General features: G+C 32.6%; 3 protein-coding genes and 1 pseudogene across 4 annotated transcripts; 1 reads left to right on the plus strand and 3 right to left on the minus strand.

The window, feature by feature from the left end:
- Positions 1-7193: 7193 nt before the first annotated feature.
- Positions 7194-12595, minus strand: LOC148614927 (uncharacterized; annotated as a pseudogene).
- Positions 12596-19405: 6810 nt separating this feature from the next.
- Positions 19406-26913, minus strand: LOC148614928 (transmembrane protein 216-like). 2 transcript variants are annotated; one of them, XM_088589459.1, is made up of 6 exons: positions 26826-26912; positions 24355-24371; positions 22498-22591; positions 21818-21910; positions 21085-21286; positions 19406-19868 (listed from the first exon to the last, which is right to left on the minus strand). In XM_088589459.1, exons 1-6 carry the CDS (start codon positions 26860-26862, stop codon positions 19853-19855), a joined length of 459 nt encoding a protein of 152 aa, XP_088445585.1. In that variant the 5' UTR covers positions 26863-26912; the 3' UTR covers positions 19406-19852. The 2 variants fall into 2 exon arrangements, with proteins under 2 accessions (XP_088445585.1, XP_088445586.1); XM_088589460.1 differs by lacking the exon at positions 19406-19868 and having other exon boundaries at positions 21081-21286; positions 26826-26913.
- Positions 26914-27492: 579 nt separating this feature from the next.
- Positions 27493-43259, plus strand: LOC148614929 (staphylococcal nuclease domain-containing protein 1-like). The gene is made up of 21 exons (XM_088589463.1): positions 27493-27577; positions 30735-30884; positions 31034-31157; positions 31498-31579; positions 31986-32143; positions 32531-32622; positions 32947-33105; positions 33416-33522; positions 33729-33822; positions 34360-34569; positions 34781-34863; positions 35387-35570; positions 35825-35966; positions 36513-36625; positions 37508-37696; positions 38180-38321; positions 38535-38661; positions 39985-40051; positions 40307-40414; positions 40897-41145; positions 41685-43259. Exons 1-21 carry the CDS (start codon positions 27533-27535, stop codon positions 41748-41750), a joined length of 2691 nt encoding a protein of 896 aa, XP_088445589.1. The 5' UTR covers positions 27493-27532; the 3' UTR covers positions 41751-43259.
- A 14944-nt stretch (positions 43260-58203) lies between these two features.
- Positions 58204-60641, minus strand: LOC148614930 (neuropeptide CCHamide-1 receptor-like). The gene has a single exon (XM_088589464.1). It carries the CDS (start codon positions 60339-60341, stop codon positions 59265-59267), a length of 1077 nt encoding a protein of 358 aa, XP_088445590.1. The 5' UTR covers positions 60342-60641; the 3' UTR covers positions 58204-59264.
- Positions 60642-72089: the final 11448 nt, after the last annotated feature.

The raw sequence follows: 72089 nt of genomic DNA on the forward strand, positions 1-72089 counted from the left end.
CCAGATTATAATGATCTTTTTCCAGAAAAAAAATATGTAGTTCAGATTAGATTCGAGTACAATTATCAGAACAAAAATGTAACAGAATAAAAATGTTTCGTTTTGTTTTTGTTATTGAGTTTTTATGTTTACATTTAAAAGATTAATTACTTCTAAATACATATTTAACATGAGAGCTATCTCTTTACTGAATACAGTATTAAGGGTTCATCTGAACATATAATTGGTCGTGTGTTGTCTTCACATTTCACCTAGATATTAGCATTGGAAACTTTTGTTTTTCACTGTTTCTCGGGATGGTATAATTATATGGTGTTGGTTGTTGAAAAGGTTCCATGATTAATAGATAACTTTGATGCTTTTTTAACTTTGGGGTTATAGTACGTTTTTGTTGAAATCGAACATATCTGTTCATTACTTTTCTAGCTTCTGCAACAACCGATTTAAAATTCAATCACTTGACTTCAAAATCACTAGTTTATTTTTTAGTGAATATTTTGGTTTCAAAGTATGTATTTTGTTCCAGATTCATTATTATTGGCATCGAAATGATTGGGGCTTGGGCTCAGTTAGTACTGCTACGCTTCTGTTAAATATATTTGCGTCTACTTTAATCCTGTATTGGTTAAGAAATACAACTTTCTTTATTTTAAGTGTTAAAGCGAAAACTTTACGAGATCAAGTGTTCAATCAGAATGTTATGTTACGTTCTATGGGCATCGTAGAAATCAGGTAATGAAAATCATGTACATCTGCATCTACCTCGCCATTCAAATTACAAAAGACCACAATGTTTCACCTGAAATTTATACATTCCCTTTCAGCAATTGAATCAGACTGATAGAGATTACCAATTTGGATTCAGACATATTTGGCTTTTCGTATTAGATATATATATATCTGATCAGGGTAATACTTATCGACACTTTAATGCTGCAAAACACGTTACATGTATATTTGAAAATTCACTTGGAATGCAAAACCTATAAAAGCATCTTTTAACTAATTATAAAAAAGTACTCAAATTTATAAAATAACGTTCTGTATGAGACAATTGTTTTTGATTTGCGTATTTTATCGGACTGTCATTAAAGGCAAGGTGTCCATTCTGGGATTTGTTCAAATGTTCCGCAAATGCATAATAAATGGCACGATACAAAGGTGAACATACAGAAATGATGCAAACAAGAAATAAACAGTGTTAGAGAAAATCAAAGACAAATATACACACGTTGTTATGTACATACACGTATAAAGTGTATTATTCAAGCAAATTAAACCTTCGTTTGTAATTTTGATAAAAACACATAATTCTCCCAGCTTTGATATTTGTTGTAGATGAATTCATTAGTGATGTATCATGCATTTTTATTTGTCTCTGTAGCAAATAAATAGCCAATTGTGCATAGCATTTTCTCTAGGTTACAGACTACTATTTCAACCAATTAGCATTATGAACGTACGCAAAAATAGTCCTACGCAGAAATTACCTCTGTTTCTCATAGTGCTCAAAAGTTCTCATGTTATTTTAAAAATTTAAACATTTTCTGAAAGGAAAACATTTCTGTACATTTTATAGGTGCATTTTGATTCTTGCGATGTGAAGCCTCATCTCCATAATGATTTCTAAATATACCCCTACCTTGTGAAAACACTGAGATTTCCCATGATATTTATAAACCCTTCGCTTCTGGCGTCCAGGACTGCACTGCAAGTCTGCTAACCCCACATGCAATTTTGAGGATTGTGATCTAGCATATGTAGAATCATGCTGATATGTAGTCCTCTGCAGGTTAAAGTTAAGGTAAATTCCAGAGAAGCCATTGAGTATTGTGAAATTAGCATAGAAGCCTATGGGAAGTGGAATTAGCGGTTTTTAGCCTCTATGGTTTGACTGTTTTATCTACTTCTTGGATGCTTAGATATTCATGACATCACACAATTGACGATGTGATACGAACTAGTGATATGAAAAATTCGCCGTTATAAATAGTTGTTGTATGATTGTGTATCAATCTTTGATACCCGATTGGTCGAAAGCGATGTTGTGACGTTTCAAACATTGTTCTCCCTACACAATTAATGACGTCAAGGACGGACGATCTCCAGAACTAGTGTGGACAAGCTGATTTTTATTAGTTCAATAATGATGTTTTTCATTCTATTTCATTTGATCTGTTCTCTACAGTGGACTGAGTTACTGTACGCTTCATTGCATTTGGCATTTACTTCACATTGTACCTAAAATCTGCTCACTGACTGTTATTGGTTCAATTATACTTGTGGGTTGGTGTCCTAAATTTCCGCTCGTGAGTTGTATTTTATTTAGGTATAAATACTCCGAATTGTGTATAGTATTTCAATGTAGAATTAAAAGGCCAAGATGTACATACATGTATTTGAAAGTAGTATAGCCAGCAGATAAGGTATTTATGATGTTCATTTTTGCATAAACTTACTTTTCATTTTTCGTACTGTCAGATGTTTTTGCATTTCAAAGTTTTATTTTAATCTTTTTATTATCTTGATTTTGAATATCATTGAGTCAGTTTAATTGATTTGATGCTAACCTTGTCATAGTGAGTGCCTATAACGAACTTTAATGGTCATAGTATTATAGTTAACTGTGGATATTACATTTTACTGTTTGATTATTGAGTTGTTCTCTATTCATGTGTTAAATCTATTTGGACATACAAATGCAATCTGATTGATATTATTTGTTTGAATATGTTCAAAAATGTTCTATAATTTTCTCTAATATATAAATCTATATATTTGATAATTAATTTGTTTTGTATGCGTATTTATATGTCTCTTTGTTCTTATTGTGTAGACCTTTTCAATGCCTTCTGAATCTGAATTAAAAGTAATTCCACATTCATGATTTCTTTGGGTCATTAATTACAATCGAACCCCACTTGGTCACACTACCGCAATAACATATACCAAATATCAGGTTCAAAAGGGTCATTTTGACAATATATTTATATGAATAACTGAGTATTAAGTAAAATTCACTTCAAGAGGATTTATATATCAGATTTAACATGGACTTTTTTTCTTCCCATTTTGGGGAAGATATATTTGGCCTTTAATTTGCCAAAATAACAAATAAAAGGGGGGATAATTTTCAGCTATTTGCTTATATAAAAACCTTATTTTGCAAAAATTCCATAATTCAATTTTCGTCCATAACTTATTATATGAACTATACATATCAATAAACAAATTTGCAGAAAAGCTCACCGTGTAGGTTTTTTTTTAAATGTTTTACTGATTGTAGGGTAAGGCATTGAAATATTTTTTTTAATAATTAATCGTTATGGCTAAAATCATGTTGATACTTAATAAGATTACCAAATATCAAATTATGATGACTTATATTGATGAAAGAGCATTGCCGAGCACAACTTGAGTCAACTACTGTTGTAAATTAATGTCGCACAAATATTCATACTTCTGCACGGAGGGACAAACTCATATGCTAAACATACAAAGAAGTTCAGTGATGGATAGAGCCATATGCTCAATAAAGCAACAAAATGAAAACAGAAAGCTTGAAGTCATAAGGAATAATAAAAAAAAGTATATTTGTTTTATCTCTAAAAGGCTAAGGAGTTATAAAAGTGGCAAGGTTATTGATTAGCCGTATTATCTCATGACAGAGATTATTTTCATATTTCAATTTGAATATTTAATCTAACGGTTTGCAGTAAGAGACATCATTTCAAACGTTTTCCCTCCTTATAAAAATATATTGCTCAACGTACCCATTTGAAATATTTAATCAATAATTTAAAAGACCAGAGTCACTGGGACTGGCATCTTTGTTCTAGAAGTTGAACCCTTTTTTGGAGTTATTTCCCTTTAATATCAGTATCACTTTGAAGCTTGCATAATTGGAGTCATTCAAACGCTCTAGTGACTAAAATCCTTTCAATTAGGATTACCCCCCTAACCCCAGGTCTACTACCTTAAATAAAGAAGCCAAATACAACCTGATATCTACTCTTGCCAAGGTCTGTCTGTATGAAAAGTTTCATATCTAATAATTGGATATTATATTAAAAAATAAAACAAAATTTCTTTTGATGGATTCAAAATATGCTGAAAAGTGGTTGTACCAAAATATCAAATTGCTCACTGCTTCCACAATACCCTTGTTCTTCAAAAATTGGTTTTGTTTTGTCTGTAACCCTGGTAGTAAAATGTAGTTATTCACCCTCTGGTTTTTGCTTGCTTGATCAAGAAATTCAGAAAAACCATGGTATCCGACTTCCTTACTTATAAGAGACTGGTTTGTTGTTTAAAATTAAAAAAAAAAATTTTGATTTCTCTTGGTTTAAGGTAGTCAGTTTGTGACGCGTGACATAGTTTTGGTCTTATTTACATATAAATTGAAAACAATGACCGTGGTTTTAACGCCATGGTTGTGTTGAAGGGTTATGACTGACTACAGTGTAGTTGTCATTTCTAATACTATGAGTCTTCTTACTTTTCTCTAGATTTATGCTTCAGGTTTTTTTGTAGAAATTTCTTTCCAGATGATTTACAATCACTTTTTATTACCTGAACGTGATACAGGAAACAAGGACAAACTGCATACACAGTGTAGCGAACCGAATAAAATACATTACATACGACGACATCATTAAACGAAGTATCATAATGTAAACGAAGTAATTGCGATTGAGAAAGTACAGTTGTGAATCATACTTTGACTAACAGTGATGCAAAGGGAGCTACTTCACTGTAAGTTCGGTAGGTAGTCGGTAATATTTTGAAGATATCTTGACTCATCTATGAGATAGAAACTTCATATAGGTCAAGCGATTGAATTAATGAAAAAAATAACGGATATAGTGAAATGTAGCAAATGCACCATAGTATAACCTAAATAGAAAAAAAGCGAAAAATTTCAGAGTTCACCAAAAAGTCATCAACAAGTGCAAATGCACCTTTAAGTAAGCTTTGAAAGACCCTAACATCAAAAATAATTATTTTACTTTAAAAGAGATTTTATACAATTCATGTTTGTAAAAACATAAAGGGTATTGGATCGTCCAATCATGACGATGCAGCACAAAAACAAAACCATATAAGTCTAAAGGATTGTACAACGATACCGATAAAGATGTTAACACACTATAATAAAATATGTAATGGGCAAAATTTTCAGTCAACAAATGACCTTCAATGCCTTCAGTGCTTCTTTATTTAAGGCACTGGAGAAGGTTATTAGTTGACTGAAAATTTTGCCCATTATATATTTTATTATAGTGCGTTAACATCTTTATCGGTATCGTTGTACAATCCTTTAGACTTATATAAATACTTCATTTTTTACTTCCAAGAAACTATAAGTGATTTTACTAAATATGAAGTTGTTCCCTAGATGTGGACACCATTGCTAGAAATATAACCTGTAGGTGACTAAAAAGCACAAAAAGAAAAAACTCGAAACTTAATTTTCAATTGTTTTAGGACCAATAAGAGCTCTTTATGCACCAATACTCTTTGGACTCAATTATTTGAAAATCGTCTTTTTTTCCAACAAAAAAGCTGATTCGTTTCTTGCTCTACTGATCACATCCGATCGTAAAAAGATTGCGAATCCTAAATAAAAGTTTTCTTTTAGAAAAATTATTTTCATGGAAAACTGTTATATGTTATCTGTCAGTGATATTTCACTTTCATGCTATGCTCACTTGTGTATTCTGGTCTTGAACGCTATACCATTGCTTTTCATTTTTTGAAGTTATCGTTTATGGTTTTTCTTTCACTGAATGCGTTTACCACTTAAGTTTTATGTCAATAATGAATAGATTCTGATGTTTCAGGTTATGTTAATGAAGAATAAGAACTGATGTTCCCCTTTTTATGAACTTTTTGTCCTTTCTCTACAAATCTGTTCAGACTTGAGTTTTCCTATTTTATCAGCTGAAAAGGCGTTTTTTTTTCACTTTTCTGTGTCATATCTTGAAACTAGTCTACAGACTCCAATTTCTTTGGTAGTAATTACTTGCCTGCTCACGTACCGGTCGATGGTATTCTGTAAACTCCCTGCATTCACTAGCTGTAAATGTTCCTAGACTAAGGAAATAATCCACCGAAAATGTAGGGTCTATGGAATCAAGAAATGTCATGTGTAGCATTACCATAATTTTTTATATATAGTATCCTCATTTTTAGGTTTATGTCGAGTGAACGATTTTTTAGTTATAAAATACATGTACATGCATAACTCGAAACTCTAAACAGTATTTTATTATTAAATTCATGAAATGGTTTGTAAAACGGGTGTGTTGCGTGTTAACCGGATATAGATATCATCTCAACATGACGAGTAGAAAAATACGCTTAATCTTGGTTAAGAATACAACCATTTAAAAAAATCATTGTAATAAAAATAGTGTATTATTATTTAGAAGAACATGATTACATTAGGTTTATATATATAGATATATCTATATATATAGATATATATATATATATATATATATATATATATAGATATATCTATATATATAGATATATGATCATGATATGCAGTGAACCCTTAAAAGGATATTCATTGTTCACCGATATTAGTATATTGTCAGTATATAGGTCTAGGTATTTCTAAAATAATCCGAATAAGAGAAAGGACAAATTCCTTCATTTTAAAAAAGCTGACTTTATAGCTGACCTTATCCAAAAGAAGAAATATTGTTTAATTAGATACTTTGATAATAGAGTCCAATATATAGAAGACGTTTTGCTTTAAACTATCCTAGATGCGGGAACGCTATACACTGCATCTACCCCCAAAGAACCTAAGATAAAGGGCACTTATAAAGTCAGCCTTATATCTAGACCTACTTTTGAGATTGAAAAGTGACAATTTACTATCAATCTATACGACAAACGTAATGACTTCTCGTTCTGGATCGTAAACTTCCCTTCATATGTGGCAACACCCCTTCAGCCTTTGCGCATATGAATTTTTCATATCACAACTCAGACGTTGTGCCAAAGCTTGCCGAACCTACGCGGACTGTTTGTACCGCGCGAGCTAGACTTCTTAAAATTAGATTAGAAATATATTGCTACAAGATTGAAGTCATCACTGAAAAAAGTTTTATCTCGACAGTATGACCTCATGAATCATTATTGTGTACCAATTTGCACCATGAGAAACCGTGTCATATTTTGCCTTTTCTTTTTTGTCTATTCTGGGCGTGATATTTTATGTTGGTATTTCTAGAAAGGTAGAGGCCACTTACCCTATCAGTGCACCTGGTTCATCTCCAAAGTTTTTACCAGAGTCAAGTTTCTCATTTACTTTTGTATATATGTGCATGTTTTTTTTTTTTTTTGTTATTTAATGTTCTTTGTTGCAGTGTCTATTTTCTTTGCTTAGTTAATCTTGGATGTATTCTATTTGTTACCGTTCGAATCATGATTCTCCTTTCTTAATTGATCAAAATGGTTTGTATGGAATCTTGTTTTATTTAAAAAATGATACACAAGAACAAATTAGCGACCAACGTTCTCACCTCACCACTTTCATTCGCCATTATTTCAAGACAAGATTCCAATCTAACTGCAGGAGCACAATACATAGTTAGCGTGTCACCATGCACAATTAAAAACTTAATTACGCAACCATGTATTTGTTTTTCACTTATCTCTGTACAAAGTAGATTTTGTTATTTGTCCTAGCGCCACCTTATTAATCATTTTTAAAGATGTACAATAAAGATATTTGAAAAAAGTGCCGGCGCAATGCATGTAAATGTGCGCTCTACTCATTGCTCTCCAACAAAAGTAAAGATTACTATAGCGAAAAAGCACAACAAATAAGTTATGAGCATGCTCATACGCTCAATGTGACTTGAAAGGCTAACTCTAAAGAAAACCTGCTGATATATTTTCGCAGTTGGTAAAACTGCCAAATCAAATTTATGACTCAAAGAACTAAAATTAATGACTGCTTGACTATCCATGAAGAAAAAAATTAGCCAAGAGATTACATCATTAGCGGTGTCGATAAAATAACCACAGAGATCGGACACTTAAAAAAATACATCGGTAATAACAAAATTATAGAACTGATAACATCTAGACAGTAGTCGAAAGGCATAGTAAAAAGAGAAGCCGGTATAACAAATGGCAATATCAGGGTAAATACTGGAAAGTTGGAAACCACCGCAATGGTCCTGACTTGGTACAAGCTTTTCAAAATGAAAGGTGGGTTAACCAGTTTTAAAGCGCTAAACCTCCCGCTTCATTATTTCCAGTATATTTCAACACAAATCAGCAGCATGAAATTGCCAACAGTCACTATCAGTAAAACTAGTAGTCAAAACAGTATAATAGATATGAACTATAAATGAGTGAAAGTGAAAAAGAGAACTAAATACAATAAAATGTATGTAAATCCAAGGTACAACTGGAAAAGTCTTGAATTATGTAGGAAATTGCGTCAAGTTAAAGATGAATTAATAATATACAAGTACAAATTACATACAATCATTTTGTAGACATTATGAACATCCATCATATATAATCTATTTGTCAGAAACAGTGTATTTTTCAATAAGATATGGATCAGAAATAAAACTTTTTAGGTAGCGTATGAGACGTTCCTATAACCTTGGTCCAAAAGCCTGTCTCGAAGGCATCTTAAGAGGTCATAATAGTAGCTCCTACCTCTTACATACCTCAACAAATGAATTTAATTTCAAGCCGTCACAAACAGCTAAGAATACTCTTTCGCGTTGAGCCCAGGGTCCGCAAAAGTGATTTACATCTGTTAAATAAGGTCAAAGGTGTGTTCTTCTTATTGAGTAATGGCACAAACATGCGATGAGTATTAATACTCAGTGATACTAACAAAACCAATGGTAAACCATCCAGAATGGTGTAACAGATATCGTTTAAGTTAACCAATCGTGATGAGTGGCTGCTACAAGTAATTTAAAATAACTACGTCCTGACACTCATTACATATTCAAATGATAATTCTGAAATGAATTCACATTAGTAAATTTTACATTGTAAAAAACAGTTAAACAAAACACATCAAAATAATTTCGTAACATCAAGTTGCATTCAACTTGTATACATTTGTATTAGGTGACGTATAGTGGCCATTGCAGTTACATGATGTCTCAATAGATGGTCTCCTTCCTTTCATACAAAAACCTCTTGGACTTCATCACATTACAACCAAACTCATTTCTATACCTGTCACTCTACTGCACTTCCTCTACAAAACAAGTCTTGACACTCCTGTTTCAGATCATACCTCATCATTATACAGACTTGTTGCCCACATTTCACATATTGGTTTCCAAACACTCTTTAAACCAGTTTTGTGTGAAAAGTCAAGATGAAGAAAAAGGATCATTTCTTCATTTCTTTACGACAAACGTGATGACGTTTCATTCAGAATTGTCAACTTTCCTTTCATCTGTGGCAACATCCCTTCGGCACCTGCGTATGGAGTGTTCATATCACAACTCATACGTTATGCCAGAGCTTGACGAAACTACGCAGACTTTTTGTATCGCGCTAGAACTGTAACAAATAGGCTTCTGGAACAGGGTTATGTTGCTATAAGATTGAAGGCATCAATACAGAAGTTTTATGGTCGTCATCATGAACTCTTGGATCGTTACGGTGTATCCATCTGCGCTATGAAAACTGATTTGTTCAACGCGTCATAGTTTTCCTTTCCTCGTTCGACTACCCCGAACTCGACTTCTTATGAGCAACTCGGCGGGTGTTTCTAGAAAAGCAGAGGACGCTTACCCTACCGGTGCACCTGGTCCTTGCTCTCAGTTTTTAGTGGAGTCCGAGTTGCTCATTTGCTGTTGTTACTTTGTATGTATGATTTTAGTTACTTTATGTTCTTTGTTGTGTATGTCTGTTTTCCATGTCTGGTCTTTGTCCCTGGATTACATTCTTTTGATTACCGCTATAACCTTGGTTCCTTTGATTACTCTACCAAGGACGATGAGTGTGATTTACCGTTTATATATTGGAATTCTAAACTTCACAAGAATCCATACAAACAACGTTACATAGCTGGATCTGCAAAATGTACCACCAAACCTCTTTCAAAACTTTTAACTTCTATAATCACAGCTGTCAAAGAGGGTTTGCAGTCCTACCACAACACTTGTTACTCCAGTAGTGGTATTAATTCGATGTGGATCCTGAAAAATTCAAAAGATCTTTTGGAGACGATCAGTTTAAGAATATTAGCAGAATATAATAACATTAAAACCTATGATTTTTCAACAATGTATACTTCTATTCCACATACTCAGTTAATATCCCGTCTTAAAAACATTATACATCGTTGTTGTTCCAAAAAAAGATGGTAAACCTAGATACAAATATATAGTTCTTTGTAGAGATTCCTGATATTTTGCAAGAAATAATTCCAAATTATCTTCCAAATATACAGAAGAAGATGTTTACAAAATGCTGGAATTTTTAATCGACAACATATTTGTCCAGTGCGGTGGACGCGTTTTTCAAAAAACGGTCGGCATTTCAATGAAAACGAATTGTGCTCCTCTACTTACCGACCTATTCCTTCACTCTTATGAGGCTGACTTTATAGCTGATCTGATCAGAAAGAAAGAATATCTTTTAGCTAGATCCTTTAATGTCAGTGTCCGTTATATAGATGAAGTATTATCTTTAAACAATCCTAATTTTGAGGATTTGATACGTCGCATATACACCCAAAGAACTTGAGATAAAGGATACTACAGACACTGTGAAGTCAGCCTCATATCTTGACCTACACATAGAAATCGAGGGTAAAGGAAAATTATTGACCAAACTTTACCTCAAACGTGATGACTTTTCATTCAAAATTATCAACTTTCCTTTCATCTGTGGCAACATTCCTTCATGAAAGTTTAATAAATAATGCTGGAAAAGTTCACCATTATAAAGGTCTCATTATTGAGGTAAACGATATTTTAAGATGTGCTAAAATATAAATGAGGTCATACATTGTAAGTCCCCATATGTTTGGCATTTTGAACATATACCCAAGTGCAAAGAGGCTGGATTGTTACTTCATGTAATATTTAACTGGTTTTTGTTTGTTCTTTCAAGCCCATATACAAACTATATACGGTTGTATTAAAATGATGGTTGGAAATTAAAGATTATATGCAATGCCTCAACATTTCATAAAAACGCGAAATAACGTATACCAAAACAAAAATTAACCGCAAGGATAGCAGAAATGCAGGTCTTATATAGTGGATGAATAGCTGATGACGTCAGCTACAAAAACAGAAAATGAGCATGTACCAGGACTGTTCAGAACTAGATACCTGATATGAGTAAGAGTCAGTTTAGTACATTTCACTTCTTTTACATATTGTCCTTCCTCGGCAAAACTTAGTGCCTTTTCTATGTTAAATAGTGCATCAGGCAATTTATTTTCTAAATAATGCACTCTGGCTTTGGCAGTATGATAGAACCACTTCCACCTTACTTCTAACCGTCTCCACTGTTCCTTGTTATTCTCTAATAAAGTCAGTAGATATTTCGCATTGTTTAAAATCTGCTTTTGTTACTTGCTGATCTAGAAACTCTCCATATAATCTGATTCCTAGATACAGATGGGCAAGTTTCTTGAAAATGCTGAACAGCCGCATGACCCAAGTCAAGTAGATGTTGTTTGTTAGCATACGTCATTCCTTCTGAATATATGACACAAAACATGTTATATTCAATGTATAAAACTATTCCTGTTTCCCTGTATGCTTTCAACATACTAAATTTCTGCTTCGCTTCCTTGATATATCCATGAGCCGTTTCAAAATCGTCTTTATTTGCAACAAACAGGGCTGAGCCAAGTCTTGCGCTACATAGCATATTCGGCGTATTTATCTCGGACGTAAATTTAGAAAGTTCACGAATTTTCTGGAAAACGTCACTTTTTGAAAAAGTCTCGTCATTGATTAATCTTTTATACTCACAATACGCGTCTAACGCATAAAAATATTTATCGGCAACATTTCGCATTTTTTCTATTGATATTTTCTTATTTTTCTTACATTGAACGTCCAGCCATTGTTTTTCCATTTTATGTAACTCCTGTAAAAATTCTGAGTGCTTCCCAGAATGTGTCAATCTCTTCAGTTTATGTCTATAAAGAATAAGTTCTGAAGTCCCAAATTTAATGCATTTCCTTTCTCTATGAATAGACTGAGACTTGATCTTTTTTATTTCATCGGCTAAAAAGTTATAACCAGTTTTCTCTAGGATTTCTTGAAACAAGTCTATGGACTCCAATTTCCCTGGTAATTCCATCAGGAGAATACTTGCCCGTTCACCAACGGGTCGTCCCTCATTTTTTAACTCTTTACATTCACTAGCTGTAAATATGTTTAGACTATAGAAATGGTCCATCAAAAACGTGGGGTTTATGGAATCACAGAACTTTGTATGTAGCTTAATCATAATTTCAAAATCTTCCACATTCATTTTTCTGATCGTGTAAAATCGACTTCCTTATATCTACGAATGTCGTAAATGATTATACATTTAAATGTTCTTGCTATTGTGTGTTTACCTTGTGCTAACCGATTTAAAAAATATTTTATATACATCTTTATGTACATGAGAATACTCGTGGGAGATTTGGATGGGCGACACTTAAATACGCGGGACTGTCGGTTTTTAGATTAAAATTCATTGTCATAAACATCTATATTATAGTATTACTTCGAATAATATGATAATGTGCAGTAAATTTATAATAAATAATATGATCATAGTGTTTACCCATAAAACCCTCATTTCTATTCTAGAGGTATTTCTATAAATAATATCAATATAAGAAGGAAATTATCGTCCGAAGTCATGCATGCATACTATAGTAAATACGTGTTATATATGTAAGCGAAGTCTGTATATACTGTATACTTCTATTCCACATACTCAGTTAAAATCCCGACTTTAAAACATTATACATCGTTATTTTTCAAAAAAGGATAGTACACCTAGATACAAATGTATAGTTCTTGGTAGAGATTCCTCATACTTTTTAAGAAATACTTCCAAATCATCTTCCAAATTTACAGAAGGTGTTCACAAAATGCTGGAATTTTTAATCGACAACATATTTGTCCAGTGTGGTGGACGCGTTTTTCAAAAAAAACGATCGGCATTTCAATGGGAACAAATTGTGCTCCTTTACTCGAGATAAAGGATACTCAAGACACTGTGAAGTCAGCCTCATATCTTGACCTACACATAGAGGACGATGGTAAAGGAAAATTATTGACCAAACTTCACGACAATCGTGATGACTTTTCATTCAGAATTGTCAACTTTCCTCTCATCTGTGGCAACATCCCTTCAGCACCTGCGTGTTTATATCACAACTCATACGTTATGCCAGAGCTTACCGAAACTACACATACTTTTTTATATCGCGCTAGAATTCTAAAGAATAGGCTTCTGGAACAAGGTTATGTTGCTACAAGATTGAAGTCATCACTACAGAAGTTTTATGGTCGTCATCATGAACTCGAGGATCGTGGATCGTGGATCGTTACGGTGTATCCATCTGCGCTATGAAAACTGATTTGTTCAAAGCGTCATAATTTTCCTTTCCTCGTTCGACTACCCCGAACTCAACTTCTTATGAGCAACTCGGCGGTGTTTCTAGAAAAGCAGAGGACGCTTATCCAACCGGTGCACCGGGTCCATGCTCCCAGTTTTTAGTGGAGACCGAGTTGCTCATTTGCTTTCGTTACTTTGTATGTATGATTTTAGTTTGCCCTGTGCAGGTCCGGGTGTCAAAAGAGTAGGCCTGCAGCAGCACTAAGCTTGTCTTAAAGGCGACTAAATAATGCTCAGAAACCTAGCCGGGGGCTAGGCGTTCTGCCCACAGAGCAATTAGGATGTGTGCCCCAGGTGGTGGAATTGGGTACCTTGGCGTGTTACATGCTGGGGTTCTCAGGCTATAATACGGAAAACCTGACCGCAAACCATGGTGGTGCACCGTGTTGGGTAAGATGCCACGTTCCTCGAACGTTAAAGAACCCTGTTTTAGTATTCGATAGGAGAAGGAACCTTTGCGCTCCGCCACAGGAGGCTAAATTGCCCGACCTTACCCATCCCTCCCTTTTATCTTGTGGCAATCGACCCTATCATCCTTGTGTCCCATTCCATTTTTTATTTCATCATCATCATTTCATGTTCATTTTATCATCCATTTCATATTAATCGCCTGAATATAGCTTAAATATTGCTGCTCTGGCGTTAAACCCCAACAATCAATCAATCATGATTTTAGTTACTTTATGTTCTTTGTTGTGTGTGTCTGTTTTCCATGTCTGGTCCTTGTCCCTGAATTACATTCTTTTGATTACCGCTATAACCTTGGTTCCCGTGATTACTCTCTCCATTTTGGTTAGGTTTAAATGCACGATATATAAGCGTTCCTTTAATTTTTCTACATTCAGTATTTCCTTTATTCAACTGTTATTTTTATATTTTTTGCTATTATTTGTTTTGCATTTTTATCAATTCTATTTCGAGTTTTACTGTGTTAAATATGGCGGCAGTAGTGAACACCTTGAATTTTGCTCTCCTGATATCTGGATTTTGTCTACGTTTAACACCAAACTATTAACCAGAAACTATACAGAGGAGAGAGAAGCCGGAAAGCCTGGCTTTTATGCAATCTCAATAGTAACAAATGCAGGCAACAACAACTTTGCCATAGAAAAGCTATTCCCTACAAATGTAAACACAAAAAATGGCCGCGTAACGTCCTCTGTAGGCAGAAGAGAAGAGAACCACACAAATGCTATAATAATTTTTATACATACTCTTAAGCGGTGATGTGCGTCATAACCCAGGCCCTGTGGAATACCCATGTCTGAAATGTAGAAAGCCTGTCAAAAATAACCAAAGGTCATCCAGTGCGACTTTTATGATCTATGGGTCAACTTGAAATGTTCACTCCTTACAATCCAACAGTACAATAAACTGTAAACAAGCGATGAAAATTATTTTTGTGATATCTGCTATGATCGCTTACCAAACTTCAGCAATTCTTTTTTTAATACATCAACTAGAAATGATGATGAATTTAACACAATCGGAAGTGCATTATCTAGATCAGGTATGATAAATACGATATGTTTGCTAAAGTAAAAGAAGCCAAACGGAACCACCCTAAAAAACTGTTATTAGCGTATATCAATATAAACAGTTTTAGATATAAATTCTGCCACGTTAAAGAACTACTTGAAACAAATACTATTAATATACTGTTTCTGGCAGAAACTAGAATATATGATTCGTTCACTAATGCTCAATTCACAGTAGACAGGTTCCACTTCTGGAGAAAAGACAGAACTGCACATGGCGGTGGACTAGCCGTGTATGTAAGGGCAGATTTACCATGTGACAGAAAAACTGATTTAGATTTCAAAATCATAGAATCTGTAGCATTAGAAATCCGCATTGGAAATCACAAATGGCTCATCAGTGGTGTATACCGCACACAGACAATTAAAGATAATGATTTTAATAATGATTTTACTAAAGTAGCCGATCAAATAACAACAAAATATGACAATTTTATGTTCATAGGTGATATGAATTATGACATGTTGAAATATGATAAATCCATTCCTTTAACATCTGTATGTGATATTCTTGATTTGCACAATTTAGTTAAGGAACCAACATGTTTTACAAGAAATGCACGCCCCAGTCTTAACGATGTTATATTGTCATATTCCCCAAATCATTGTATGAATGTTTTGAATTTTAATTGTGGGTAGAGTGATGAGCACAACATGATATCAATACAGTTCAGGTGCGATGTTGAGCCAAGGAAACGTGCTACTAAAAATTACAGAAGTTTCAAAAATTTCTCAGAAGAAAATTGTTTAAATGATCTGAATAATGCAGATTTTAATAGTCTTAACTCAGAAAGTAATATTGATTTAACATATAACCATTTTGAATCAGTTTTCACTGAAATAGTGGACAAACATGCCCCAATGAAAAGTAGGAAATCAATAGCAAGACCTGCCCCTTTTAGGAATAGTAAGCTGAGAAAAGCCGTATACAAGAAAAAGATGATGCATAACCTAAAATTTAAATCTAGTAAAAACTGGGAAAATTAAAGACAACAGAGGAACTTAGTTAACAAAATTAAGAAAACATCCATAAAATAATTTTTTTTTTCAAACGCGCGCGCGGTGTATCGGTGGCCTTAGGTCAAGTAACTTCTGGCCTACAATCAAACCTTTTTTTAAGTAATGACGGCAACATCAGTAACAAAGACATAATACTGGAAGAAAATGATCAAATCATTAATGACCAAGCACAAGTAGCCACAGAATTTAACAACTTTTTCATAAATGTGGCAAAGGATATAGGATCAGAGTTTGCTATCAATGAAGAACACCCTAGCATAGCAAAAATAAACGAAAATAAAAAAGATGTTGAACCGTTAAAATTTAGAGAAATTGAGTGTAATTTTGTAGAAAAACAAATAGAGCTAATGTTAAGAAAGCAACAGACATAGATGGTACATCCCCCAAATTGCTAAAACTTGCTAAACCAGCCATTGCTCAACCTATCACAAAATTGATAAATAAAAGTTTAACAACTTCTAAATTTCCAGAAAACTAAAAGAGGCCCAAGTTGTGCCATGCTATAAGAAAAATAATGCCCTATATAAGTCTAATTATAGACCTTTAAGTATACTTCCCTATACTTCCATTTTTAAAAAGGCCATAGATGTACAATTGACTGCATTTTTAACCATATTTTCCATCACTATCTTTCAGCTTTTAGGGCTGACTATGGTTGTCAAACTGCATTATTGAAAATAGTGGAAGACGGAAAAAAAGCATTGGATGATAATAAATTTATAGCTGCTTTTTTGATGGATTTAAGCAAAGCATTTGATTGCTTCCACGTAATCTTCTGCTAGATAAAATAAAACCATATGGTGTTTCAGATAAGGCTCCTTATCTTCTCCGATATTATTTGTCAAACAGAAAGCAGTGTGGCAAACCAGGATCCTCATTTAGTAAGTGGGAGAAAATTTATAAAGGGGTGCCACAAGGGTCAATTCCAGGACCGGTATTATTCAATATTTTTCTAAATGATATATTCTATTTTATTCAGGATTCTTCTCTCTATAACAACGCTGATGACAATACTCTTTCTTATGCTGGATACAATCTTGATAAAGTCAAAAGAAAATTGGAGGCAGAGAGCTTAAATTGATAGATTGGTTGCAGTGAATCAGATGAAAGCAAACCCTGATAAATTTCAGGCACTTGCCATTGGCCGAAAAACTTACGATAAAAACTTTCATCTTGGCGATACTACTATAAAATGTGAGGATGAAGTATAACTTTTAGGAGTAACAATAGATTACCAGTTGAAATATGATACTCATGTAGCCAACATTTGCAAAAAAAGCCTCAAAACAGTTAAATGTTTTAAAAAAGATAGGGAAACACTTAAATAAACTTGGTAGGTTAACAATTTACCACTCTTTTATTTTGTCCAATTTTAACTATTGTCCTGTCACTTGGCACTTCTGTAGTGAGGCTAATACTATTAAAATGGAAAAAATTCAAGAAAGGGCTCTTAAATTTATCTATAGCGACTATACTAGCACATATGAGGAGCTTTTGTTAAAATAAAAAATGTCATTCCTAAAAGTAAGAAGAATTAGAAGTATTGCAGTTGAAACTTTCAAGATAATAAATGGACAGAGCACAGTATATCTACATGACCTAATTGGAATAAAGGAAAATAAATGTAATTTCAGATATCAGAACACAGCAAAACTACCCAACGTCAGAACATCAAGGTATGGGTTAAACTCCTTTAAATATTTTGCTGCAAAAATCTGGAATGACCTGCCAGACCGCTCTCGTAGAGAATCATCTTTTACTCAATTTAAGAATCTTCTAAACTCATGGAACTGCAGGTCATGTCATTGTTCTGCTTGCTATTCATAACAGCTCTGCTTTATGCTTTTACATTGTTTGCTATTTATAGTGCTGCTCTTTCATTTTAATCCTATTTTACATTTGCTACTGTTTGCCTTATATATTGCCTAATGATTTATGTACGTCTGCATGAAAAGGACTAGATAGTTACCACGTATTGTACTTGCAATGTAAATGTTATTTATTGTAGTGCATGTATGTCGATTTTAAAAGCTCCAAGGAGCTTATGTTGTATTGTTTTAGAATATCGACGTTAAATAAAGCTTTTGTATTTTGTATTGTATTTGTACTTTGTTCATAAGTATTTGTTAATATCATTATTTTTCATTGTTCGTCTATTGCGCGTTTAAACAAACAATATGAGTGTTTGCATGGCGTGCGTTTAGGTATCGTGCGTGCAGTAAACCTAAACGTGTCAATGAGTGTATAATGAAGAGGTAGCATCAGAAATGCTACTTCTGGATGATAATACTAGGATATGTGGTCACAAATAAGAAACAGTAAGAAACATAGTAGGTTCAACATCAGGAAATATGCTAAAATCGAAGTGGTAGACCCTTGAAACTACCTCCCACTGAGTGTTGTAAATGCAAAAAAAAAAAAAAAAAATATTGGTAGAGTTTGAAATTAGTCTATATAAACATTGGGAAAATCAACCTGTGAAGTACAACCACTACCAAGAATCAAACCTGTTTAACGGAAACCCAGGAAGTTGTGTAAAAACAGGCAATAATGATAAAGAAGATGTGGATGTAATTGGGCTACAAGCCTGCATCCCCTATGATTCCTATAAAAAATTCACGATTACAATTTTTGGTTACACTCCAAATCCAAAATATCGATTCTGTCCTGTTTTAGGGCAAAATTCATATCAAAATGCAGTACATTGATGTCACAGATTTTAGATGTATTTTTTACAAGTACGTACCAGTATTCCTGATAGAGTGAGTGTCATTTTCCGTGTTTGTGCTGTTGTTTATACTTGATTTTTCAGTATTTCAAGTAGTTTTACTGTTGAAGAAAATGTATTTCCTACTTGTAAAAAGAAATATTATCCTTATTGGTGCTTTGAATGACTTTATAGATATCTATTTTCAGAAATATACATGCCCAGTAATAATAAATTTTACCATTTAGGCGATGTTGACCTATTTAAGACCCTTGTTTCAAGAATTTCTTACTAAAAATTCTCGCAGAGTATGTATCTACAACTATTTCTTATCATCTTGATGGTTGATATTTAAATACTATTCCCACCTGGGGTAGACACATTACATGACATTGGTTATTTGGTAATTTTTATAATAAAAGTAAACTTTAGTATTTTGAACATACATTTTTATAACAAAAACAAGTTTTTATTAAATATACATATCATACAAATTTACATGTACAATCAATTTACATCATCTCCAGGACTATTATGAAAGTAACATTTTAAGGTTTATTTGCAGTATATTTTTTTCTAATATTTGTAATGATATAGAACCTTTTGACTAATTTCCAAGTCATTAATGTCAGCAACAAATGTTTAAGACAAATCAATTTAAAAAATATTTTTTAAAATATTTTACACAAAATTCAACCTTTTTCACAAACATGATTATGATCATTTATTGCGTCTTATATAAGCCTGTATAACTGCAGAACAAATAGATTTGCTGAATTCATTTGTAAACATTGTATCACATTCAAATTTACATGCTACAGATCTATAACAAGTACCAGGTAATTCATTAGTAATTTTCATTACCAGATTATATGGCATTGAATGATTTACAACCAAGGCACTTTCTGTCTGTTTTCACATGTTGCTGCTAAGTCTAGTATGGTGTGGCTCTGAAATGGAATACCGAAAATAAAAACATAATTACAGATAAATAACGTAACTTGAAGTGCTACCTCTAGGTAGGTGTACCAAATTTTAGACATGACACAGGCACTGTATACAGTTTATCATAAACAAAATTTATATAGATTTTCGATTTTAAAATAAGTATAAGGACCAGTTGAAAAGTATCTTTAAGTTTCATCACTGGGCACTTTATATTATTAAGACCTTGGAAAGAGTTTGGAAGACTTTGATTCGGTAGACTTGAGTTTAACTGTGTATCTATACTCGGCGTCACATAAATAACATACTGTTAAAATTTGAATAAAAATATTTTCTACGACTTTATTGACACCTACCGTCGTTTAAATTGTCTTAAATGACTTGCTCATTCGTTTAGCCAAACGGCTTCTCCCTAAACATTGAATCGTTAAATTCCAGTCAGATTTTAATTCTCGGTGCCAATATTTACATTGTAAAAAGTCGGCCATGTTTACAGTGATCGGGTTGTTAGGAGATGTTGTTTATGTTTAAATGGTTTGTCCAAAAATCAAAGAACCCAGAATGCATTTCGTCGTTATTTCGGATATCTCGAATTTATTTTACGCGAACAACGTACAATACCGAGAAGTTGATAAAGCAGACGATTGTCACCGGAGTTCGACGGGAACTTACGGACTTCGTTTGTAAACAAATCGTCCCGTAGAAACCAACATGGCGGATATTAGTATGGGATTTTCACGTAAGGATTTGTTACGCATGATTTAAGCTAATAAGCGACTCGTTGGTACTAACACGTCATGCATATGTTCGAACTATCTTCATATTAAATAAAAGAGAGATAACTCTAGCGGTAAGTCCCAACGATTTAAAAAGTAGAGCTTCAATTCGAAAATGTGTTGTATGTGACGTCGAGTATAGATTAAAAGTCTGTTTTATGAAACATACTAATTTCACGAAGACAGGTTCTATCTAGACCCATATCACAGTAAAACTCAAAACTGAATATGGCAAAATTTAAGATTTACGGTGTTTTTTTAGGGAAATCAATTTGAGTTAATTGCTTAATTTGATTGCATTGAAGGTTTTGCCTGCTCATTTTTAATTCTTGATAAAAACTTAAAACTGAGATGTGCCAGTCAACATTATACTACACGTGTAAAGGAAAACATTGGGCTACAGCTGACTAGGGACAGAAAAATATGTCGACGCTATTCAACTCACCTAGCAAATGTGATCATAGAAATGATTCCAAACACAAGTTCCAGGCCAATCAATGCTAACTGTATTGCTGCCAATATAACATCAACTCTAAGTACATAAGTCTGCCATAGAATGAGATAGATAGCTCCTAGGATAGCTGGTATGCTGAGTAATATAGACACTAATACACCAACAATTCGCTCTGTTAAGTTTCCTTTTTGTGCTGTAACGTAGATATTATTATGATTGGTATGGTGGTAATTGGTATGGTCTAACTACAAGTATGTAATATAGGTGTTGATTCATCAGGCTGAATATCATATAAACATAATTTACATGAAATTAATTTTTCACAAATTCTATCCACCCATCTCTAATTTTTCTTGCTTCATTTCGCCCTGCCTTAACATTAAATTATAAATAATTAATATAAATAATACTACAATTTTTCAATAAACAAATTTATCAAACATATTATTGTTAAATCTATTTTAAACCCTATCTCGCCACAAGTTTATATTTTAAATTGGATTTCTAATAATTACAACTGAATATGTTCCAAAACAACAAAGTATTTCTTTTGAATGGTATCCTATGTAATCAATACACACTGAGTTTAGCAGTGGTGTAATCAATTAAGGAAGTGTATATGTAATTAAATACAATGTAATTGTTTATTTAGATTTAAAAGATTTTTGGGCCCATCCAGTGCTACATGCAATCATTTAAATTTCCATTTGATTTCAATCTTTACCAAAAAATATCCTTAGAGTCTCTATGCCTGCCAATAAGAATACCAAAATTACTTCAGCTGGTAAAACATTCTCTGCGTATGCAAGAGTCTCCGCTAGAAAAACAAACAGAAAACAATAATGAGAGTTGCTGGACATCAAACAACCAAAAATTCTAAAGGGATCATAGAGGCTTTGTGAGATATTGAAATTAAAATTGAGTTGATATTTTGCAATATTCAACCTTCACTCATTATGAAACTAATAATAAAGTTTGTTTTACATGATAAAGTAGTTACATTTTTTTTGTATTTGTATGTTATGTCTTATATTTGCATCTTTTAAACACAAGTCATACAGAAGATTCTAGACATACAAAATGTAACAAACAGAACATAAGAGAAGAAAAAGTAAGGTTTTTTTCCATTTCAAAACAAAACAAAATATTAACCCTGACTACTTCAGAAACAACTATCTCAATGAATATTTATTACAAGATTGAATAAAAGTTTACCAATCAGTATTCTCTTTTAACTTTAGATATCATACCATATCAATTATGACCCCCATTTCAACTTTGCTTATTTCAAATACGTGTATGTAACACGTAAAAAACAAATTATGCAGCATAAAAGAACGGAATGTATCATATCAAAACATTAGAAATAAATGTGGCATGTTAGAAATAGATATTGAAACATACCTTTGAATATAAATATGAGAATCTCACAGATAAAGAAAAATCCAAAATACCATCCATTTAAGTATAATAATACTTGGTATGGCAGTGAAGATCTCTGGTTTGCTGTTAAGGGCAGGAAGTAATGTTGTCTTTTTGTTTAAAAAAACATAAATAGTTAGCATACAGAAATAAATGTATCAGGAAACAAAAACATAAGTGCACATAAATATACATAAACATGTAATAATGCTGATACAGAAAGAATGTTTAAGGTGTACTGTACAGTTACATTAAGGCGCACTGTTTTGCACACCAAGTTACCCCTGTCAAATTTTGTAAAACTTAAATTAAAAGCTGACTCTAAACGCAAGTTATATACATTTATCAGCTGTGACATTGAGTAGTCTTCTTGAAATCAATCATACCGCCCAAGCGGCGGGCACACGCTGAGGTTTTCATCACCTACTTCAACTTAATTATGTTAATCAATTACACAAAACAAAAGGTAAATTGTAACTGATATCTGGTAATTAACATCTTTGAAGTTTAATCTACACTAATTGATTTTAATGACATGATTGTATTCTCCAGGTAAACTTCAGGTACGTGTCATGACTGTAGATGTAATATTTATGACAGGAAATCGATCGATCATGCAAAAAACCACCTGTTCAGAACTTACCGTTGCAAAAAAACGGCACAAGGGCGTATCAGAAAAGTCGTAAGGGCAGAAGAACGTGTGTAAGGGCACCAAGGGCGCGGCGCCCTTCTATTTCAGGCTACCGAGACCATTTGTTGACATATTGTTTAAATGTAGTTACTCAATTATACATAGACAGATGTAATATATGTAATGGTAAACAGGTATAATTTAAATGAAAAATGGTATCCGGAACGTTTCAGTTGCCTGCCGTATTAGGTTCTCTCCTCAGCATCAGATAGCTGAATTTCAGGGTCTTATTATTTTTACCCTTTTTCCATCTACTCCATGCATGCTTTCATCCTGTGGTAATGTCTTAGTCTCTGATTTTTTACTAAAACTCAGTAATATTTTTTTCAGTATGTTACCATGGCTACTGGATTTTAGAACAATAATCACTAAATTACTTATAAATGACTTGAACCTCTACACACCAAGGATTTCAAAAATATGCACTTTTTTATGACAAAGCACTAGAAATTTCTGTGCAGACTGCCTCAAAACAGCTTTATTTCAACAAAATGAGACCAAATTTTCAGAAATGACCTAACTGTATTGTACTACAATGTACCTTAAGGCATTGACACAAATTTATATGTACATGTATGATGGGGTTTAAAAGGGTCGAACAATCAGAAGTCATGAATACTCTTGGAATATTTTTTAAAAATATCATTTTAGGTGGTGTTTTTTTTTTTCATTTAACAGGAATATATTTTCACAATAAATCAATGTTCTACCTATGAATTTGAATTAGAACAGAGCTTAAATACTGACAATGGATAGATTTTTAGGCATTTTCTCAAAATTATAGCCCAGTGCCCATGGTGCATTCTACCTTTAATCAATGTCATATACAACAGTGATAAAATTATTTAAAGCACAAAGCAATTATAGCCTGTCTGGGGAGAACACTGCAATCAGAGGTTTAAATAAGTGAGGGTCAAAGGTCTGATACTCACCTATCAATTAGAAGGACCTCCCAGGTGTTTGCAAGATCCTCAAAAACTTACACTGATTATTTACATAATGTACATGCATAACCCACTTCTGACAATCCCTAACAGTGCTTTAAGGTGGAGTAAGAGCTTATCTATTTTTTAAATTTCAGATCGTCCTGGTTTTTTTCTTGTTAAAATATTTGAAACTTTGAACAAAACTTTTCTTTTAAAGGATACAATAATTGCTGGTTTCCCTGAAAAATAAAATGATATATGTGTACACTATGTACATAAAGAACATAAAAATTTATCTTTTTTTTTTCTTCTGGTGTGAGAAACACAGGAGGTATATATAGTTTTTGTCAGGTTTGGAAAACACTCTCATTAAGAGTAAAATATTCTATATGAGAATATAAGTACATTCCTTGAAACATTAATGTTTCCCATTTTAGCATTCATGCATCGTTTGTCGTTCTGTGATAAGGAGCATACATTTAAACGCCCGATACAAGCATTCTTTTAAATGCACTCTGAGAGAGTTCACAAGCTCCAGTAATATCCTTTTTTTAAGTTTCAAACAAGCACCAGTAATATCCTTTTTCTTAAGTTTCATAATTTGTACATATCCAGAACAATATCAGTTCTCTATGGAAGGCTGAAATATTTTAAACATGAGTTATAACATAAACAAATGCACATCAAAGATTTTAGACACAAATGTCTGTTTCAGGAAGATAATGAATGTCTTTCCTATATTAGAAAAGCCATGCTTCAATTTGGATAATACAGTCAATGGTATATTTTTTCTAAGGTGGGTTAAGTTCTTCAACAGCTAGTGAAACTGATCATTGAAGAAAGAATTTCCATAAACAATTAAATGCAGATCGACCTTCAATACCTCCTACAATGGAAATTATTACGCAGTCAAAAAGAAATGCTTATAGAAAAGACAGAGGCTGCTTGTCTACTCATTCGTAGACAGGGAGCCTCTTCAGGCTAATCATCTACACATCCGGTTTGCATCAATAACATACTGAAACATGACAGAAACATGTTACAGAAATATTGTCAAACTTATCTGCAAATATATGACTATTAAGTGTCAGTCTCTGTAAGAATCAGGTAGTGGGCGAAGCATGGTATGAAAAACCATCATTTAGATAGTGTAATATGACTATGGTACTTGCACCATAAGAATCTAAGAATCTAAGAAAAAGACGTGCATGTTTCTGATTTTTCCCATTTCGCCCGATTCTTACAAACACTTACATTTAATAACTTTGTTCTTTTATTGCACTTTAAAGCTTATTTCTTGTTTTCAACCAAAACTTACTTAAATATTACATTTTAATATGAATTCAACATCATCAGGATATTTTAACCAGTGAACATGGTCTTTAAATATACACTCTGTTTAGATAATTAGATCAGTTGTTTTTATTTATAATTATTAACAAAAGAAAAATCATTTACATAAAATGTTTAGATCTCATTTTAATTCATATGTAATAAGCATCAACAAGCATCAATAAACTAGCTTGCAGTCTTCAAAAGTAACTTGTTGACAATAACATGAATTACTGCAAATATACAACCAGAACTTCTACTGGAGCATCTTCCAGTTCAAATAAATTACAGTGTTATGTAAAATGGGTTTCACTGGACTTTCCTTAGGACTCTGACCAGTGGATTTCCACTGGAATTTCAAATGAATTACAGTGACTTCAAGTGGAAATTCCACTGGGCATTTTCACCCAAATTTTCACTGGAATGTCAGTGGATTCCACTGGAAATTCAACTGAATTGCAATGGAAATTTCACTGGAATTCCAATGAATTAGTGGAAATTTGACTGGAATTCCAGTGAAATTGGAAAGAAATTTGGGCAAAATTGCCCACTGGTATTCCAAAGGAATTCCACTGTTTTCACTAAGATTACTCCAAGGTTTTAATGCATAGTTCTTTTTTTCTTATGGTTTTATATACAATGTATAGCATTTCCCTAATTTGTTGAAGTTTATGTGTGTTGTCTGTGGTCTAAATCTAGACTTGCACACTTTACAGAGTATGCTTCTTACACATTATCTCTCTCTTCGAAGTTTCAAAACATGAAACAGACATATATAGATATAGGATTGTGGCAATTCTTTGCACTAGGTATTTCATGCATTCATGCCCTTATCTGTCATTATACAAGTAATATTTTCCCACTTTGGATTGTGTTTCTTAAAAATCTGCATTATGTTTTGCATCATATCCTCAGATTCATCAAAGCTTATAGTTTCCATCAACACATATGTTATTGACGTAACTGGATGTGTGGACGATTAGTCTGAAGAGGCCCCCTGTTGCATGGACAAGGAGCCGATGACTACTCCAAATTATTAACTCTACTAATAAATAGGGTGTTGGGGAGCCTTAGTGTCTAATTCTTCTGTTCAATATACAGAATAGTTGAGTAAAAACAATGACTGAACTATTCTTTTGTTCTGGTAAGGCAAAGCCTTGAAATAACTTGGATTTATGTAAAATCTATAGATGGATTTTCATGTTTGTGCACGATTACCAAAACTTGAGACAAATTTTGATAAAGAAGGTGTACGAATCAGTGCAGTAATAATGTCAGAAACATCTTCGACTATAAATAGGTCGTAGAATAGAAACATTATGAAAAGTCGACAAAAATATCCTGTGTATGAACAAAAATACCTTTTGGTTTTGGCTGAGCTTGCCCCGCGGTAGCCATTTTTAAACAAAATTAATATTAGTAAACCTAAAAGGATTACTGTATTTTCGAGAAGGCTCATACTATAAAAATGATGTTCATGTTTGCGGGCAAAACAAATAAAAAAAATCAAAATCACACATGCACAAGAATTTTTACATGAAAGCATAAAAATGAAATAATGGATCGACAATTATAGAATTTACTGACCACCAAATACAAATTCGAATTTTGTGTTGTAATGAGTAATCAAGGGAATCAAGATTCTAAGGTGAGGTAAATGGACATGATTGCAGTAAAATAACTAATATATCAACGTGTTAAAATTATCATTCCCTGAGCTTACACAGGGACCTACTCTATATTACTTAATGCAGTGACTATTTAATACTTTAGTATACTGCTAAATTTGTCTTAATATTCTTGTCTATATATATGTTGTAATAATAGAACATTTACATTTAGGTACTCGAACTGTACCTGTCTGCACTTCATTTTCAATATTTTTTTTCAAATACGTAAGTCCGCATTGGTTTAACATTCGTTTTCTTGTTAACGAAAAAAGATCGAATAAAGATCTCATTATTTTTTTCGATTATTTTATTTTGAAACGGTCCCTTTTATGAATGTCAACATTGTCACGTGATCAAATCAACTTCCTTTTCAATCAGAACTGACACGAGTCGGCAACATGAGTACAGCACAGCCAGCTGGACAGAGAGGAATCGTAAAACAGGTATGTAAAGTTTCTTTTGTTGTGTTTGAATAAATGTTTGCGAGTTATTTAATTAATCTTCGACCATTAAAAAGGATTTATATCGTCAAAAATTGCATATAACTACTTGGAGAAGTGCCACGCGTACAGTACAATAGTAGTTACCTACCGTCGTGCCGGTAAATTTTGTAGCACAATCCTATGTTCAATGTGCTGTAAGTATAGATTTTTTATTTGGAATGGACTTTGTCGTTAATATCCAAGAAATGGAACTGTTAATTGGTTGTATACATTTGGCAAATAAGAATTCATGCCACTGCGGTTGTCCTTGCATGTATTATACGAGGAGACAGGTCATTGGCTTCAAACCTTCTCTATGTATGGTAATTATTCTTTCTCTAGTTTTGATTACTCAGGTTTCAACTGCTCTTTAAGATATTTTAGCATAATTTCATTTGTGAAGTGTTTTATTTATGTTAAATTGAACAGCTGTTGCATACTATGTATAGGTTACAGACCACCAATTCAACCAATGAGCATTTGGAACGTACGCAAAAATAGTCCTACGCAGAAATTACCCCTGTTCCTCATAGTGCTGTGAAAAAAGTTCTCATCTTATTTAAAAAATTTAAACAGTTTCTGAAAGGAAAAACATTTCTGTACATTTTATAGGTGCATTTTGCTTCTTGTGATGTGAAGCCTAATCTCCATAATGATTTTTAAATATAACCCTATCTTGTGAAAACACTGGGATTTCCCATGCTATTTATAGACCCTTCACTTCCGGTGACCAGTACTGCACTGCAAGTCTGCTAACCCCACATGCCATTCTGAGGATTGTGAGCTGACATATGTAGAATCATGCTGATATATAGTCATCTGCAGGTTAAAGTTAAGGTAAAGTCCAGAGAAGCCATTGAATATTGTGAAATTAGCATAGAAGCCTATGGGAAGTGGAATTAGTGGTTTTTAGCCTTAAGAGGAAGCCATGGCAAAATGAAAAGTTTCTTGAAATAGCTTTAAACTACTTGAAGATCTTGTTAACTTTGCCATGAGAAGAATACACTACAAAAATCCTTCAAAATATGCATTTTTTTAAGTTATAGGTCCAAATTATGGAAAATTGGTCTTTTTGGCTGATTTTTATGTCCTATCTTTTAAAAAGTGTAGAAAATTTAGTAAAAATATCAAATATTAAACTTTGAGGGCTATATTTACCTAAATATGGTAGTAATAAGCACTTGAAATCAAGTTTTGTGTAGATTTGAGCAAAAATTAGGTTAGAAATGAGGAAAAACTCACTTTCATTACTGCGGTTAAGGCCATATAAGCATTCCCCTATGGCAACATGGAAAATCCATTTTTGAGCACTTTTTTTGCTTTAGGTGCCCTTTACTGGTCATGTTTTAATGTGAAAACACTGTATTTACAAATTTAAAGCCAAATATATCACCTTTTGTGAAAATTTAAAGATTTAGGATTTTTGACATGTGATCAAGAAAAAGGGGGAGGCATGTCAGAAATAAATTTTTTAAAATAGACCAATTTCTCAGAAAATGATTACTTTTAAAATTATTTCTTCATTAATATTGTTAAAAAACAAGTTGTGATTGATATTTTTTATTTGAAAAGTCAGAAAAAGTTCTTTGCAAATATTTAATTCATTTCAGTATGGTAGAATATTTTCACTTTTTTGCTCGCACAACTTGGTTACCCTATATTTAAAAATCAAATATTTAAAAAAGTGCTTGTCACATTCCACTGAAACTTTGCAAATGCATTCAGTATGTGTGTAGGAAGATACCTGTATAGTTATTTATTTTTTCTAAGACAAAAAGTGACTCTTTAGGTTACAGACCACCAATTCAACCAATGAGCATTTGGAACGTACGCAAAAATAGTCCTACGCAGAAATTACCCCTGTTCCTCATAGTGCTGTGAAAAAAGTTCTCATCTTATTTAAAAAATTTAAACAGTTTCTGAAAGGAAAAACATTTCTGTACATTTTATAGGTGCATTTTGCTTCTTGTGATGTGAAGCCTAATCTCCATAATGATTTTTAAATATAACCCTATCTTGTGAAAACACTGGGATTTCCCATGCTATTTATAGACCCTTCACTTCCGGTGACCAGTACTGCACTGCAAGTCTGCTAACCCCACATGCCATTCTGAGGATTGTGAGCTGACATATGTAGAATCATGCTGATATATAGTCATCTGCAGGTTAAAGTTAAGGTAAAGTCCAGAGAAGCCATTGAATATTGTGAAATTAGCATAGAAGCCTATGGGAAGTGGAATTAGTGGTTTTTAGCCTATACCAATACTGCAAAAACGGTGCTTGAAAAGATGTGTACATGTATATACATTGAATATGGACTCCAACAATGTTTAACATGAGCATTTGATTTATATTAATTGCTTTGTTGTAAAACTGAAACTGTGGTGAACAATTTATTTACAAGTTTTCCAAGTAATGATTTCATGTTTTAACTACATGTGTTGTGGACAAATCCTTTTATTGGAGACACAGTTTTTGCTGTTGTTATTGCAATATCAAGCATTTATTAGTTTTTTTAAACGCAAATACCTTCACAAGCATATTACTACATTCACCAAAAACTATTTTTATCAAAACTTACCACTATATCTGTCAGATAATACTAATTTCATTTTTGATAAGTGATTGACATGTATCATTTTCGTTCGTAAGAAAAACACATTCACTTTCATTCTGTAATAGATCTTTACATGTATTTCATTGAGAGCAACTAGTGTAAGATCTAAGGAACTGTAATGGAGGCAAAAGAAATAGAAATTTGAATTGAATATTTCAAAGAACTTAAGAATAACATATTGATATCAAAGAATTTGATATGTCTTTCTTGTTCAGAAACCTACTTGTACATATGCATCTGTATTTCCAATATAACTGGTCATTTCTTCATTTAATCTTAAATTCATTATTTATTTAGTAAAGATCTGTGAACCAATGTCCAGTTAATTTGAGGTAAATAGTCAATGCTCATGTATTTTGTACCTTCAACTTAAATGGTAAGTACATGTACTGGTTTTATTGTTCTATTGTCATAAAATGGCCTGAAGACATTGTCCTTACTGTCATATGATATTAGCTTTGAAAATTTAATCAGTCACTAACACTGTTCTTATTATTTTAGATCTTATCTGGTGATGCAGTTGTTATTAGAGGACAACCTCAAGGTGGCCCCCCACCAGAGAAAACAGTATGCCTCTCAAACATCACAGCCCCAAGAATGGCCCGCAGACCAAACCCTAATGTGGAAGGATCTGTAGAAACTAAAGATGAAGTGAGTTTTGTACTTTGTAACTTTCCATGTAAAGAAAGAAAGGACTCTGATTAAGACTTTGTTAAAACTGAATCAATTAGTAAATTGGACTGAACATTATGAATTGAAATTATTTAAAACTTCCAATATTGTCAAATACTGTTTTTCAGCCATTTGCATGGGAGGCAAGAGAATATCTACGCAAGAAACTAATTGGAAAAGAAATAGTGTTTGTAAAAGAGTATGAAGTTCCTGGAACAAAAAGAGTATATGGTGTTATCTATGCAGGAAAAGGTATGTTTACAACCATACAATGATTAAATGTATTATTGTAAGTTAGAGGTTCCGTGGAAATTATAGTATATATCAACTTGTAAAGCAATATCTTTTTTCTTTTGCATGAACGATGAAAAATGTTTCATTTCTTTGTCCTTTGTTTTGATGAAGAATATGAAAAGGTGAAATATATCTAAGCATATATTTTACTGCTTCCTTCATGTACAGTTGCGAAGGAATGGACAAATTTGTTGAATGCTGTCAATTTTGTCTTTATTTATTAATATGTTGTCAATTTCAGTCAAGTAAGGTCCTATTAAAAAATCTTGTCACTAAATTTTTTCCCCTTTTTTGGTAGACACAACATCTGAGAATGTAACAGAATCTCTGGTCTCCTTAGGTTTAGTAGAGGTCAGGAGAGGAGGACTTAAACCAGATGAGTATGTCTCGTACTTGTTTTACTTGTACAATGTTTGTTAATTTGTGTCTACTTAAACAGTGATAAAATTTAAGGGGAAATACTTGATAAATGCAAGTTAAAATTCAGTTTTGCATAATAGAAAAATTTTTCCCTTGCTTAAATTTGTTTTTCGGATTCTGTATATATCAGTTCAGAAATTTTCAGTACTTGCTACACTTCCCTGGTCTTTCATCTACTTTGTAGTTTATTTACTTTTGATACTTGAAACTGAGCAGAAATGCCTCTGTTCACCATGGGATGGTAGATATCAAAGATTTATTTACTTTTCCAGTTCAAATTTTGGGAAGGGCTAGTCTTTTATAGCATTCTGTTAATCATAGAAACAATTAGTCTTTTGAGTATTGAAAGTTGTATTTCTATGGTAGTGCTAACCAACAGAGACTTATACAACTAGAAGATGAGGCAAAGGCTGCAGGCCGAGGGCGATGGGGAGAAGGGGCTTCCAAACACACAAGAGATATCACTTGGGTGATAGAGAACCCCAGGAACTTTGTTGATTCATATCATAATAAACCTATTGAAGGTAGGAATCAGTTATTTATTTTACAAATATCAAATATTTTAAGTCATGATCTTCATTAAATAGTCTTAGCTTAGAATATTTTAATCATATTTCCCAGTATATTCAACCTTTTTTGAAAATTTGGAGTGCAAAATGAATTTACCAGTTGGAATTCCATGCAGCCAAATCTGCATGGCTAAGTAATTAGTAATGAAAAGTTATGGAGGTTGACATTCACATATAAATGTTAGTAAAGATATTACTGTCCCAAATATTGAATTTGTTTTCTACCAGCATACTCTACCTCAGTGCCTGGATAATATGTTCAGCCTACACACTGCATAAGTGATTTGTGCACATGTAACTTGTTCAAATCATTTACAAGAAAAAAAAAATTCATTTCCACAGCTGTTATTGAACATGTTAGAGATGGATGTACAGTGAGAGCGTTCCTCCTTCCCAAGTTTGAGTATGTCACCATCATGTTGTCTGGAATAAAGGTACTTAATTGTTACTGACTGACTAAAATAATTAAATGAAATACTATAACTTAATTTATTTTTTTTTTTTAACGGTCCTTTTAATGAATGTCAACATTGTCACATGATCAAATCAACTTCCTTTTCAATCAGAAGCTAGTTTGGTTTTTTTCTGTAAAATTTAAAATATAAAACTAATGTTTTAATTCTATTTGAAAATGCTTGTTTTTTGGCTCAGTCATTCTTTTTGTGCAAACCCTCAAAATATCAGTCAAGTAAATTGAGTTCATGCTGAAAGTACATGTATATACATGTAAGTACATGACATATTGGTTTGTGTTTTAGTGTCCAATGTTTAAACAAGATGACAAGGGTGAACAACAATCAGAGCCATTTGCAGAGGAGGCTAAATTCTTCACTGAGGTCAGACTTCTACAGAGAGATGTCAAAGTCATTTTAGAAAGTGTATCTAACCAAAATCTTATTGGTACAGTTATACATCCTGTAAGTAATAGTGAAGAAATAACTTCTACATGTATAAGATATCAGGCAATCCTGATTGTTTATTAAAGCATTCCATTGAGGGGAATTAAATTTTTCCTGTATTGTTTTAAAGCTTTAGTATAACATATATTAAGTCCTTCCGACTTTTTTTTCAGAGTTTTTTTTTTAGTTTTCAGAAATCTCGTGCTTTTATGATATGATCTCATAAGTGCACAATTTAACTGTTTCTGAAATAACAAACAAAAGAATGAAGTAAAGAGGCAATCGTTTGATGATTTCAAACTTAACTTTTCTCATCACCTATTTGTAGAATGGTAATATTGCTGAGTTACTTGTTAAGGAAGGATTTGCTAGATGTGTTGACTGGAGTATGGGGGTCGTTACACAGGGTGCTGATAAACTTAGAGCTGGAGAAAGGTATGCACTTCAGATTTAAAGTTGTTTTTAAAGTGTACATAACATGAACCAATCAGAAATGAATGATTAGTTTTCTTGAAGTACATGTATTAGACTCTTTTAAGTCTGTGTTGATGAATTAAGTTTTTCTTCACAGCTTTTCACAATATGTTGAAGTGATTGTTGTTTTAACATGTCATATGAATCATTCTATACTTAATATTTAGGGAAGCTAAAGAGAAGAAGAAGAGAATGTGGAAGGATTATATACCATCTGCCAATACAGGAAGTGATATAAAAGACAAAGCCTTCCAGGGCAAGGTTGGTATGACTGGAATTTACATGTATCTGGGAGTTGAACATTCTTTACAATAGTTCAGTAAAAAAAGGTTGAATAGTCACTGAATTTTACTTGCAATGATGAACGCTTACAAAATGGAAAAAAGATGCCTCGCACATTCTTCATAAAAGTCTTTTTTTTTTATAATAACCCAAATGTGAAGTTAAATAATTTAATAACTGTTGATTCAGAAATTTGTGTGTATTTTTTATGGAGATGAAGAAAAAAATACCACATAAGCTTAGAAAGAGTTTAATTGTGATTGTAGGTTATTGTAGAACTTTACAACCCACTCATTAAATTTTAATAATAATGGAAAAAAAAACCTGACATTTCCCTAAATAACAGTATATATATTGCTCATTTCAGTCAATGGATAAATAAGGCTGTAAAGTACACATTTATGAGGCCAAAGGAAATCATTATCATATAACATTTTACTTGATGATGTGTTTATTCATTTCTATTCTAATGTGTATAAGATACAAACATTTTCAGGAGTGACATTTACTTTGCAGGTTGTGGAAGTAGTGAATGGTGATGCTCTGGTTGTAAAAATGGGAGATGGAGGACAGTTAAAGAAAGTTTTCCTATCCAGCATTAGACCACCAAGAGCTGAGGCTCCAGCAGAGAACCAAGCACCAAACAAAAGAGTTCGACCTCTTTATGATGTACCATATATGTTTGAGGCTAGAGAATTTCTTAGGACAAAACTTATTGGCAAGAAGGTTTGTACTTATTTGTCTACTTGACATTATAGATGTTGAGAATTGCTAGATATTGTTAATTTTCAATGTTTTAAGTTGAATTTGAATTAAATACTTTCTTTGGGACTGAAATTCCTGTTTTAAAGGTGTTGTAGCACCATAAATTATCAAAATAGGAAAAGGGAAGTTTTATTTGTGATACGTCCTAACAAAGATATCATGTCTGTTATAGGTAAATGTTAAAGTAGACTATATCCAGCCACCGAACCAAGGATTCCCAGAGAAAACCTGCTGCACAATCACCATTGGTGGAATGTAAGTCTCTGGATTTTATTTTTAGTCATTCATTTTCATCTATTGCAAGTGTATTAGTTTTCATGTTTGCTAATTTTCACTATTTTTCAGGTAGACAGATTATTTACAAATTATTGGTCAACCTCTCGTGAACATCATTAAATATGCAAAATCATACTTTTTCCACTTTTGATCCTGATTTATTAGTATCCATGAAGTGAAAAAATATGGAAATGATAACCATTTTTTTAAAAAGCAAAAGTAGATTGTCACGAAAATGTTGACTTGACAGAATGTATAAAAATTAGCAACTTTGATCAATTAAAAAAAAATAAAATAACATCTGTCCATTAATTGTGTCTGAGCGACTTTGTTTTCTTCTACAAGTGTTGAGTAAATTACCATTAAAAATGGAAGGAAAATAGAATAAGATGCTTTTGAGTAATTTTTCATGTGGTAATTAGCAAGTAAGTCTTGAAATATCCCAACATCAAGTTTTCAGTTTTGTAGTGCTGTCAATTTTTTGTTTCCTCTTCATTCATAGCAATGTAGGAGAAGCCTTAGTTGGTAAAGGACTTGCCAAGGTCATTAGATATAGACAGGATGATGATCAGAGATCATCACATTATGATGAACTGTTGGCTGCTGAAGCTAGAGCTGAGAAGAAACAAGTTGGACTTCACTCTAAAAAGGAACCACCAATACACAGAGTGGCTGATATCTCAGGGGTCAGTATTTAGGACTTGATTTTTTTTGGTTATCTCCTATGTTTGTTACTGTTCCTCTGTCTTCCATTTGATGTTTTACAATGAAATCATATTGTAAAACTCTTTTTAAATATGTGCATGATTATAAACAGCTTTTTAAAAGATAAATATTTTAATACAGTGAAAAAAATCTCTCTTTGAGTGTTTTGTGTAGATCATCGATGAAACAATTTATTGACTAACTCTCTCGATCAGCTTATTATTTTCTGTTTTAGGATATACCAAAATCTAAGCAATTCTTGCCATTTTTACAAAGAGCTGGTAGATCGGAAGCTTTGGTAGAGTTTATTGCCAGTGGATCTCGTCTCAGATTGTACATACCAAAGGAAACCTGCCTCATAACATTCCTACTCTCAGGTATCATTAATATTTTTCTGTCAGCTTGGGAATGCCAGATGTGATTTTTTCTATTTTGAAATGGAATTTTGCATTATTTTTTTCATTCAAGGTTTTACTCTTACAACACTTCTTTGTGTATATTCAATACTTACAATGTGGATTTCAGTATTTTTGTCAGCAGAGTTAAAAAATGCCTGGAATACTCTGAAAAATTATGAATTTTCAACAGCTCCTTCAGATATTCGGGATATACTTGCAATCTGTGTTAGTACTAGAAGTATCTAATCATCAGCAATTTTAATAATTTACAATAAAGATTTATCTTAACATCTAAATATCCTTCACAAGATGTTGCCAGAACCTATCATATAGCAAAGGATCTTGTTTTCAATGCAATTATTTTCATTCAGTGTTGTATTTAAAAAGAAAAATTATTAAAAGAATTATTTGTAAATGAGATATTGAACATGTTAAAATTAAATAAATAACACCAAGATTCACTGCTAATGTTTAAAATAAATATTTACTTGACTTAACATCAGTGACGTAATGTCTTTTTTAAAGGAATTGAATGTCCAAGGGGAGCTCGACCATTGCCCGGAGGAGAGACGTCCAAGGCTGAACCATATGGTGATGAAGCATTGCTATTTACCAAGGAAATGTGTCTACAAAGAGAAGTATGATTTCTTTTTTTATGCTTTTTTAATAAAATTACACCACATAAGAATGATAACAAAAAGAGATGTATGAAGACAATTAAATATATACTTATGCTAGTTGTTTATTGGTTTAATTAAAAGTCTGCTTTTGAAATTTTGAGAAAAAGTCTGAAAAAATTATAGAAAGCCATAGGGGCATTAGGCTATGAATATTGCCTGAAAATACCAACTTTGTTGTAACATAAATATTGTTCATTCCGTAGTAAAATTTTTGAATAATAAAAAAAGAATGGTTTTTTTTTTGTTTTTTTTTTGTCATTAGTTCATTGTCATAATATAATAGTGCCCAAATTACATGTCATTTAACAAAAACTACTGAGAAAAAAATGTTTTTTGTGATATATCTACATCCACAAAACTATGTCAGCACTCAAGAAACAATATTGTCACATGCGATAAACTATGTAATAATAAATGTGTTCCCTTAATTTAGTAAACTTTATATGAAATTGTTTCTTTGATGTGGACACTATTTTTTTGCCAAAAATTCGATCAGAAAGTGGCCAAAAAAGTACAAATTTGAAAACATATCTGAATTTCAATACACTTCAGGCAATTCTTTTGTTCTTTAAATGCAAGAGTGGTCAGAAATCTTTATGTTTCCTCATTTGTGATTGATTCATGTCCCCAAAATTCATAGTTAAATCTTTCAACACTTTGTTATTAATTTTCAGTCATATTTTAGGCCTATGAGACACCTTATCACCTGTTGTTATTACATTTGTCTGTAGAAGTTTAAGTAGAATATGAAATTTTCTTGGTATATAACTTATGTAAATAAGCAGGTTGGAACTATAAGCTTTCAGTTACCATTGTTATTGGGCATTCTTCATTTTCAAGGTTGAGGTAACAGTAGAAGCCATGGACAAGGGAGGTAACTTCATTGGCTGGTTGTTTGTTGACAACACAAATCTGTCTCTAGCATTAGTCCAGGAAGGTCTGTCTAAAGTCCACTTCACTGCTGAGAGAAGTAACTGGTACAAACAGATGTGTACTGCTGAGGAAAATGCCAAAAAGCAGAAACTGAATGTAAGTCGATTGCAAAATTGTGTTCATATGGCCGGTAACTGTCATGGTTCTGAAAAATTTCTAATATGGTGATTCATTAAAAATAAATATTTTTTTGAAGTTACAATTTGATGTGACTTGAAGTTTAATGGGCCAATTTAGAAACTGTATGGCATTCTGAGATTGCTATTGTTCATGATGCTCATGATTGGTCCAGATGTATTTTACGAGTACACTGTGACGGTGCAAAGTTGTTAACAAGGATGGAAGTTTTAGAAGAAATTGTAGACCTATTGTAAAGTGAGGTCTTTTTGTGCAATTTTAATTCCATATGTGTTCCAGCTATTTTCTTTACCATTTATACTCAGTAATAATCCATTACAAATAAATAAGATGTTTGATATTTTCAAAATTATAATTAAATGAAGATGAAAGCAGTGGTTTTCATTTGATCTTAGCCTTTCTAGTATTGCACCATCTTTATTTTGGATTCTATTTTGATAGTTATGGAAAGATTATGTTGAAGACAATAAAGAGATAGAGGAAGTTGCTGATGACAAGACAGAAAGAGAAGTCAACTACAAACAAGTTGTCGTCACAGAAGTTGGAGAAGATCTCAGTTTCTTTGCTCAATTTGTTGATAATGGTTGGTATAACATCACACTTTTTGATTGTTGATAGTTTCTTGGTATACTGTATTTAAGTAATTTAGTATGTGATCAGCTGATTTTTGTTTTTTCACTAATTGAAATAGATTAGATACAGAATTTTAAAAATGGTCTCTAAAGTGTTGCTATTCTTTTCAAAAAGGAAATTATTTTCAATTTAATTCATTGAAGAAATGTGGATTTTTTTTCAGGACCACAGTTAGAAAAGTTGATGGAACAGTTACGTCAGGAGATGGAGTCCAACCCACCTCTACCAGGCTCCTACACTCCTAAGAAAGGAGATACCTGTGCTGCCAAATTCTCCCAAGATGGACAGTGGTCAGTAGAAAATTTTAATGCATATGGTTAACTGAAACAAAGTTTAATTGAAGGGGGAAAAGTAAACTGTACTCATCAACAATAATTGATACTTCTTACCTAAAGAAATCAATGCAAAAATACAATTGTTATTAACGTTTATTTGAAAATTCTAACCTGCCATTTGGTCAAGTTTCAGATTTGATAGAGTTTGAAAAGAAATCAGTTTTTGCCCTCAATTCAGTCACAATTTTAGAAACTTGTATAAATGCACATAATGTTGAATATTTTGTGAAAATGTGTGAAATTGATTGGTTCTAACCTGTAGATAGCAGAGTAGATATAGTCCTGTCAGTCTAGCAAAATTTTACCCTTAATCTAAACAAATTGCAATAGAAGATATTTATGTTTTCATCTATAGCATTACAACCCAAATAAACTGTAAAACACAGAAGAAAGTTGAAATCGAATGTGCAGAAACCTCAAAATAAGCAGCTCAAATTTTCTATGGAAATTAACATTGGAGAGGGGAGTTAACACTGTAAAAATGGCTGAAAACACCATTTGATTTTTATACAAAATTATAATAATGTTGTTTCTGATAAATAAATTATAGCAATAATGGACATTTTTTGATAATTAAAAGACTTTATGAAGAGGTTTCATATCTTATACCAAAGAACAACGTAGATTTTGAAACTAAATAATTAACCAATTTTCTATTAATTCCAGTTGTGAGGAAAATGATGAAGTGAATATTTTTCTTTTTGTGATTAAAACATTCTATTAACAAAGGCAAAACTGTTGATAAATAGTTTGCAGATGTTAACTTACAAATTTAAAAAAAAAAATTAAAAATGATGGAAGTGCCAGAAAATATGAATTTTCTGTAATTAAAAATTACCCAAAAATTTCAATTTACCCATAATAACCAAATGTCTTGCATATCATTGACATCATTTTATTTGTGATTGTCATAAAGAAATAAAAGTTGCACATAAGTATCATATTTAACATGAAATTGATAAAAATAGAACAAAATCTGACAAAAAAAACATGTTATTTTTACAGAATTATCTCCCTTTTCAATGTAAATTTCTAATGAGATTTTGAAATGCTTATTTTGAGTGTTCTGCAACGTGGATTTTTTAAGGCTTTTTTCTGTGTATATTTAGGGAATAATGCTATGTATTTGAATCCAAATATATTTTCTGTTTAAATTTGTATAAAAATTATTTTGACAGGACTATTAATGATTAATAAATTGAAGCAAGTTTTTTAATACTTGGAATAATTATGTATTCAAGTTTTCTGTTGTTGAAAAGGATTTTTTTAATATTGTAGGTACAGAGCTAAAGTTGAGAAGTCAGAGAAAGGAAAATTCCAAGTTCTCTTCATTGATTATGGAAATGTAAGTGATTTGTTCTTCTTAATCTCACCTTTTTAAAATCTCTTCAAACATTGTTGTTTTAAATTTTTTTTTTTTAAAAAGGCAGAGTAATTTATATTATTGGATTTTGACTCAAAGACATTTAAGTTATCTCCCTTTTATATAACAGACATGATTTATTGTTAGTATAGTTGGGTTAATTCTCCAAAATGATAAGTGAATTCATTAAACTGAGATTGATAGTAATGATGATAATTGTATAAATCTTTATTATAGAGAGAGAAGACATCTGCCACAGAACTGGCTACCTTACCTGCCTCATACCAGACATTACCACCACAAGCTACAGAGTTCTCCCTCGCTTGCGCAGCATTACCACCAGATGTAAGTTGATTTGTTTGGTAAACATTAGAAAAGGAATCTCTTAAGGTTTTAGTGAAACATGGAACATTTTTCCCATACTTCTGTACTTAAATTGATAGTTAATACTAAATTTATTTATAACAAGTTTTAAATTTAAGATGTACAAGATCAATTTGACGATTTAGATGGTTGTGCCTAATGCAGAGAACAAACACAGAACATCTTTGTTATATATGGTATTTTTCTCCCAATTTGTGCATTTGTTTAAGGAAAACTTAATTTTAGCATGTAAAGTAAAGTAAGAAAGAGTATATAATTGAAAACAAATATCTTTTTGATGAGGTTTTGTACCAAGATTTTCCTTGACCAGTTCTCTCTAATATACTAGAATGCAGACATTCCACACTTTAGTGCCCCATTAACTGGCTTCAAACTTAATTAATTATTAAATTACAATATTTTATCTGTCAGTGATTAATAAGGTTATTTGTGTTGCTTCACAGGAAGACTCCAAACAAGATGCCTTGGACCAGTTTTATGACAGTGTCATTAACAGACAGCTGTTACTAAATGTTGAGTACAAAGCTGGTGGAACATCATATGTTGTCCTTTTGTATCCTGATAACAAGGATGACATTGCTCAGTCACTCATTGCAAGTGGCTATCTTTTGTTTGAAAGGAGACGTGAGAAAAGATTGGCTAAATTGGTCGGTGAATATCAGAAGTCACAGGAAAAAGCTAAAGCTGCAAGGGTTAGTAATTTAGAAAGATGATCAATTCAAATTTCATGAACACAAAATATAACATATCTTTAAAAAGATTATGAGGGCTATTCTAGTAAAACATAAGATACAGTAGGAGGGCATGGAAGTGATATGGCAAAATGCAACAAAGGCACCATCAAATAATCTTTATAAAAAAATTGTAAATGCTTACAGGGATCACCTAAAGGTCTTTAACAAGTGTAAACACACAAAGTAAGCTCTGAAAGGCTTCGACAACAAAAGTAAAAAAAAAATCATGGTTAGAGAAACGTGACTTCTTCAAAGTAAAGTGAAAAGTCAAATAATGAAACATTAATGACCAAGACCTACTGACTGTGCTTTTTAGATAATTTTTTTTTATTTCATTTGATTTGTCAATAGTTTTGACAACTGCTCATGAATAAAGTTTTAAAAAAGTGCTTTCCCCCATGCTGTCCATATTCTCATTTGTTAAATTGTTTCTATACAATATCAGTGCTAAAAGTCAAATTCTTCTTGGTTATCCTAATTATATCTTTATTTTACAGTTGAACTTGTGGCGTTATGGTGACTTCACTGAAGATGACGCCAAGGAGTTTGGATACAAAAAGTAAAACAGCTTAGATATAAATGCAGCATTTACACAAGTGGAACAGCTAACTGAACACAAGTGGAATCTAGAAAACTTTTATTTTTTATTCAAATTATTGTTATGCATTCAAAAAGTTGAAGTAAAATTTTAAGTCTGAATCAAACACAAGTGGAATCTAGTAGTTATTTATACCAGAAATAATATATATTTGTTATTTGTTAAGGATGCAGTTGTCTTTCAAAGCCATATTGTCCTATATCTTCGAAAACTTGTTGTGTCATTTATATATTTATGCTCATAGTATACAAAACAAAACCCTCTATATATTATTCACTGTTAATGAATCTCGTGTACATTGTTGATTAATTGTATGGAATGTTATTAGAGTCATTATTAAGAAAAGCTTTAATCTAATGAATTTCACCATAATATTCAGAGTACTGAAGTTTATGATGGGTTTTATCTAGTAAAGTCTTCGATTTAGTACCTTATTTTATAGTATTACAAGATGTCTCATTTTGATACAAATTTGTACTTTGTTTATTTGCACTGTAAATATTTCACTTTAATCAGTAAAGATCACGAATGTTTAGATCAATCAGCATTTAGACAGAATCATAAAGATTAATAAAACCATCTCTTCATTTGTTTTGACAGTAGTTTGTAGTTCCTCTGGTTTTTGGTGACAGATTGAGAACCAATCAAAGTTTCCTGGTGTATTGTGGTGCAAAATATATCAACCAGTGATATTCTCTCCAGTATCAATTGGTGCAATAATAAAAACCAATCGAATTGTCCCCTGGTATTTGGTGCACTTCATGACAGATTTCATTCATTTCAGTTTGAGTCTTCTATCATTGGCTTCAAAAGGAATTCATTTTTCATACTTATTCACTGTCAGTACTTAGTACATCACTATTGATGAAGTTAAATATTATAATTGAAACTTTTTTATGTGCATTTCAGGTTTACATATCATAATTAAGAGACTTCAGATTTATTTGTTAAATTGTTTGCCAAAATTGTGGTATGAATGTATATTTAGTGTTAATGATGTCTATGAAATGATTGAATTCATCTTAATGAAATATTTTACCATGACGAATTATAGGACAATATGGCTTCCAAGAAAATTGTAAAGGTCGATGACGAATTTGTTATGAAACATACTTAAGCATTTTTGAATGACTGATATTGTTTGTTGAATGGTTATAACTTCTTTTTTTTTCTTTCCTTTATGTTTTTATCGAATGTTCAATAATTTTAATTAATTTATAAGGTTAGGTTAAGTCAGAGAGAGGGTATTTACTAGGGAATGTGCAATAATGAGTTAAGACTTTAGTGAAACTGAATCTTTTAAGACTTTAGTGAAACTGAATCTTTTAAAGCAGAAATAGGACCAGTCTAAGCTGAGCAGATTTTACTTTCATTTCACTTGTGACTTATGTTTCTGTATGCTTTGTATTACAGTTGGCTCTGGTGATGTTTTCAGTATGTTTCTATAATAAATAGCTTGTTCTTAGCAAAAGAAGAGTATTTTTTTAATGAGTTATGCCACTTAATAATTTAAAAATCCTGTAAGAGATTTATATATCATGAGATTAGGTATGGTGAATATGTCAAGGAGAAAAAGAACCATCCTGGATGAAAATCAAATCTCGTGTATATATATATATATATATATATATAGATATATATATATATATATATATATATATATATATATATATATATATATATATATATATATATATATATATATATATATGAAAAGTCGATCCATTTGTTCAATCACCTCATTCAAAGTGTAACTACATTGTGTAATCTGTAGCTAAAAGAGTAAAAAAAATAATGAACCAATATTTTCATACTTTGCACATGCAGAAAATGTGCCTCGTTTATTATTGGTTTCCATGAGTATTGGATGATATTTATAAAATTTTAGAACCAAGGTTCCAAACCGTCAAAGGAAAGTATTGATTTAGGGGAGTCATAGCCCCTACCGTTTTAGAATTAGGGGTCGAAAAGGGGCCTAAAATGTATTTCATATAATTTAATTAACTATACAACTCCAACAAAAGCTTCAGAATTTCGGAGGTAAAGACTAAACTTTTTCAGAAATTAGGCGACAGAAGCATGCATTTATCTGATGTACAGACAATACTTGTAACTATAAGTGAACGAATCTCTGAAATTGTATTGAAAGGTGCCATACCACCAAAAGAAAAAGAACGGATGTGGGGAAAAAGTAGTCGAGGAAATGTAACAATGGTACCAGCGTATAACATACAAACAGTAATAAAACTTTCAGACTCCAATAAGTGTAACCTCACCTTAAAGTAATCTCTGGAAGACTCCGACAACAAAGTAAACTGAACGATGAGAATTCTTCAAAATCAATTGGAAAGAAATAAAAAGATACATTAATGAGCAACATCTGACGACGATTGACATGCGTATGAAATCTGCTGTGGGGTTAAACTAGTTTTATAAGGCCTTAACCACCCCCTTTAGCGTAAGGACAAAATTGAACTGACACAACAAACACCATAAAATTCATTCAATATAGACAAATGAGATATCAACTTGGAAGAATTCACTGAAAGCTAGCTTAGAACATATTAAAGAAAGAAAATACCACCAAAACTACCAGCATTACAAATACGATCATTCACTACAATTCTGGTGAGTTGGATTTATAGTATAGTAACGTCAAGTACTAAATAGGCAAGGTTCGACGTATTGTAATACTGAAAAAATCACTTAGTTTTAAGTTACGGATGCAATTAGAGGTCGAATATCACTTTGTGAAAACAAGATTAAAAGAGAAAATCGTATTTTTTATCAATAAAGTTGATGAAAACATCGGATTTTGTTTGAATGTGCTTTATATGACCATACTTCCGTAAAAAAAAACTGGGTGGACAACGCCATTTTTTATATAAGAACCTAGAGGTGCTATAAATTTTTGTATTAAAGCTTTGTAACAATGTAAAAAATAGAAGTTTGTGATACCTATACTCCTGGTAGAAAACAAAATTTCAGTAAGGAATTTACTGATAATAAAATCTGACACTTAATTAAAATACGAGCAAAACGGACTAGTTGTGAAATATAAATCATCTCTTTTGTCATAAATTTTAGTTTGGAGGTTGCCATATTCTAGTGTAATATATACAAGAAAATGTGTACGAGTATGTGTTAGATTTAGTCACCTAAGTTCCTTTGGGTAGATATCTTGAACATTGTTTTTCGAAGTTAAGATTATTTACGACCAGAATATCATCAAAGTATTTAAAAGTATTTAAAAGTATTATTGGATTCATGCAATAGATCATGTTTTGAAGAAGTTTTAAAGAGTTTAGCCATGGCCATGGGGTACCATTCTTTCGTCTATATGGCTTGGCTCATTAGAAAGCTTAGATGCTACATAGATGTGTTTGTTTATGCAAAAGCTTGTTCGAAGTAGGGTACTTGAAAAAAAAAATGCCAATTACCGTTAAAATGGAAGAAAATATGAAAATCCGAAAAATCCTCTTTTTATGAAAAACTCATTATTATCATATTGAAACTGAAAAAATACGGACTTGAAATAAGCAGGTATGTTGAATACATCGATAGTTAAAACACCAGAACCCAACTTGTTTTTTTACATCGATTATATGCTAAAAATTTACATTTGGGTTCATGTTGACTTATTTTCATCATGGATAGGGGTGGCAATTTTTCACTTATTTGGACTTGGAAAAGTTCAAATATTTATTACTCGGACTAATTTGGAGCTAAGACACTACATTATTGAACCGTATCACACAAAAGCTTGTTTTAACTATGATAATCTAAAAAAAAAAAATACAATATCGGGTGATATAGAAGAACATTCTGAAATTCTGAAAATTCCCCTTTTTACGATTTTGTAGTAATTGTTACCCCAAAAGGAAAATCTAAGCGAATTAATTGATCAGATATATTTGTAAAATCATTATCTTAATTATGAATACCTAAACTATGAGTTGTACGCTGTCAGTATGCTTTGAATGAGAATTCTGTTTGATACTGAGACCAGTTTTCTAGGGGTAGGGGTAATATTTTTAACATTTTTTTGAAAATCCTTTCTTGAAAATTAGTTTTTCTGTATTATTTATGTAGAACATTAAATTAACTATCGAATGATACTAAATTTGAGACGTTTTATTTGAGCAATAACTTGTAGAGTCGAATTTATGTGACTTTTGGCCGAAAAATTGGAAATCGCATTTGTTGCATTTTTTTTTTTTTATAAAATCTGACTACGATAATCGCCAAAATTCATCAAAAGAACCCCAGAAGTATACATTGTGATAATAATAAGCAGAAAATACCAAATAAGTAATTTTTGACTGAATCATTAATACTCTAGAGGTTTTGACATGGCAAAATATGTCAATTTAAGCGATTTTTCGGCGGGGTAGGGATATGTTTTTTCATTTTAACACAAGATCCGAAGTGTTACAGCAACTTTCTCTGTACTACTGTAAAGCTGAGCCACTGGGCTACATGATGATACATACACGTGTCAGTTTACTTCGTTCTGTGGAAAGAAGAAGTTCGTAGAATAAAAAAAAAAATTTAAAAGGATTTTTGACTCAACGAGGTATAAAAAGTAGCCAAAAAATACAAAAAATGCTTCAGTTTATTTTTTGGCGACAAAAAGATTCGTAAATAGGAAGTATAAGGGTACATGAAAATCATATTTTGGTTGATGAGGTGGGGGTGCACGGGGGTTATCTCAGCCCACGTATACTATAGAGGTTTATAATTTAGAAGTATTTTAAGCATAATACTAACTGGAAGATGAAATAAAACGTGATTTGAACGATCAGTACACAACAATTTCAAATTAAGCAGTTAATTTATGATCATTTAGTTACTTCACTCTCTGTAGAATGAAATACTAGGTAAGGACTCCAGAGTTGATCATGTTGAAAATAATTATCTACTGACAAAATGTTACAGTAACACAGGTCCAGACTTGATAAACGTCTTGTTCTTGGTGCTTGGTAATGACGATGTTCTGATTGCCATAAACCTACATGCAATTCGTTGAATTTTACTAAATTTCTTGTCTTAATGCCACAAAGTAGAAAATTGAATAACACAATATCATATGACACAATCCTAATTTTGAACAAGCTAGAAACAGACAAGATACATGATAGACTTACATAATTGATAGTCATGGAAATCTGAGCTACACATAAACACACATCGCCAGTGACTCAACAGTTATGATCAGCTGTCAGACTGCTGATAGCATTGAACAGAATTTCTAACCTTTCAGAGCAACTTTCCTTGTATGTTTAGGAGTAAGCACGAACTTCACTACTTCCAATTTCCGTTAAGCCCTAGTGTTAATGTTGTATACTCACCTATGACAGTACAGTGCTATTGCTTCCCATGTTTTCGTCTGGTTACTTAACTTCAGCCTGATAACTTAAGTTAATATTAGATAAAATGAGCTTCTTAAAAAGCTCCATACCGCAGATGGGAACTTACTTAGAGAGTAATGACTCTAACAAGACAAAGTGATACAAATCATACTATACTTCGTTTGATTAAAAAAATCATTGATATGTCAAAACATAACTATGTAATACTTTAAGATTTTGGATCGTTATGGTTTTAACTTCAAATTGTCATCTATTCTTTTTCCGAAACCCATTGTCAAATATTTATTCATAGATGTTGTAAGCTTGAATGCAGTGTCAATACTTGCCTCCACCGTTCAGCTGTTTGTAGTCAAAATATTTTTACTTCTTGCTAGGTTGTCAGTTTAACTTTTTTATTTCATAAATCATTCATTTTTCAAAAAGCACGATAAAATACATTTTTCGGGAAAAAGTTAATTCGAAAAATCCCGTTATTTTATTTTTTCTTTATGAAATACTTCTACACAATAAAAATGTGAAAGAAAATTACAAATATAACGAGAATAGACCTGTATGGTGTATATGTCAAAGAGACTACATGCAACGCCACCGGGATGAAAATGTCAGCCCAAATATTTTTTTTCAACATCTGAGTTGTAGAATGACAGTTAACATTCATCACGTATCTTTAAAGAATATCTCATATTTCTCATCTTTCCTATAAGAAATATATTCCTTGTTTACTTTTTGAAATAAGACGATGTTTCAAATATCCAATTCGGAAAAAATGAATTAAAAACATACATTTTGTACATCATTAAGGACAAATTGGTCCAGCTATAACGTCAAATCCGTCCAATTCTTTTCAAGACACAACATAAAATGTGCGACCGTTGTTCACAAATAATATATGCATATATATGCACGTGTTGTTTTGAACTGAAGAAGTAAAAACTCTGGAGAAGAAATCTGTACAGTTGTCTTTCTTTGAACTGGTCCTAATGTCGTTGCTACATGCAAGGTTACAAAAAAAAATGTAAAGGCCGGAGTGCAATGATTTTTTGTATGTTTGGATTTGTGTGTTGTGTAATAACCATTTATTGTAAATGTATTTGAACGAAAATAAATATTTGTATATAATTTGTTGATTTTCTCAAAAGTTTTCAATTTCAAAATGCGAGACACATCAAGAATATGAATCCCGACATCAATAGTAATGTCCTCACTTCCATTTTGCATTAGTTGATAGAAGATGACTCATTATGGTAGTTAATGCAAATTAAACTTATTTGACTTAAGAAACTGACAGGTAGTTAACTTGTAAAACTCAGAGTAAAACAAAGCAAAGATTTTTTTAGTTTCGTATCTATAGGTAGAACGGTACTGTATGTATTTTCCATGGACGACAATATTAAAACTTTTGGAAAAATCACCTCCTTAAAACAATGACGGAGCTGTAAACTGACTTTTTTCAGTAATTCCTTCATTTTCCTAACTAAAATGTGAGCGAAGTCATTATAGCATAACCGTCTTGTTTCTTCGGTATGCTAAAGCAGACGATGTTTGGGTCAATTTCCCCCTTTAAATTTCTGCGAAAGGCACATAAATTAAAGCAAATCATAATATTCATATAAAATGGTTTTCAACACAATATAATGCAATTATTTAAAATAATAGTAATTTTATAGTCTCGAACTAATAAAACATCTTGGGTATCAGCGCAATTTGTCCAATCAGGGTGTCCGATCCCGGGTCCGGAAGTATTTACTTAAGTCCGATGGCCAACCTGAAATAATGAAATAATGATAAATAGTACCGCTCTACCTATAACTACAATAGATAACTATAGCTCGCGTTTTCTCAATTTAAAAATAATCTTTGAAAATGCAAACCTGTAAAAGGCCTCAGATCTTTTATTTTTAAAATATCAATAATATAAAAAATGAATTTTTGATATTAAAAGTTATTTTTTAATATTAAAAATTTATTTTTTAATATAAAAATAGGGCTTTTTGTACACTTTGGCTTGCCATACTTTTCGATTTCAGAACCGCTGTTGAAAATCCAAAACCCAAACCTCATATTATTTGTATATACATGTATGACTACTCCTACAATGTAAGAGGTTGGAATTCCGTTCCTCCATACCCCAACTAGGTCAGAAAATAGCTTGCCAGACAACCTCTACCACTGCTGGAGTAATACATAGACCATCCGTCTAGGCCTAAAATTGTTATGCTTCCAGTCATTCTACCGACCCTCCTTCAGACCCCTTAGCCAAACGTTTTTACTTGCAATTTTGAAAATAAAATTATTAAAAACTGTGCCGATGGTCTTTCAGTAAAAAAGAAGAAAATAAGGCCAAAGATGTTTTTTTTCTATCCTTGACGGAAAAACAAAGAGTAAGAAATACTGGTTGATTGTATTTAGAATCGATTGTAAACACTCACCCCAGGAGTGTGTTTTTGGCCGTGGATAATCCCTTTTGGGATTCGGCACTTGAGATATATATATTGTTTTGACCAACACCGTCAAAACAAAAAATCATCTCCAGGGCCGAATCCCAATTACAAATTTTTTAGAATCAGGATCGGAGACATAAACAATTGACTGGCATGCACCAATAAGTTGACATACCTATGATTTGTCTTACTGGAATGTGTTGATTTTATTCAAAAAAGTATTTTGCTGGATCAAAGATTCAGCAAATTCTTTAAGCTGTACTGCAGATCACAAATTGGATCACTAGGTCACGGATCGCCATGAAATCACGTGATAATGTATTTAATGAATTTGATGAATGAACGTGATCACATGGAGACTAATTTCCCCGAAGACACCATGACCCCCATTTACGGGTATGACTATGTGCGGGGACTGTGTAAACGCTTTGATGCTTCATACACCTTCCGTTAGAGGTCCTTAAGATAGCCAAGGGCTTAAAGAAACCCCTCAGTCCGTCATGTATTACAAATACCAAATGTGAGTGCTAACCGGATCTAACAGTATTGAGTATATATTAAAATTAAACCAAGTATAGGAACAGTCAGATGAAGGTCAGCGTCACTCATATCGTGCAATTGATTGGCTAACACTGTGTTCCGAAAGATTTTGGAGGATTTTAGTGGTTTATATCCAAAACGACCGTCAAATTATCTGCTAGAAGCAACGATATTCTAGCTTATAACGGTTGTAACGGATATACGGAAAGTACGGAAAGTCTTTTTCAACTTTATTGCTATAGTGTTATTTAATAAATTTAACTTCGTCCCCTTACAGATAATACCTGTCTCATATTACTTATATGCAAGAGGCACTGTGTGAGATTTATTTATATTTTCTGTCAGAGTGAAATCAGTGCACGTGCTAAAATGTATTCGTATAGATAACAATATCCCAAGATCTCTGTTAATAGAGCGTTCACGTATAGATGTTCGCTTCTAATTACAGTTATACATGACGAATTCGATTCCGATTTTATTTCACGAGGTGGGAGGTTGAATATTTTCCGAGCGGAAGTAGAAAGAAGCTATCCGATTAATTGATATAGCATTGGATTCGTGTCTCGTGTAGTATGACAGGTCGTAGGTAACAGAATATTGACGATTTTGATACTGAATTCAAAGTACTAAATCATCGATGAATTTGTACCACCGTTACTCGGTAGACTGCATATCGATACTGAGAGTGAAGGTCTCAACCAACGAATTGTCTTTATACGGTTACTGGAAACAAATCATTTTATAGGGATTTTAGAAATTTAGAAATAACCTAAGACTATATTTGTACCTATATAATCCATTGAATACGACAGCTATGTTCATCATGACAAATTTTAATGGAATAATAACATCAACAATTAAATGAAAAACATTACTTGATGAATGTCCATGGCAAAAATTCATGACGAAGACATTTCTGTCTTTGTAGTCGCATCTCGGTCAAATAATCGATCAACAGTATGTATGTGTGTAGGCTAGAAACCACTAATTCCACTTCCCATAGGCTTCTATGCTAATTTCACAATATTCAATGGCTTCTCTGGACTTTACCTTAACTTTAACCTGCAGAGGACTATATATCAGCATGATTCTACATATGTCAGCTCACAATCCTCAGAATGGCATGTGGGGTTAGCAGACTTGCAGTGCAGTACTGGTCACCGGAAGTGAAGGGTCTATAAATAGCATGGGAAATCCCAGTGTTTTCACAAGATAGGGGTATATTTAAAAATCATTATGGAGATTAGGCTTCACATCACAAGAAGCAAAATGCACCTATAAAATGTACAGAAATGTTTTTCCTTTCAGAAACTGTTTAATTTTTTTAAATAAGATGAGAACTTTTTTCACAGCACTATGAGGAACAGGGGTAATTTCTGCGTAGGACTATTTTTGCGTACATTCCAAATGCTCATTGGTTGAATTGGTGGTCTGTAACCTGTATTTCTTTTTTTTCAGCTAGATCCTTTAATCTCATTTTCCGCTATATAGATGACGTGTTATCGTTAAACAATTCTAGTTTCGGGAATTTGATACATCGCACACACAAAGAACTTGAGATAAAGGATACTACAGACACTGTGACGTCAGTCGCATATCTTGACCTACACTTAGAGATCGATGGTAAAAGATTACTACTGACCAAACTATACAATAATCGCGGTGATTTTTCATTCCGTATTGTCCAATTTCCTTTCATCTGTGGCAACTCCCCTTCAGGACCTGCGTATGGAGTTTTCATATGACAACTCATACGTTATGCCTGAGCTTGCCGTAACTACTCAGACTTTGTGTATCGCAGTAGACTTCTCACAATTAGGCTTGTAGAACAGGGTTATATTGCTTCAAGATTGAAGTCATTACTACATAGGTTTTATTATTGTCACCATGAACTCGTGGCTCGTTAGAGTGTCTCCATCTGCACCATGAAAACATATTTGTTCAACGTGTCTTAGGTTTCCTCTCCTCTTTTGTTTACCCCAAACTTGACTTACTACGAGCAACCATGCGGTTGTTTCTAGGAAAGCAGAAAACGCTTTACCCTACCGATACACCTGGTCCATGCTCCCAGTTTTAGGGGAGTTCGAGTTGCTCATTAACTTTCGTTGCTTTGCATATATCAATTTTGTTATTTTTTTCTTGGTTGTGTTTGTATATTTCCCATGTCTGGTCTTTATCCTTGGATTTCCGCAAGAATCTTGGTTCCCTTAATTACTCTTTCATTCAGCAAAAAATTAGGTAAGCCCTGAACAGTGTCTGACGTCCGAAATTTACTCCAGCTAGGTGCCACAGACAGTCCTCTCAGAAAATTCCAAGCCCAGCATTTTTCACATTGCAATTGAGAGATTCGAAAGATCAGATGTAAACTGGTTCTCCGTTCTTAAATGTTACGCCTAGCTACGCAGTTTAGTGGAGCCAGTTCAGACCTGATGATACAAACAAAACAACATTTGATAAAAACTCGAGTATGATGGATAATAAAATGTCCATCTTTTCTTAATATTTTTACTTATTTTGGAATCCGAAATTTGGTAGGCGTCTTCAACAAGATAGGATTTGCAACTTTTGAGTCAATCCTTTTTCCAAAATAACAAGTTTTATATGGCGCATATCTTTTTAGCAATTCCATAAGTTATGGCCTTATTTACAAAATGCAAAAAGGAATACAACATTTCTATTTAAAGCAATGTTTGGGATTAACATTAACTTTTTATTATCAGTAGCACCATAGTTAAATCAGTACTGGTATATCACAATCAATCATTATATGGCAGCACATGTTAAACTACCATTTAGTAATATTTGTCCTAGTGTAATATTTTTCATCGGAAGTAAAGCATCTGGGTCTACAACTGCCATTAACAAACCAGTAATAGGCTTAATGTACACTTGAAGGTTTACGTTTTCACTACGGACAATGCAAATATAATTTAATGTCCGAACACGAATTTCTTCGCCAATATCCTGATATTGATAATTAATCTAGTAATAAATGGTAATGTCAATTTGTCTGCGATGTTATCGACAGGCAGTTATAAACAGGCAAAAATCCTAAGTTCATTTCCAGTTCCCGCCAAATTTAATACGACCCCTAGGGCGTTTTCGAACCTTTTCTTGGATAAAATTCTCCATCAAGTTAACAAACGAAGAAAAGATCAATTAGGACACATTAGATTGGAAGAAGCCAAGTGAAATCGCTTGAAATACATGATGATCATTGGCGAGATATTGACATCTCTGTAGTAATTGCCATTACGATCGGACAAATGTTTTCTCAGATAGACGTTATATATGATCAAAAACGTCAAAATTGGTGATAAATGAAATAAGATATGATGAGCCGTTTGTACGCAACCAACCGAAGATCGGTATCTGTACGACACAAAGAAGAAAAACAAAGTTTTGTATAGTTATATAATTTATTTATGCTCTTTTTTTATATTTAAGATGATACAGAAATTATAATTGTCATGAATTCAAAAGCAACAAAAAGATGATTTATTATCTTATCTGCTCCCGTTACATGTCAAGAAATGATCGTGAATAAATCGATAACCAATGTCAAGAATTGCATCTCGGTATTGTTACTTTTTTCAATGAGTTCAGCAAAACTGCAACTTTTCCAACAAATTAAGAAGGTCTGACTTAAGATTACTATTTGCAAAGATAATTGAGTGATGGTTTTGTTTATTCTAATAATTAAAGCATTTACCAGAAATGCTAAAAGCAACAAAGTGGTCTGTATATTTTAACATGTTAAACATACATTATATCAAAAATGAAAAATAAACTTAGCTAAAATAATTGAGAAACGTCGAAATTGTGATATGATGTATATACGAATATGCAGAAAGAAATGTTGCTTTTAGCATTTTCTTGAATATGTTAGGTTGTTAAATCCGGAAAATAAATATGATGCGCATACTTACTCTAATTTCGAATACTGAACCAAAATTTGTTCAGAAATCTTCAGGTTCTAAATTCTTTGTCATCGACCTATTACTAATTTCATGATTTTTTATCAACGTAAAAATTAGAAATATATCATATAAAGAAACCATAGAAAACAACCTGTGAAATCTGCATTAATCATGTCTTTGTTTGAGTCTTTACGTGTATTTTTTTTTAAAGTTTAAGTTCTGATAAGCTATCAGTGAAAACACATGTACTGATTGGTTTCTTGTTATTTAGAAACGTTCCAGAACATGCTTATCTAAACGTAAATCTAAACCCAATAACTTGCGACAGTTTATGCAATTTAAAGGTGTCCTTCATCAAAAACTGCACTTGAGAGAGTAAACACAGCATTTACATCTGAAATCCTCCATTTGTTGCATAGTTATATAAAATTATTGTGACAAATTACAAGAGTGACTATTATCAGTGATAATTGGCATAAATGTAGCGGATACAGCCCGTTGATAAATGGTTTGACAGTAACACCTACTTTCAAGCTGCTTTTGATCATTGTGTTGCACTATTACGGTAACTAATGTGTCTATGTTCTAACATTCCATTAAAACATCGCACTGCGCGCTCCCTAAATTCATACGAATTGATCTGCTAATAACAAGACACATGGCGGTAACGAAACCCAGTTAACCTAGTTAAAGTGGATCGTTGGTATTAAAACAATCATTACCTTGTGATTAAACATAAAAAAAATGTCAAAGGAATCTTTTTTTCTGTATTTACGAAACTGTTTGTCCGACCCTTGTATTTTGAATATCTGTTGATCCCTATGGGAAAGTTTAGTTATTTAGTATATGTTTGTCTTTGCATACTATCATTCATGTTCACTTCTTTTAGACAAAAAAAATGTGATATCATGTGGCAGTGATCTTCACCGGAGAATCATAGAAAACCATGTTTTTCATCAAAATTACTTATTAACATTTCAAGGTATCTTTTTTTTTTAACTGGAAGAAACTGTGAATAGTAAAATGTTTCGATCTTGCTTATCTGAATAGTTACAGATGAGATCGTTTCTAACCTCTCGTATGTTTGTTTGTTTGTTGGGGTTTAACGTCCGAGCAGCAATATTTCAGCTATATTCAGACGAACCTCTCGTAGGAACTGTCGGAAGAGACGAACCTGTCGTAGGAACTGTCGGAAGAGACGGCTCTAGGACGTTATAAAAGTGTCATAGAACAGTTCTAGAGCCAACTCTTCTGACAGTTCTGGCAGGACCGGCTCTACGAGAACAGTTCTGGTAGTAGAGCCAACTCTTCTGACAGTTCTAGCAGGACCGGCTCTACGAGAACAGTTCTGGTAGTAGATCCAACTCTTCTGACAGTTCTAGCAGGACCGGCTCTACGAGAACAGTTCTGGTAGTAGAGCCAACTCTACTGGCAGTTAAGCTAGCAGGACCGGCTCTACGAGAACAGTTCTGGTAGTAGAGCCAACTCTACTGGCAGTTAAGCTAGCAGGACCGGCTCTACGAGAACAGTTCTGGTAGTAGAGCCAACTCTACTGACAGTTCTAGCAGAGCCGGCTCTACGAGAATCGTTCTAAAAGTAGAACCAGCTATAAGAGAGCAGTTCTACTAGTAGAGCTGGCTCTATAAATTGTCCAAGGACTGTTCTAAATATGTCAAAGAAATGTTTTGACAGTTCTAGGACAGTTTTGTGAGAGGTTAGGAGAGATTAGAACCAATTTCATATGATTGTATATTCAAATCCGTGTATAATTACGATAATTGAACAACGGTTACCATTGAGATAAGTAAAATCTAGATGTACATTTGTATAACAAGAATGGATATGGGGAATACATCAAAAGACAACAACCCCACCAGGATAAAAATTGTCAGTTCAAGGCCACCCAAGGGTCTTCAATGAACGACGAGGAAACCCTCATACTACAGGGAAGACTGCGACTGGCCCTAAAAATAGCACTATACACAGGTACAGCGAAATAGTTGCCCAAATACTCCAACAACATAAAGGTAAACCGAAAGGGAAACAATACATACAGAGGTAAGACATTCCTGTCTTTAAACAGGCATATACCAATTGATCATAATAATTATGCAGTGTCTTACATATCATTACAAAGATGAAAGTACCCAAAATAATTATGTAGTGACCGATTTCACTTAAGTAAATGAAGACTTTGCATTTATGTCATTTTGCTACTGGTATAAAAACCAAAGGGGACAAAGGTAAATCAGTTGAATTAAAGACCGAACAAAGAGAGTCAAGACAATTTTGGGGAATAAGATTTGTGAAAAATCAAGATTTTATCTAAAATTATTTTTCTCAGTTTTAGGGGTTTGAAGTCGTATTCATGGTCAGTTTTCTGTTAATACGGCTATATAAACGTGATTTCGAAAGACAGAAGCAGTATTAAACCGTTTCTGTGATAAGAAAATGCTTCAGATACACTTTCTGTGATAAGAAAAGAAAATGCTGCAGATACACTACAAAAGTTTGACCTAAATATCATTTTTCACTACGTCGATAATGTCTCAATGCTTTGTGAAATCACTTTCTTTTCAAACTTGAATTGATTGACTATAGAATCCACAGACTCTGATTTGTCTTTACTCATTTATATAACTACGATTAGGCATGTTATGATTTCCATATGATCATATGAATCGAGCATTATATGATTATCATATGTGGAACATTTGGCAGTGTATATGTTGTGTACAAGTTACAACATGTACAAAATCCGAATCATAGATACTAGTATGTATGCTTCAGAAAGACACATTGGGCACAACGACGTGGATGCTTCAAATTAAAATGAAACCAGGTTGTTTAATCAGACAAGCATTTTAAAGCTAGTGGTGATATCCACGAACAACAACAGTAACGGAAACAATTTTTCGAGATGACCTAAGTGAATATCGAAAACGAGCTCTCTCGAGCAGTGTTCTTGGTGTCATAAACAAATTCATATCAAGTATCAGTATTCCAAACAACGCACGGGCGAGGAAACGTACCTTATCACGATAACAAATGCAAGCTGATTATACTCGCACAAATAAAAAAAAAAGAAATAGTTAAGTGTTGTAAATGCTGGTGATGATGTAATCATCCCAATTTCATCAGTTGACAAAGGGTCGGCTGATCAGAGAAACATAGGAGATGCTGTAATGAATGTTTACGAACAGGGAAGTTATAATGTAGGGACTAGAAAAGAACAGAGTAAGGGGTACATGAGTAGATCACAGATCGAAGTTACAAGATGTGTGAAATTGAATGCAGTTTATGTTCCTAATATTGGAGAAAGGTTGTGATTAAAATGACAGAGTAGTGTGTAGTTGCTAGACGGGGAGATGTTTATGTCGTAAGAATAAAGAACTAAGTAATTCCAAGTGCCATGTATACTCATCTTGTATCGTCATAAGTAAAACAACCACTATTGATATTTTATAAAGATGGATGATTTTTCATCACCTAATTATATTTCATTTGTGTTTATTAACTAAAGAAATTTCACAGATTTGCATTCTGTACTTAATATATTTTGATATCAAAATGTCTAGAAAAAAAGGTTTGTACCAGTTGCAACATGCAGATTAATATTGTACACGTTGCAACTCGTACACAACACATATATATTTACGACTAAAATAATACGTTTCCACGAGAGCGTAACGATCTAGCGTGACGGGTCATTTTTGTAATGTTTTAAACACAATTAGTCTTCAATTCTAGAAGGTAAAAATTGCAGTATTAAACAGTACCATGATATTTACAAAAAGAGACAACCTAATGCGTACATTATACTACCTCGTTGCACTTACTGTATCAGAGCGAAGAATACGTAGATAACATTTACCCATGAAGTTTATTTTGAAGCTCAATAGCCGTCATCATGGTTTAGCAGTAGTTCTAACCGAGAGTACATTTTTATCTTTTTTTGTTGTGAATCCAATGAAAAAATAAACAGCGCTTTTTCTGTAAAGTCAGTTGATTCCACTAACAGGTACCCACAGTTTTAACAAATGCCAGGCTAGGATGCCGATACACTTAGCTTCATAATGTTTACTTTAATTCGTCTTTTTTACTTCAAATTTTGAATGTTACTCAAACTTTAATTTCAAACACGCTTTCTTTTTTTTTCTTTTTTTTTTGTCACTCTCAGATAGTATCCCAATAAATTGGCAAGTACTATGTTGTCACTTCTCTTACATTATATATCAAAAGGATACGTGAGTTTTAATAAATACATTCAGTAATTAACCATTTTTAAAATATTCATTTTAAAAGAATATTTCAAATAGAAAGCTTTTCAAACCTTTTTAATGTATCTTTTAATGAAATTATTGTAGAATGTTCATACATTGTATTGTTGCTTGAGTCATTGGGTATTCTGTATTTTGCCATTATGTTAAGTATTGTGCTCATACTTCTTGTAGATTAAGTGCTTTGTACAGGCGGTGGTGCCATAGATGTCACAGCGTTACAAGTTCGAGTCCCGTGGAGGGAACGACCAAAAATTTGCATCGCAAATTTGACAGTTCTAACATCGTCGGAAATTTTTCAGACCTTTCTATATATATATCTAAACGTCTCAGAATGTGACGACTCCATTCGTTACACTGCTCCATCGGATCAAATTGATACAGGGAAGATATGTAAACGTATAGAAAGGTCTGAAAAATTCCCAACGATGTTAGAACTGTCAAATTTGCGATGCAAATTTTTGGTCGTTCCCTCCGCAGGACTCGAACTCGTACCACTATGACATCTTTGGCAACACCGCCTGCACAAAGTCCAGCGCCATAGACCACACGGCCAGCTGGGCTATATAAAAATGCTGGCCGTGTGGTCTAGGGCGCTGGACTTTGTGCAGGCGGTCTTGTCTTGAACATCTAGATGAACGGTCCCGTACTACCATACATCGTGTACTAAGTTACAGCCTTAGATTAATCATACGAGGAGGAATGACCCGGCAAACGAAAGCGGTCCGAGTTCGAGTCCCGCGGAGGGACAGTTTTAACATCGTTGGGTTTTTTTCAGACCCTGCTATATACACATTATATACAATATAATTGTTAACATTACAGGTATAAGCTACATGTACAAATATATAAAATAATTAATGTTTTCAATCACAAACAGTTTCGTCAATATGTTTGCCTCTTTCGGTTCCCAGTGAAACACTTAATCACACCATAGAACCCTTCTCATTTATTCGAGACATCTCTGTTAGTTCAATATCTCCTTGATTGACGCTGGTAGAGTTAACCGGTCTGTACGCTTGTCTTCTACAGCAGCAGGAAGTGACGAACTGTCGAATACCGGGATCCAAAGCGTAAAATACGATCGGATTAAACGATGAATTGGCAAACATTAAGCAAAACCCTGTTACTTTTAAAATGTGCCATGACAAATTATAGGAAGAAGAGTCAAAGTAATACCACATTAAAAAGATATGCCTAGGCAGCCAACTTATGACGAATAGTACCACAAGAGTTATGATGAGGACAATAAGTCGAGTCTTCTTCTTAGAATCGACGGTTGCATGCGTGGCAGATTGATCACCGGCGTCAGCTGCTGATGGTCGGATGAGGCTTATGATAATGATGACGTAGCATGAAACGGATGTTACAACTGGAACGGCGAACAGGAACAATAGTCTGTGAATTGTTAATGTTTTAGCATATGCAAGACCCCATGAATATTCATACACAATACAGATCGGAGAATCTGAGCTTCCATAAATGTTTGCAGTAACTAAATCGGGAATTGATAACATGATGGAATAAACCCAAATAACGAATACAACAATAATTGCCGAAGTATTCCGATGTTTTGGTTGGCGCTTCATGACAATTATCGCCCTTTCTACACTAAGTGCAGTCAACATACAGATGGTGACGGAACAACAGAGAGTGTGAAAGAACTCACTGATTTTACATATTATTTCGCCATATGGCCATGACTTAAATGTGAATAAAGTCGACATAAAAGGCATGGAAACGGTAACCATCAACAAATCTCCTACTGCTAGGCTGATGACGTAGATGTTATGGGGTGACGTATTTTTCCTCCTACGTATCAAGTAAACTAAAAGAATCCCATTGCCAATAATTCCAGTTACAAAAATAACGCAGAAAACTATTGGAACAATCACTGCTTCTAAATTAGAATATTCGTCAATTAAATCGAAAGTTTGAGAAACATTTGAAGAGTTAAGGATCGGCAAGTCATGCAAAGTTGTATTTATCGTCAAGTTCACCATTGTCGACACACTTCAGCAGCAAAAATTACCACATCAAAAAGTAAAGTCGTTTACTTACTTCTCAAAGAGATCTCGATTTATCCAAATGCACAAGGTATCTGATGTGTTGTTCCCTCGGGAAAACATTTTCCTCTATCGCTAATGTCTTTGCAACTACAGTAAAAGGTCTGTTGCTATGAAAGCGTTAAACCAATGGCGTTTAAACATACCATTCAGACTATAGTTCTAAATCAATGTACATTTAGATGAGAATAAAGGGAACATTCAATTTACCAAAAGGTATTTTATAGAAGATGAAAGTAGTAATGCAATGTGTTGCTATCAGGATGGTATCAAATGAAACAGACATAAAATTTTCAAAATGGGAGTGTGCATGACTTAATTACTAACACTCAGTAATATAAGTTTATACTCGAAATGATCTCGGCATTTTTTTTTATTGTTGAAAAATTACATAATCAAATAATCTTGATTACGAAATACAAAGGGTTCTGTGTATGTAAGTGGATATATGAAATAGAACATGATTCATGTTTGTTTTTTTTTTTGCATTCGTGATAAAAATCTAATTTTACAGACATTTTCTTGAATTGCATTTTGAAATTCACGTTTAACCAGAACGAGAAACTTAAATTGTAGGTAGAAAAGATAGCAATAATCACAACAGTTTTGATTCTTATCTTTTTATTTTTATGGAGAAGTATATTATATGATGAATTATTTTTTCTTGGATTTCGATATATTGCTGACCATATGCAATACTAATTACAGTGGTAAATTGAGACACTATTTTGTAAATCAAAAGAATCCAAGTTTAAAGTAGTATCCCCAATTCGAATAGTGAATGGACATAGACAAAACAATGGTAACGATTTCGAAATGAAGACAAGCATACAGAAAACATTAACACTACGATATCAGAGAAAACAAGCGCACACAGAACACTGAAACTAAATATATATATCAACAAAACGTACCGGAGCGTCAGCAGTGGGATGATTCAAATATGTCAGAATAAAAGAAACAAAAAAACAAAAAACAAAAAACAAACAAAAACAAAAAAACAAAAAAACAAAAAACAAAAAAACAAAAAACAAAACAAAAAAAAAACAAAAAAACAAACCCCCCCCCCAAAAAAAAAAAAAAAAAAACATGGCCTGAACGTGACAAACAAAACAAAGACAATCTACATACACAATGCAGCGAACCGAATAAAAGATTAAACATAAAAAACTGAAGATAAGTGAAACAAACAAGACACACGAAAGCTAGCAATATGGACTCGACAAAAAAAACGAGAGTAACATCCGGAGTTCCAGAATGCTAAGCCTGTCCTGCTCCGCAAGCGTACCCGTCATAGTGCAAGTGAGTATAATTCAGTAATAATTTAGCAACAAAAATGCAGATTCACGAAATCAGACGATGGACCAGGTGAAATTGAATTGGTAGGGAAAGTATGCCTGTTAAATCTAGGCATTCTTCAGACCCTGATTGGTTATTCACTCGGTCCAATTAATTATCCTATTAACAATTATGGTCTCCTTTACCTAGCGTTTATCCTACCACACTATTTTTAACAAACTTTTAGAAAGTGATTTTTTTTTTTCGGGAAATGATTATTAAGGGAATGCCATTATAAACTTGTCCTTGAAATTTTCGAAAGAACTTTGAAATCTCTTAAATGTAACATTTACTTGCATTACATGTACAGTAATTCAGATGGGTTGATGGGATTACTTAAACTGTGCACACAACTTGACATAATACCTGAATGAATTTTAACGAATTTTTAGCAAATGATAAAATGATATGTTCCTCCTGCTATCGAAATTTTGATCACAGTGAATTTCGAGTTTATTAGACTTTCCTTGAACTATAGCATTAAGAGGACGACAATTTGTTATTAAAGGAGGAAAGGGGGAGATACTTTGAAGATTTCTTCCATGTTAATGGTTGAAATATATTTTTTTACACATACATCGAACCAACTGTTTTTATTTTCATTATGTAAAGCATTACAATTTAAAAGCATCAATATGTTTTTTCCTTCCATTTAAAGATTATTTTTTTCTCAAAAGGCCATTCTCCATTGAGAAAACCGTTCTGCAATCACTCTTTGCACAAACTTATTTTATTGGTACATATCTATTTATACTATTTTTTCTATACTTTAGATAAAATTTGAGACGGAAAATTTGTATTAATAATACCACTGAATTTACTGGGCATTTATCCTACCATAAAGTCTGCTTTTTTCCAATAATATGATTTTAAATGGCTGTATTTGGAAAACTATATTGGAATACATGTCTAGAATGAAAATTGAAAAACAAAATATATTTGATATGAAATAAAAGTGGTCAATATGAGAATCACCAGTCTCTTAAGAGCAATTGTTCAAAGGTGTAGTATAACCTTTATAATTAAATGTGGGCTAGTTATGGCTAAATATCCTTCAACAGAAGACATGGCAAGGTGTATGATTTCCCTAGAGGACTATCTTGAAATGTCTGATCCAGATTTTGATTGTCGTTAGAATCTAATAAATGGTGTCTTGATAAATTGTCGCGTTTCCTCGTGTTGCTGAAGATTTCATTAAGTTGAAATATATGTTCCGGATAGCTAAGACCCCAGGTGCTTTCGGGAGTTCTTCAGTCCATCAATGAAGATATATCGCCTTAATTGTCTCTCTGGGTTGTGTTTTCAGAGGTCATTATTGTTTTGAGATCATGTTTAGTTTGAAATCGAGCTGAAGAAAATAATTAATCTAATTGAACGATATAAACAAAACACGTTGGTTCTGCACGTGCCTTACTGCAAACCAAATTAGCTTGAAGAAAGGAAGTGTGCACATGTGATAAGGATAATATAGAATAATCACACAAGTAATATTATCATGTTCTTACACAAGAGAACGAGAAACAATTACCAAAATAATGTCATACTATTCAGAAAACTATATCTATTAAATGAATCACGGAAATCATATTAAATATCATATACCATATCACATGTGATATGATGTACCATAACATATATATTGTAATGTACCATAACACATGTAATATGATGTATCGCAAACACATACTAGTTTACCATGGGAAAAAAATTCTGTAATTGATCGCGAGGCACATAGTCTTTAATGCTCCATAACACATGTGATATAGTGTACCACGAACATATGTACTATAAACTTCAAACTTAAAAATAAACTATGTGATTCTATGTATCATTTACATTTGTCACATATTATATAAAACAGGAGATCCGCCAAACAAAGAACAATTAAACTTCTAAGGGTCATCTGACGGTCCTCAATGATAGACATACCCATAAACCAAGTTTTACGTTACTTTCTTTTACAATTACTCAGCTATTAGGGCAAATATGACAGAAGCGTTTGAAAAGTATGTTATTTGACAAAGTTACCTGCCATTAAATTGTTCCTTTTTTGTGCATTTTATAACAATACTCCTAGTTTAACCCAAACATTGCAGACATGGTTTTTTTTATTTCTTAGATCTGATGGTATCTATTTTAAAAGGTAATACACTGTTTACAAGAGATGCATTTTGTCAGAGAATATTACAACCATTGCCCGATTCTTGCTGACTTCATATTTAAGGCTGACCTATATACACTTCTGTCCTATAAAAAAATAATTGGGTGTACAAAGTTATGAGGGGAATTTATATCTTTAAAGATTTCATCATGAATTTTCCTGTCACCTTAAAGTAATCCCCGGACTTAAAGCCCTAGCACTTTCAAAAGAAATATGTCTATTGAAATAATACAAACCAAATACAGCATTTTAACTAAAGCAGTTGTATCCCTGGGAACAGGCTTGGTTCCATATAATAGAAAAAAATCGAAAAAGAAAGAATTCCAATTTGTCAGAAGGTTGATTTATAGAATAGAGTTATCAGAATCACTGATGGTTGAAAATGTTATGTAGCGATGCCATTCACGGAGTTCACTTCTTCATTTTTAACTTTGTATCAGATAAATTTAATTAAGTAGTTCATAGTGAGAACATTCATGGAAGATGAATAACGAAATGACAAGACAAAATTCACTAAGTGACAATAAATAAAGATCTAATAAATGAAACACGAGTCAATCCAAGCCATTTCCGGACTAGAAGGTGATTTATTCAGAGAAATGACTTTTTTAAATACTATTTTCATTCACTCATGTCAAAGGCATGTATTGTCATGGTCCGTAGTTAAGAAGTTATACCAGTGTACGAAATATTTGTTTTCATTTCCTTTCACTACGGGAAGCAAATTACATTTAAAACTGAAAAGAGAAAAATCACATAGACAGAAGTGAGGACAACCAAACAATTTATAGGTAAGTAATATCAAGGCAAAACAGAAAAAAGTTTTGGTAAAACATGTACCATGCCACCGATTAGGAGAAATCTTACTTCACCAAACATTCTAACAGTCTAATATTGTAAGATACAGATGAGATCAGTTGTAACCTGTCAGAGGAACGGTCAGAAGAGCCGGCTCTATAGTGTCATAGAACAGTTCTAGACCCACCTCTTATGATAGTTTTGCTAGAACAATCGACTCTATGAGAACAGTTCTACTGGTAGAGCCAGCTCCACGAGAACAGTTCTAATAGTAGAGCCAGCTCTGATAGAACTGTCAGAAGAGCTGGCTCTAGAACTGTCCGAGAACTGTTCTAAATTGGTCATAGAAATATTCTTCTGACAGTTCTAGGACAGTTTTGTGAGAGTTTAGAGCTGATCTCATCCGTTACTATTGTTTTATGTTCTGTAGAGTTTGTTTATGTCGTGATTCAATCAAACCAAACGATAAAACTTCTGCATACTCAAATAGTTATAACAAGTCATAGATAACAATTTTTTAAGAACTAAATTAATTGGCGAAACCACGTTGTTGCTGGACTGTTGCAACTAATCTTCAGCACATCAAAACCCCTTTTGTGGGTTGTGGAAAAAGCACGGGTCTTTGACGCTTTAGTAAAATAATACTTTGTTAGAGCACATATAAACACGCGAAAAAATCACGCGTTTGCGTATAAATCTGTCCGAATACATACTAACATCTTATTTTTATAAGAATATTCAAATGTGCGGGTGTAAAATGTAAAATCTTAGATTTTATTTTATCATACTGAAGATCTATGTTTGTTTTAGGTAGGCTGGAACTAAATAGTTTAGGTTATTTCAAAAGTTTAGAGGCACTGATTGAATCATGCCAAGAACTGGCAGAAGGTGATTACAAATATAGACTTTGGAAAAATGTTACAAAACGGCGAACAAATTGAATGTCTTGAAAGTAATAATAAGATAACAGATAAACGCAGATCTTTCCTGACAAAAAGTAGTTAAATCCTGTATTTTCAAAATAAAACAAGTCGACCCTGATTGAATGGCGCCCCAGCCTGAAATTGTGATAAAATTCACTAAGATTTATTCTAACGTTGCACGATTTCACAACGATTGCTTATCTTAGCAATAGAAAATCTATTTCATTTTCAATTCTTTAATTATAAAAACAATAAAACTTTTGATTGAAAGGAAGTCAATTTATGAGGCTCTGCATTTAATTTAGGAAAGTTTACATTTTTACCAGAGCATTACATGTAAACTGAAGATGAAAGCGCCATATACGTGGTTCAGAGTTTCTAAACAAAGGTAACCTCATGACCAAAGGCTATTTATTCATTTCAGTTCCTATATCATTGAATTCATATTATGTTTTAACGACATAGGTTCTATGTTATACTCACCATTCACATGTATTCTAAATCAACTGAGAAAATATCGATTTACAGGTCATTATTCGTGCTAAATGCACCAGATGTACACCGGTGGAGGTCTTATCCCGTGTTACTCTAGGAACTTACTCGAAACGAATTCATTTGCGTTTGGAAAAATACACATGCGAGTTAGTTTTGATGTTAAATGTTTATGAATGTTATTTTATAGTCTTTCTGTTTATGATTTTGATAATTAAGAAATGATTAGAAAATATGTGAAAATGCGACTTAAAGAGCAAGTTTCTGTGAGGAAAGAAAAAAAAAGAAAAAAAAGGATTTCAAAGGAAAACATTAATTTCAATCTATTTCCATGGAAACCGTTAATGAATCTATTAAATAGATATGTTCTACCAATTTTCATGGATTAGAGACGAAACACAAGTTCGTGGATTCTTGAATTCGATGGGAATCAAATTTCGTGGTTTGGCCTATCCACGAAAACCACAAAAATTGGTACCCACGAACAATAGTACTTCCCAGTATTCATCAAAACCTTCATTTCAGTATCATATACAATTATTTGTCACACTGGTGTGGTAATACTGCTCTTAGAGGTCTTGGTCAAAAGTGTCTTAACTACCGATCATTTTGACATTATAAGAATGCTATCTTTATTACATTGTTGCAACTACAAAAAAAATAAATAAAAAAAATATAAAATAAATAATAGTTATAATTAAAGTGATAATAATAATAATAATAATAATAATAATAATAAAATTGAATCTTACACAATATCAATTCTTATAAACATCTATTGGTTATACAATAACAAAAAAGCGAAAATATAAATCTTGGGATATTTTCTATACCCGAAACTTTTGTTCTCCAAATGATATACTGTATTATTATTTTCTAAGGGGTAAACAATAATAATATATAGAAAATTTAGTTAAAACAAACTAGCTTTCGTTGTGAAAATAAAGTTTAAAATAATACCAAAAAAACATGACGCAATAGCATGCAAATGGTATTCAATCACCACTGGTATATTTACGCCGCAATGGATGGGAGAGGTTTAGCACTGTGTAAAACTTAGATTTAATCCACCATTTCGTTTGAAATGCTTGTACAAATTCAGAACAATTGCGGTACCAGCTGCTGCGGTGGTGTAATATCTAATATTGTGCCTAAAATGTCTGATGAGATACACATTTGTTTATGTGTTGTCAATTTTATATAACTTGCTGTGGTTTTATAATTACATGTGGTCATTTTGTATTTACGTTATGTAGGAACATCTTAATCATTATGTCGTTTTGTCTTTACGTTTTGCCATTTCGTCTTTACGTTCTGTCATTTCGTCTTTACGTTCTGCCGTTTTATGATTACGTTACGTCAACATATATTTACGTTATGTGGATTTTTCTTTACGTGCAGTGGTTTTTTTATAAAGTGAGGTTGTTTCATCTTTACGTTATGTCGATCTCTAAATACTTTATGTGCATTTTCTTTACGTGACGTGCAGTGATTTCTTTTTTACGTGATGTGGAAAAAATTTTCACGATGACGTGTGACCCCGGAACGTTTCGATCGTGTAAACTTCAAATAAGTCCGTAAAAGGCACAATAGACGTCACTACGCCGATCAGAAAAATGCTGAACGAAATACACTTGGGTAGTCTATCCAGTCACCCTAGAGTATTTATTCTATAGTAAAAAAATAGCTTATTTATTATTTACATTCAATATTATCACAATTGATACGCCTGGGACTCTGTTGATGACTTGTGACGATTTTCGTAGTCAGAATATATTTTTTTTAATTCCAAAAACATGGGAATTTCGACTCCCGCGAAAGTTTGCATAAATTCAACTCTACAAGTTCTTGCGAGACTAAATTTAATTTTCTACATTAATAAACCACCAAAACTAACTTTCAAGAAAGAATTTTCAAAAAATGTAAAAAATATTACCCCTACCCCTAAAAAACTGGTCTCAGTATCAAACATAATTCTCATTCACAGCATACCGACACTGTGAAACTCATATTTTAGGGAAATTTTCGGAATTTCATTTTTCTTCCATTTCACTTTTAATTGGCATATTCTTTTTTTAAATAACGTACTTCAAAAAAGTATAAATAAATACTACTATATAGTTTAGTAGCTTTCTTGTGAGGCCAAGTTATAATATTTGAACTTTTCCAGGTTAAGTTAAGTATCCCTTACCCATGAAAAAAACCTCTACATGAACCAAAATGTTATATTTAGCATATAATCGATGTTAAAAAGACATGGAAGACAAGGAATAAGTAACATATAAAATGTTGGCATTCGAGGAAGACACCATTTCAGGGGCGTATTTTTTCCAGTTTCAATGTGAAAATATTGTGTTTTTCATAGTAAAGAGTTTTTTTTTAATTTCACGTTTTCGTTCATTTTAAAACCTGTCGTGTGCAATTAGTTTTAAGTACCGTACTTCAAACATGCCTTTGCTTATCTAAACATATTTATTTAGCATCTTAGCTCTCTAATAAGCATAGGCGCTGGGCCGTATTAAGGTATTTTTTATCATGGGTAGGGGCAATTTTTGCACTAACTTGACTTGGACTTGGAAGTCATTATTGTCGCCTACGCGCCTGAAATTAGCAAATATGTTGGGTGCATGGATAATGAAAGCAATCGCCCGAAACATGCCCAGTGTACGCCGTTTATATGTTAAAAATTAACATTTTTGTTCATGTTGAGGTATTTTTTCATGGGTAGGGGTGGTAATTTTTGCACCAACTTTACTTGGAAAAAGTTCAAATATTAATTACATCGCCGATTTGAAAGCTTAGACTTTATACAAACACAAAAGCTTGTTTAATCTACGGTATTCTGAAAAAAGATAATAACGGGTGAAATAGAAGAAATTCTGAAATTCTGTAAATTCAACTTTTTACAATTTTATAGTAATTGTAACCCTATAAAAATCACACTCCTGAATTGTTCAGATAGTTTGGGCAAATAATTATCTTTTAAATTATGAATGTCTAAAATATGAGTTTCACAGTGTCGGTATGCTGTGAATGAGAATGTTTTCTCGGGGGAAGGGGTTAAATTTTTAAACATTAAAAAAATCTTTCTTGAAAATCAGTTAATGGTGGTTTATTAATTCAGGAAATTTAATTTCTATCGAATGATTCAAAATTTGAGACTTTTTAGTCGAGTAATATCTAGTAGAGTCGAAGTTATGCGACTTTTTACGGGAAAATTGAAATTCCCATTTTTGCATTTTTTGTTATTAATATTATTTTTTGTTTTGGTTATATAAATTCTGACTACGAAAATCGCCACAAGTCACCAACAGAATCCAAGAAGTATCAGCTGTGAATATCCCGGACATAAATAACAAATTATACTAGTAAGCCATTTTTTCTTGAAGAATAAATACTCTAGGGGTTTTGACAATGAAAAATATGTCAATTTAAGCGATTTCTATGAGACAGAGTTCCATTGTATTCATTTTGATACAAAACCCAAGTGTTACCGCAACTTTCTTAGTATCATTGTGAAGCTGAGACATTTGACAGCATATTGATACATACATATGTGAATTTACTTCCTTTTGCAGAAAAAAAGAAGTTAGAAGTACAAAAAACGTAAACAAGATGCTCCAAGGACCCTAAATAGCTCACCTAGTTATTAGTTTGTTTTCAAAGACAACAAGGAGCTGTCCAACAGTTTTGACTCAATGAACACTTTGGTAGGACTTATCAGAAGGATCCTTTTATCAATTGAGAGTTTCATTCTGTCTATTATAGTTTCCAAGATATTGGCTGAAAACTGCTAAAAACATATTTTTTTGTCTTTCAAGGGCAAAAAATTTAACAAGGAGTCATCCAACAAGTTTGATCCCCACAAATATTTGTAGGTCGTATCATAAGGATCATTTCAACAATTTAAAGTTTTATTCTATCTATATTTTTCAAGACATTAGCTAAAATCTGTAAAATAAATAATTATTTTTCACCTTCTTTCAAGTGCAATAACTCTTACAAAAGGAAACGTCTGTCATCTTTTTCTCCCTGGATACTTTGGTAAGTCTTATAATAAAGATCATTTCAGCAATAAAAAGTATTTGGCAAAACTTAATGGTTTTGGAGATATATGCAAAAATCTATTGTCTGACCCCTATGTTCTATTTTTAGTAACGGCGGTCATGTTTTTCAACAAATCAAAACTCCCCACATCAGTTCTATGCAAGATACCACAAGGAACATTCATACCAAGTTTGGTTGCAATTGGTCAAGTAGTGTCAGAGGAGAAAATTTTGGAAAGAAATAATTTAAGCATTAAAAATAGCAAAAAAAAACATTGAAAAATGGCAGTAACTCCATCATGGCTTAACAGATCACCACGAAAATTTGACCACAGATAGTGTTGCAATCACTTCTAACCTCTCTTTGATCCTGTCAGGATTCGCTGTCATAGAACAGTTCTAAACTGTCAGGAACTGTTCTGACCCTCGACACACCTTGTCAGGGTCTGTCAGGACTTCGGAAAAGCCCTGTCATAATTTGTCATGGGTCCTCACACCCTCCTGTCAGGAACTGTTCTAAGTAGAACAGATACGTGGATTCGAAGAGTTCCTGCCAGATTCTGACAGTCATTAGCTCGAGAATAGTTGTCTGACTGAATTACATACAGTACATGTCTAAGTAATTACAGAAAAAAGGCGAAGCACCCGAATCCCGATTCGTACGACGGGAAGGAAGTCTTGCCATGTTTAAACTTGATTTTTTAAATTTTTTACCCAACCTTTATATATCGTATCGCATGCTGTACCAGCAAAAAGTATTGCCTGCCGTACTTGCTACGCCACTGACTTTTTGACAATTTGGACTGAATTCTTTTTGGCCAGATCTAGACTACGGTATGATACAGATAACCTATATATATATCTATAGTCAGTATATATATATATTGACTAAAATGTCTAAAATATGAGTTTCACAGTGTCGGTATGCTTTGAATGAGAATTATGTTTGATACTGAGACCAGTTTTCTAGGGGTAGGGGTAATATTTTTAACATTTTTTGAAAATTCTTTCTTGAAAGTTAGTTTTGGTGGTTTATTAATGTAGACAATTAAATTTAGTCTCGCAAGAACATAATTTACTAACTGATACAACCAAGTATACTGCGAATTATATGTTGGTTTGGATTCTTCTAGAGTACCGGTTTGACCTCCTAACTTTAAAATAATAACGAGTATCAATGCAATACCTTGTTGACAAACACTAACATTTCCATTTTCTAAAATAATACCATGGTAACCATTTACTATTCAAATTTCGAAAAAAAAATAATGATAATAACACATTTTTGATTTCATTGTTTTTGCAAGGATTGTTCTATCCAGTTTGGAAATTATACACATCATATCTATGTCTGAATTATTGTTTTGTTTAATATTGAAAATATCATAAAACAGGACTTTGAAAATGAGAAAGTGACAATTTTGGAAACCATTGATGACTCTTTTGGTAACATAGTAAGTGAAAATAAGGATGTGCCTACATAGAAATAAAAGGCTGTATTATCTTGATGAAGTTGTTAACTGGCGAAAGCATAAATCTATAATGTTGGCATTGGTGGTTTTAATGGAAATGGTACCGTTGATAACAGCAAATTTTCCCATTTGACAGTTATGGTTGATATTAAATATCTAGCTGTTTCCATAACAGTGAATTCGCAAAAATAAAACGTATGCTGATTTTTCGAAGTTCATATATCATATAGACTTATTCTAGTAAAAAAGTAAATAAGTTTGAAAGTTTGAGGTTTCCACATGATTTTGACCCATACAGTGAATGACTTTTGAATAAAGCATCATTTAAGTTAAATCAAATTTTGAATCGCTATAATTCAAACATCACAAAATTTCTAAATTTACACTATATAAATCATTTTAATTACAATTGTAAATTGTTTATGTACATGACTTTAAAAAGATCACAGTACTTG

Source organism: Perna viridis, chromosome 6 (assembly GCF_037379345.1).
Source record: "Perna viridis isolate PV_CMFRI_1.1 ecotype Kerala chromosome 6, ASM3737934v1, whole genome shotgun sequence".
Lineage (NCBI taxonomy): Eukaryota > Metazoa > Mollusca > Bivalvia > Mytilida > Mytilidae > Perna > Perna viridis.

Bases quoted from the DNA above. Each gene is read 5' to 3' on its own strand.
- LOC148614928 (XM_088589459.1), bottom strand. From the start codon at position 26,862: ATGGCTACCGCGGGGCAAGCTCAGCCAAAACCAAAAG. The intron at 21,911-22,497 runs GTATGTTTCAAT...TTGTTTTTCTAG, and splicing joins TCTCATATTTATATTCAAAG to CGGAGACTCTTGCATACGCA. The intron at 21,287-21,817 runs GTAAAGATTGAA...TCTACGTTACAG, and splicing joins GACTCTAAGGATATTTTTTG to CACAAAAAGGAAACTTAACA.
- LOC148614930 (XM_088589464.1), bottom strand. From the start codon at position 60,341: ATGGTGAACTTGACGATAAATACAACTTTGCATGACTTGCCGATCCTT.
- LOC148614929 (XM_088589463.1), top strand. From the start codon at position 27,533: ATGAGTACAGCACAGCCAGCTGGACAGAGAGGAATCGTAAAACAG. The intron at 38,322-38,534 runs GTTGGTATAACA...ATTTTTTTTCAG, and splicing joins TGCTCAATTTGTTGATAATG to GACCACAGTTAGAAAAGTTG. The intron at 41,146-41,684 runs GTTAGTAATTTA...TTTATTTTACAG, and splicing joins AAAAAGCTAAAGCTGCAAGG to TTGAACTTGTGGCGTTATGG.